The sequence below is a fragment of the Anopheles cruzii genome, chromosome 3, assembly GCF_943734635.1.
Source record: "Anopheles cruzii chromosome 3, idAnoCruzAS_RS32_06, whole genome shotgun sequence".
Classification (NCBI taxonomy): Eukaryota; Metazoa; Arthropoda; class Insecta; order Diptera; family Culicidae; genus Anopheles; species Anopheles cruzii.
The window spans coordinates 5,006,371-5,064,401 of record NC_069145.1 but is presented as its reverse complement, the minus strand read 5'-3'; the positions used below and the strand labels follow the sequence as shown (position 1 = coordinate 5,064,401).

General features: G+C 49.6%; 6 protein-coding genes and 2 non-coding genes across 8 annotated transcripts; 4 read left to right on the top strand and 4 right to left on the bottom strand.

Moving 5' to 3' along the window:
* Window positions 1-6,722: 6,722 nt before the first annotated feature.
* LOC128271482 (60S ribosomal protein L35a) lies at window positions 6,723-7,869 on the bottom strand. Its single transcript, XM_053009039.1, has 3 exons — window positions 7,815-7,869; window positions 6,878-7,410; window positions 6,723-6,808 (listed from the first exon to the last, which is right to left on the bottom strand). The coding sequence occupies exons 2-3, from the start codon at window positions 7,397-7,399 to the stop codon at window positions 6,785-6,787; spliced, it is 546 nt and encodes a 181-aa protein (XP_052864999.1). The 5' UTR covers window positions 7,400-7,410; window positions 7,815-7,869; the 3' UTR covers window positions 6,723-6,784.
* Window positions 7,870-8,384: 515 nt separating this feature from the next.
* On the bottom strand, window positions 8,385-11,251 carry LOC128272165 (dnaJ homolog subfamily C member 3). The gene is made up of 3 exons (XM_053009922.1): window positions 11,052-11,251; window positions 10,742-10,852; window positions 8,385-10,225 (listed from the first exon to the last, which is right to left on the bottom strand). Exons 1-3 carry the CDS (start codon window positions 11,143-11,145, stop codon window positions 8,940-8,942), a joined length of 1,491 nt encoding a protein of 496 aa, XP_052865882.1. The 5' UTR covers window positions 11,146-11,251; the 3' UTR covers window positions 8,385-8,939.
* Window positions 11,252-11,493: 242 nt separating this feature from the next.
* Window positions 11,494-13,227, bottom strand: LOC128273368 (uncharacterized). Its single transcript, XM_053011311.1, has 3 exons — window positions 12,143-13,227; window positions 11,952-12,087; window positions 11,494-11,872 (listed from the first exon to the last, which is right to left on the bottom strand). Exons 1-3 carry the CDS (start codon window positions 13,029-13,031, stop codon window positions 11,605-11,607), a joined length of 1,293 nt encoding a protein of 430 aa, XP_052867271.1. The 5' UTR covers window positions 13,032-13,227; the 3' UTR covers window positions 11,494-11,604.
* A 1,117-nt stretch (window positions 13,228-14,344) lies between these two features.
* Trnas-gcu (transfer RNA serine (anticodon GCU)) lies at window positions 14,345-14,426 on the top strand. Its single transcript has one exon. It is a non-coding gene; the product is annotated as a tRNA-Ser (tRNA).
* A 675-nt stretch (window positions 14,427-15,101) lies between these two features.
* Window positions 15,102-15,183, top strand: Trnas-gcu (transfer RNA serine (anticodon GCU)). Its single transcript has one exon. It is a non-coding gene; the product is annotated as a tRNA-Ser (tRNA).
* Window positions 15,184-21,865: 6,682 nt separating this feature from the next.
* Window positions 21,866-32,502, bottom strand: LOC128274890 (protein kinase C). The gene is made up of 11 exons (XM_053013230.1): window positions 32,352-32,502; window positions 27,351-27,544; window positions 27,122-27,283; window positions 25,308-25,381; window positions 24,692-24,723; window positions 23,824-23,900; window positions 23,457-23,741; window positions 22,678-23,385; window positions 22,352-22,604; window positions 22,122-22,261; window positions 21,866-22,030 (listed from the first exon to the last, which is right to left on the bottom strand). Exons 1-11 carry the CDS (start codon window positions 32,500-32,502, stop codon window positions 21,866-21,868), a joined length of 2,241 nt encoding a protein of 746 aa, XP_052869190.1.
* Window positions 32,503-37,500: 4,998 nt separating this feature from the next.
* Window positions 37,501-42,447, top strand: LOC128275330 (splicing factor U2AF 50 kDa subunit). Its single transcript, XM_053013794.1, has 6 exons — window positions 37,501-37,641; window positions 37,801-38,475; window positions 38,548-38,639; window positions 41,125-41,247; window positions 41,318-41,431; window positions 41,496-42,447. Exons 1-6 carry the CDS (start codon window positions 37,638-37,640, stop codon window positions 41,835-41,837), a joined length of 1,350 nt encoding a protein of 449 aa, XP_052869754.1. The 5' UTR covers window positions 37,501-37,637; the 3' UTR covers window positions 41,838-42,447.
* Window positions 42,448-44,608: 2,161 nt separating this feature from the next.
* Window positions 44,609-45,963, top strand: LOC128275331 (uncharacterized). The gene is made up of 2 exons (XM_053013795.1): window positions 44,609-45,031; window positions 45,101-45,963. The coding sequence occupies exons 1-2, from the start codon at window positions 44,625-44,627 to the stop codon at window positions 45,957-45,959; spliced, it is 1,266 nt and encodes a 421-aa protein (XP_052869755.1). The 5' UTR covers window positions 44,609-44,624; the 3' UTR covers window positions 45,960-45,963.
* The last annotated feature ends 12,068 nt before the right edge of the window (window positions 45,964-58,031 follow it).

The following is a 58,031-nucleotide window of genomic DNA, read 5'->3' as shown; positions in this document are numbered from 1 at the left end:
AACACCACGTTGCGCGGTTGCGTTGCGATGCGTTACGTTGCGGTTGACTTATGCTGTGGAGGAAGCCGCTTGGGCCGCCGCACTTGGCGGATGTGTGCACTTGATGCGCCGAGAGAGAGGGGTGAGTTTTAGAACTCTTCGGACACTTCGGCGTTGGACTGCGAACACCTGCCCACGCCGCCTGCAACACAGTGCGGGAGGGAGGGGCTTTCCACGAGGCGCGCGATTGGAATGGCCCGTTATTAAAGAGCCGACCAGGAAATCACTTGCACACGCACACGGACACGCCGTTTCCCGGGTTCCCCGTTTTCCTTTTGCTTTTTTCCTAGCGCAGAAGATAAGCGACACCCCTCGATGCACTGCACACTGCGCTATCAGCAGCCGACAACCACACACAGGCACACAATTTTCCTCCGATCGGATTTTCCGGACACACCACCGGAAGGGGAAGGTTGTAAATTTTGAGATTAGTTCTTCGACAGTGGCGCGAAGACAATTCAAAACTTGTTCGAAATTACTAGCACCGCGCGTGTGTGTATGTGTGTGCGTTTTTTTGCTTGAGAAGAAGATCGACGATCACTACGAAGAAAGGCCAGAAAACACACAGATTACAGATTAACCTTCAGTTCTGCTAAAGGAAACACAACGTATAGAATGGCCAGGTGAGTGACGGAAAGCAGGAGCCCGAGTCCCGACTGTCGTTCCGGTGTCCGGGTTCGTTGCTTCCGGATCGGAGATACTTTAAATTCCTCGCACGTCACTCGCACCATCAACGCGATCGACCGACAGAATGGTCCGAAACCACACACAAACTTCCGCCCCGTTCGAAACGCGGTTTTCCTTCGTCGGTGACAGCCCAAGATGATGCTCCGTCACCTGCGGTTCTCGGGGGCCTGCCCGTTCCAGCGCCCTACCCACCACTCTTGGCACGCGATCGAGATCACTCCCGCGATCACCACCGAACGACGACGGCGACGATGGCGACCGGTTTGGCGTTGTGTTGGTGTGTGCGCAGCGCCAACTCGAATGACTTTTCGACCTGAAATTAAAAAGTCTACCCTGTCGGAGGCTAACGACGACGACCGATCAGAACCTTGGGCACTGCGTGGACAGTTTACACTGGACTCCGCTGATGGTACACTGCGATTGCTGGCACCGCGGAAACACCAATGGGAAACGGATCGAAAAATCGGGCCACAAGAGATGCAAATGCGCTTTTGTTGCTGCAGTTTGTGTGTGTATTTGTCCGCTGTCCGAGATGTGTTACGACGGAACGGGGACCAACGTTAATGTTTTATGTTTTATGTTTTTCGAACCGCCGTTCAAAACAGACTGAAAGACTGAATGCGTTTTCGTTCGCACAAGTGTGGAAATCCAACTCGCCAACAGAGAGAGAAAGAGTGCCCTCGCTCTCTCTCTCTCTCCGGAATTCTCCGTACCTGTGCGGAATTCCACAGGTTGCTACTCTTCCTGTGCTACTCTGGCCTACTGTCGATTACAATTCTATCTCTCGCTCGCCCATCTTTTCGCTCTCGCTCGCCAATCGCTTCGCTCTCGCTCTCACCTCGCATTTGAAGAGAGCGAGAGAGCTGGAGTGGCTCCCTCTCTCATCGTGAGCTCTCACGGTTTTCGTGCTCCGTGAGTGTTGCCGAGTGAATGGACTTAAAGTGGTGTGCGTGAGGATCGAATGCATATGCATTCGATTCGATTGCAATTGACATTATTGACCACAAAAAATGCACCTGGGGATGATATGCACCACGCAAACCGGGAAGTGGTTGCGGTTAGAATGTGTGTTGCATTCTGCCCAACGATGAGGGTATTTTGAATACCAATCAGCTCAGCCAAACGGAACAAATCAAATACGCTAGCACCTAGAGATCAAGTCCTCCGCTGGCGTGTACTATTGTTTTCCACGTGCCAATAACAATGATGATTTATGGGCCCCGGATTCACTCATCGTGTCCACTCCTTCTGAAATGTTTATGATGTATGTCATGTGAAAGCTCTTCTACGACCTACGACGGGTACAGCATCGCCCAACAATCTACCCGGATCCTCGTGCGCCTAATAAATCTACTCTAATGGCAATCCCGCGCACTCTATTGCGATCGATTATTCTGCCGTTCTGGATCCGACCGGCAACCGGGGGGGAATTGTTTGTTTATTAATCTATTTTTTCCTTTTTTTTCGTTGGGTATTCTTGGCTGTCTTGCTAATTAGACCCATCGGGCACGGCTGCTGCTGTCGTCAGTCCGGGTCGAACGCGAAGATACAGCAAGCCTTTCGTTTCGTACGATAATTGCACCGTCCATTAGTCGATCAAGCAGCACATCTCAGAAAACGACAAACTCGGTGTAGTGCGTCACGGCAAAGCATGGCCGCGCTATGTTATTACTTCAAGGAGCCTCGGGTTTATATCTACATGATTTACCCATCATTTGTCTGTCACGACCCGACACTCCACCCAGGATTGTACTTCCGCCATATCACAACGTTTCCGCCAGTGCGCATCAAAAACATCGTATGCTTCGCTAACGTTTTGGGCAAATATTTTCAGTCTATTGGCAGACCGCCTCAGCACCAACCGAAAACAACAAATACTTATTACCATCTGGCGGTACGGTCACCGCAATCACGGTGCGTCCCTGTTGCCAGGCCGCTCCCGAAACGTGCTCCCGAAACGTGATCACCCACGCTAAGCGGTATCGCAAATACAAAAACAATCGTTTTCGATTAATCTCGGCACACCATCGGAGGGTTTGGCCACGAAACCACACGAGATGGACGAGATTTGATTCTGGTTCTGATTTTAGAATATTACTCTCCCCCAAACGCTACGGGTCCGGTTTGTGTCGGACCGAACCGGTTCACGTCGCCAACGCCGGTCGCGAGTTCCCCGAACTAATGCAGTCCGCATAAATAATATTCCAAATTTGGCTGGTTTGTCTATTTTTAGCCCGCACACCACTCGATCACTCGACCGGTCTTAACGGAGGGAGTTCAAACTTCTTCTGCCTTCTTCAACTTTCTTTGATCCCGGGGGCCCACCCCGGACTCGAGTGCGCCGGATGTCGGCAATAACCGCGTTCAGAATCGCGTGCAGCTATTTTTACCAAACCAAATGGCCACGCGTTCGGTGTGGAATTGGAAAATTGTGCACGATTATGATGCATTTGCATGCGGCCGATTGTTTTTATGAGTAGTGGAGTACCGGACCGGCCACAACACAACACAAAACCGTGACCAACCGGCCGCCACGCTGCCCCGTCGGTAGTGTGCGCGAGAATAATTGTTTCGCCGAGCAATGGGAGCAATTTTCGGAGGGACTTGGGCTTGGTTGTCGCAATCGGAGATGATCGACCAGCGCGCGCCGTTGATAATCGGTGCTCAAGAATGCTGCAATTAAAACCGTGTTTCGTTTGGCGTTTAAATAAATAACCGAACAATTTGGGTCCATTACTCTGCCAAAGGGGAGTCTCAGTAGTCCCCTGTTTTGCTTAGTGCTCTTAATTTTCTCATCTTCTTATCCGGCTAGAACAGGTCTTGGAATGCTCCAGAGACAATGTTAATCTCTGTTGTTTTCTGTAACGGGTGTTTTACGGGCGGAGCCCCGCGTCACATGGCCTGCTGCGACGAGCGTAACCGACGGCTGAGTCAACTGGGGCTCTTACTGTTAGTTTAACAAACCAAAACCTGTCAAAATCGTATCAGAGTTAACCAGAGACATCAATCAGTTTGTTGAAAACATTTTCCAATTTTCACTTCGTTCGCCCTGTAGCATAGGAGGCCGGGAGCAAGGCGAGCCGCGTCGGGTGGTCGCGTGAATGACCAAACCACGAAATGGGAGCCTCAGTCAGACATCGGAACACAAGAAAACAACAAAAAGCTTCTTTTAAACGTTTTTGTCTGCTGCGAAAGGAAACGCCATCCGCAACTGCATCCGCAATGCGCAGGTTAATTTGCACTTTCCACTCGCACCGCTCACGCCGGCGTCCGGGGGCCGGTACCATGCACGCACGCGTTTTGTGAAATGGGAGTGAAAAATAAATTTGTATGGGAACGGTAAGGGGCTGTTCCGTGCCGGAGACGGATCGTGAGGGAAAAGTTTGCCATGCCGACCTGCCGGACTCTACTCGTCCCGTCAGTGGTTGCTGGCGATTTGGCTAATCGATTAATAGTCAGGTCCAACACGCACCGCCGTCGTCCCAGCCATGTTGAACATATGCTCCACGCCACCGGCGAAAGATGGAGCACGGTCTTAACTGATTAGCCATCCCAAAAAAGGCAGCCGCAGCTAGTGGAAGCCACTTAGATGTGCCATCTTCGTCAAAGTTGGCACACAAGCCAAATTTCTCCCGGACCGAGCAGCGCAGTCGTAAAACACTCGCAACCACTGACGCGTAATTGATATTCGTTCGCCATTTGGGAAGTCACGTAAGTGCCATTTCGAGGCGTCTATTATTTCGGCGATGATAATAAACTTGTCACACGCCTCACTAAATCCGGCCGCGGACCGTTCGCGGTGGTTTCCCTTTTATTGGTTTTACCTTTTCATAGCCCTGCTGGAAAAGGAGTTTGGAGTCGTTGCAATGGCGTGACGAAAAATAAAGCCTTGGCACAGCGACAAACCCTGTTGCTAGGGTGGTTCGTGGTATGCTTCGATCAGTTCAAAGTTATCTCCACTTTCCGCTCCGTAAGAACTGTCGATCGTCCACCAAACAACTTCTTGTGCACTGCTCTTCATTGCAATCGATAACGGGCGGCCACGACCGGTATCGGCGTAAAGAAGTTCTCGTTTCTCAGAGAAAGGAAAATAGAATCGATTTTCTGACGCAACTTCGTCCGATACGTTGCTCACCGACGGGTTGAATGCGCTCGGAGATGAAATCAGACACCAGGACACTCGTACCGATCGATGGACAGTGTCAATTTCCAATTAATTAACTTCACCGATCTGGAGGCCGCCGGAGTGACATGGGTGATCGATCAAAAGGCGCTCGGAATGTACACAAACCCGGATCGATCTCGCGCAATTAAACGTGATAATCTTGGCAAGAATGGCATGCAGAACGTTCGCCCAACCAAGGGATCGTTGGAAATTTACGTAAATAAAAACAGACAAATCGCATGCAAAACGGAACATCTTTCTTTCGGGTCATTTATTGGTATTATGGCAGTCCCATAGCTCGATCTCCCAATTACTTAGTCCCATCTTTGTTGTCCGGGTGCGGTCCATTCCGGATCTGCATCAAATCGTTCTGGGTTTCGTTCGGAGGGATCAAAAACACCAACTGCTTGCTCTTCGATTCGTCCGGCACCTCGGGGCATATTCCGAGCTGTGATTCGCCCAGACAACGATGAGACCCGCGCGTAATCCTTCTTTTGTGCAGGTCCATCAAGTCACATTCGCCGTTCACATCCGCCTTAGAGAACCCGTCCTTAAGTGCTTTTTTGTATGCACGTTGTTGTGCTTCCAAATTCCTTTGGTAATTCTTCATTAGTTCTTTTTTTCTCTCCTCGAAGTCGTTGAGGGCGGCTCGTTTTTCCCGAACATAATCTCTTTCTGCACAAGTTATCTCATATTGACGCCAATACTCGATATCCGATAAGCGTTCGTTCAAGTTGTCCCGGAGTAGCTGCTCGTTCTGTGTGTATGCTGGATGTGTGCCATTCTTTAAGTCGTCCAATTGTTTTCTCAAACACGCCATTCTGGCCTGCCACTCCTCTTCGCTGGCCAGCTCTTCGTTCACCGATGGTTTGGAAGCTGCCATTTCGCTGCCTAATATCAATACTCAACTTTAGGGTTCTTGCAAAGTAATTGCAAGCGATACTGTTGGTAAAAAATCGGATTTATCAGCCCAGTCCAGCCTGCAAGCCGCTGCTACTCTGAGTAGCCGTTAGTTGAAAAACAAAAACTAAGACGACATTAATTTTTCTTCCTCTGAAACTAATGTCACACACACACTGTCACAACTTATGCTCCAAGTAGGCTTTGTACTCGTTTCGTCAGCGAGCCAACCGCCGCAGACATTTTATAATATGCGCGCCATTTCCTGGCGATCCTGGTGTGCGGATTACTACAAACACTCTTTCATCCCTAACGCACACAAACTTATGTATTAAGTACAAGATTTGTTAAACTACGTACTTACTTATCCGCCGAGCGTTCTTGGTATGCACCAGACTCCCCCCACCCCTTGCGGTCCCTGTCAACACATTCCCATCAACCCGAGCGGGGCCTACCAGATCCCCTATGTACCTCTGGACGGCCTAAGGAGACTTTACGGGCTGGTTCGTCGTCTGCCATTCTTATGAAGCGACCAGCCCACCGGAGTCTTACGAGACGTACACGCTGCACAACTGAGAGCGTGCAGAGTCCCTCCTCACGAACGGGGCCAAATATCTATCTGATCCTCTTCCTTTCGGACGCGGCTAAGAGGATTTCGTTAGTTCTAGACGTTCTATACAACCCCAGCTTCGACCGTTTTCGATGTATTTAAAAATTTGTTGAAAAATGGAAGCTGAAGTATTCTAGGGTAATTAGGTGGTAGGTGATTTTAGTTTCTCAATGGAAATGCCAAGGTCCGTTGCACCATAGGTCATCTCCGGATCATTAACTGCTTACGAAACTAACCGTTCGGTAAACGTTTCCGAAATTCACACACTGACCCACCCGTTAAATCCCAGAAATGAAAACCGTCTTTTAGTTATCCAGGAGGTACTCTTATCTTCACTCTTTTATTATTGGATTCCGAGTTAAATTTACACGCCTCACTTTTAGTTAAACACGCGACGGATAAAGCATCTGAAAACAAGGGCGAGAAATGGTGTACATTAGCCGGTGGCAAGAGGTTCTAGTCCATTCAGTACTCACGATTCGAATGCGGTGGCCCATGGCGTGTCCGGGCAGGTTTGTGCGGAATCGAGCGCGTACACTGCCGCTGTTACCGTGCGAACGGGTAATCTTGCCCCAGATGGCGCGGATGCTAGACTTCTTCACCGCTCCCGGCACGTTGCGCTTCGCCTTGCCACGGTACACGTACACGCAGCGCTTGCCGATGTAAAACAGGACGCTCTTGCGGTTGCGGCAGCCTTCCACCTTCAGCAGTGCATGGTTCTCGTGCTGGTTGCGTAGCCCTCGCTTGTAGCCAGTGAACACAGCCTTCGCCCACAGCCTACCGTAGCCCTTCTTCGTGCGGGGCAGCGCCGGTTTCGGAGTGCGTTCAGCCTCTGGCTTGTGGGTACGGGCGCGGATAGTAGCGACGGTCTCCAACTTCTTCTTGCCCTTGCCGGGGGCTGGCTTAGCTGCAACTGCGGCAGCCGTCTTCTCTGCTGCTGCTTTCTTCGGAGCGGCGGCCTTCTTGGCCGGGGCTGCCTTCTTAGCGGTATCAGCCATTGTTGATCAGGCTGCAAAGAAGAGTGAGGAAAGCGATAACATGATTTGCTCCACGGTGCGAGTGTCGCGGGCTGGCTGAGGTTATGGAAACTCTATGAAAACAGTCGCCTTCGGAGGGAAAGATACAACATACGTCGTTTGTTGAAACTATTCGAAGTATTTCTGTGTTCAAACTTGCAAACAAAGCAGGTGGTGAAACATCTTTCTATTAACAGGCTCGGGCAACAGAGGTCCCCTCGCCGAAGAAACACTGTCAACAATCAGCAGGTTTCGTTCGAAATGGCCATTGTAAGATAATCGAAACACCCGAACACTACGTGCATAATAAGCGCGTACTAGCGACGATAACATTGAGCTATGTATTTTGTGAAATGCGACAGTTTTCACAGAGTTTTTCGTAATTATTTTGCACTACCTTTCACAGAATGTGTCCAGCTAGCGTACACGATGCCGGAAAAAGAGAGAGAACTCGACATTGGTTGTCAGTCGCTGTCATCTGACGTTTGGATCTGTTTCCGCTTTTGCCGACCGTACGAAACCGCACTGAGTTACAGTGTTGGGTTCGATACTTCAACTGAGTGTGTTCTAAAAATCATACTGTTCTAAATTTTGCGTTATAAATTTAAAATGAGTCAGTTGAAAATCTTCTCAATTGTTCATAAAAATCATTATTCCGGAAATCGTTCGATATTTAGCTTAAATCGTTGTGTGGTAAATAACATAACAATGGTAATTCGTTTGCTGCTTTCTTACTTGAAAGCAAAATTTTAACTATAAATTCAAAGGTAGCTTTGGAATGCAACTTGAATAGCATGTTGCAATATTTAATTGGGTTACATTCATTTACTACTCGCCTTGATTCAGCGACCATTCTTCGTATGTCTCATTTCGCAATGTACGATCATCCGAACGATCGCCCAAGCTTCCCGAAAAAAGTTTTCGACTTCCAGGCTTTCATAATATTACTTTATTAATTTAAGTTTTAAACAAAGCATAAGTATTATTTACATATTCATTGTGTGTTCGCTCTCTTCTTCTATCAAACTGTTCAGTCACTAGCTTGTACAGCGTAGCAGAGTGCAAGGTTATAAAACAACAACTTTCGTCCTTCTTGGTCGCCTTGAACATCGGCCAATTTCTGTAATCTCTCACATATCCCTTTCCCAGCATCACGTGTCGGATCCTGAGCCTATATCTTGAAGTTTTGCGCTCTCTCCCGTTGCGTTATTTAATGCGCTTATCACGTTCACGTTGGTTCTCTGAGAACCTTTTCGTCGATCTCGGAATGGATGCTGAGAAACAGGTCGACATCGACAGTGTAAGGAGGACGTAAATTAAAGCTGGCACTCTTGCGTGGCTCAAAAGTCCACCGATTTCCGCTCACGATCCGCATTGCTTTTCTGAGCGTGCTGATTGCTTAGTTTTGTAGGTTGGTTGTAGGTCATTGTCCTATTGCTTGGCAGTCACAAACAGCAGCTACAAGCCAGGATCGAACTGTGCCCTCGAATAGGCCACGAAGAAGTGTTCCGTGCTCCCCTCCCTACGAGAAGTGGAACTTAAACTGGAACGGGGACCCGTGGTGGAAGTGATGGAAGGGACTGCCGCCTCCGAACCCATTCGCTCGGCCCGCTTCCGGATCGAGCGGATCCTGCCCAGCGTCAAACTGTTTCCTTTTCTCCGGATCCGTCAGCACCTCTTTGGCGGCCGCAATGTCGATAAACTTCTTTTCGGCCATCTTCTTTTCGTCACCCTGGAAGTTGTCCGGGTGCCACTTTTGGGCCGCCCTCCGGTACGCCTTGACGATTTCCTGTTTCGTGGCCGATCGCTTGACGCTCAGAATTTTGTAGTAATCCCGCCGTTCCGCTTGCTTCTGCACCCGTTGCGCGTGCTCGATACCGTCCTTGGCCCGTTGCAGGTTATCGTTCACTTCCAGCGCTTCCCGATACTGGGCGATCGCTTCGTCGTACATTTCAGAACCGATCAGTGCCTCGGCCCGATCGCACATTACCTCCGGATCGGCGTAGATGTCGAGCGCTTCCCGACATCGCGACACAGCCGTAGAAAACTGTTCATCTTTGACGAGACAACTGCACAGCAGCTGTTTGCCATTGTACTTGATCATTGGGACGTCCGGTTCCAGTTTGACCAGCTTCTCAGCGGCTGCAATACAGTCACCGTACCGCTGTTCTTCCTGCGCTTGCTGTGCGTCCGCATACACCTTGTCGACCTTTTTAATCTTCTTGTAGAAAGGGAAACAGTCTTTATGTTCGGGGTCCAACCGTAGGCACTCGCGAATCTCCTTCAACGCCCCACCGGAATCACCGACGTCGTATAGGATGCGTGACAGCTGATAGTACCCGTCGGTGCTGTCGTGCGACAAACGGTTCACCGAGCGGAAGTCACTGACGGCGGCCATTCGGTCACCGACTCGCAGATACATCTGCGCCCGGGCTTCCCGTATCTCCACCGACCACGGGCACACTTCCAGCAGCTGGGTTAGCAACGCGATCGCCGTCGGAAAGTCTCCGCGCTCCATCACGTCCAAACACAGTAGCCACTGGTCGCGGGCCGGCACGATGCGACTGAACTGCACGTTGATATCCGGATTGTGGGGATCGAACCGGAGCACCACCATCAGATCGGTTTCCGCATTGTCAAAGTCTCCCATCTTGAGGTAGACGGATCCTCGCTGTGCACGCGCCGCGGTAAAGTCCGGCTTCAGCTCGAGAACGCGCGAAAAATCGCTGATGGCGAATTTGGCCTTCCCAAGCGCGAGATAAACCGTGCCGCGCTTAAAGTACGTAAGGTAGTTGTGCGGGTCACCTTCTGCAAGTACAAAACGAACCGGAGTTAATCCACAGCTTGTATCGGTCGATAAATTGAAAGGTTGTTATTGAAATAAGTGCCATTCCGCATCGTCTGTGACTGTCCTCCACCTGCTCATGCAACAAAGCATCTCGGCTGTAAACAAGAGCAACATAACATCGACTCTTATCAACCCCAGCGCAGCAGCGCCGTAAGACACGTCACTTGAAACAGATAATGTAAATAGGTACGCCACGGGGTACGTGTCGATCAGGTATAGGTGGAGGCCCGGGGATGCGATAAGCAATCGCACCCGATGACCCTATTGTTTTCATTTGCGCAAATATCAAGTTTGGCAAAATATCGTCTAGCGTTTAAGGACCAAGAGTCTCCAATTCCAATTCTATATCCGAGCAGAGGCAACGAACAGAAACAGCTGACTGCTGGCCATTCGCGTGAACCCACTCGTACGTGACCATAAAGTCAATAAACACTGCATTTTTTCCTGGTCGCGACCTTGCCAGAACACGCACTTACCGACGGCGGCATGATAGTGTGTTAACGCATCCGACAGCTGGCCACGCGCAAGCAAATCTCGACCCATCTCAAGATGCCCCTCGATTTCGGCCTGCGAAGCCGTTTCTGCGCCTGGAAAGGAAGAAATGAAGGACATTCCAGTTTCATTTTGTCTTTATGTTATCACAAGGGTGAGTTTTCTTTCACTTCACGACGGGTGTCTCTCATCTCGGTACACGTCAGAGTCAGACGTACGGAAGATGTTACGGTAAACCAGAGAGGCGTGAGAACGTGTAGCAAGACGCAAGCTCCAAAAGTACTGCCAACTTACCATCGAACAGGAGATCTAATAATAGGAACAGCAGAACGGAACCTAACCGCCGGCCGTCGGTCAGCTGTGCCATATCGTGTAGATTTAATAACATTGTTCACCGTGTGGCTTTTGTGGGGCCAGTTTCACAACTACGTTTCGTTTTCGGCCGCACAACGGTAAAAACAGAGCCAACTATCGGAAATGTGTGGTGCACTTTGTTTTCTCGTTCCTCGTTGACAGCTGCGAATGCTGTGTTGATCCCTGATTGGCGGAGAGTGTTTTCCAAGTACTTGCTGTTTGACAGTGACAGTTGGAGCGAAATTTTCGTTTCGCGGCGACCATATCGTGTAACTGTCAAATTCAAATGTGAGATTATAAAACGATAAACAAAAGGCGTTGGACAAAATATTGTGCCATAAACCACCGGATTAAAACGTTTCTTAGAAAAGCGCTGGTGAGTATTTATTGAAATGAATTATTTGCGCTGAAGGCATTAGTTTACACCATGCAAACCGGGTTAAGGGTTGATAAATAAATGAGCACTCTAAACCGAGTCGTGGCCCGCAGCCGTTTACCAATTGCTCAAACTGTGCGGATCCCGGTTTTCGAGTATCACCTCGTCGATGATTGCTCGCACGTCGCACGAAATGTCCGTGTTGCGCAAATCGAACTGCTGGAGCGTTTTATTTTCGTAAACTCGCTGCAACAGCCGTTCCCCCATCGCCGGGCCGAGCCGGTTGGAGGAGATATCTAGCCGCTTAATGGTGTAGTTGAACCGGATCAACATCAGCAAATGGTCCTCGATCTGCTCGTCAATCGAGCAGCAGCTGAGATTAAGCCTGGAAAGCACGGGCAAAATGTATATAAATATATTTAATAACGGCGGCGTGTGTCCGAGATGACATCATGCAAACTTACTCTCTCAACGGCATGAACAGCACACCGCAGAGAATGATTATGGCTCCCTCGGTGAGAATTGGATTAAGCCGGAGATCCAACCGTTCGATGCGTCGGTGCCGCAGGCGCCATGTCAACTCCTGTACGCTTTCCGGGGCTGCAGAACAGAACAAAGGTTAAGGCCATCCCACTAGATCCGTGCCAGAACTTACACAGGAAGTTATTGGTCAGCACGACCTCGCGCACATTGGGAAAGGAGTACGGTTTGATTGGCTCACAGAACGCCCGCAGCCCGATGTCTCCGCACCGGCAGTGCGGGAAAGCGATCGTCCGCAGATTCGGACAACCCTTCCCGAGGGCGGCACTAATTCGCTTCATCATGGTCGGTTCCAATTTGCTGCTGTGCAGCCGGAACTCGGTCAAATCTCCGCACCGCTCCAGACCCTGGGTCATTAGCTTTACGTCCATCTCGGTGATGGTCGCACAGCCGAGGAAAAAGTTGTGACCCACATCTTTCACATCGTACGTCAAGCTAATGCGCTGCAGTTTCCGCAAGCTACCGAGGATCATGTCGAAGGGCACGTGGTCACTGTTGTCCGAGAGCGATGGCTGTAAACGCTCGATGCGTAGCTCCTTCACAAACGGCGCGCACAGATCGACAATCTTCTTCACGCTCTCTTGATCGTAGTCCGAGGGTTTCAGATGCTCGATGGTCTCGGCGATGTGCTGCTCAAGATAGATCCGTATCCACGGCTTCGTGCCCACCTCGATCGGCACGAAATTGCGCCACCGGTGCTGAAAAGCTCGCTTCCAGAACGCATCACTCCGAACTCGGGCGCAAAGGTTCTCGAGCGGGAAGTTCAGATCCAGTAGATCGAGCAGATATTGCCGATCTTCGCAGAGCGGTAGCTCGCGGAAGTAGGGCACCGTTGTCCAGCTGTCGGCGATCGCCTTCAGGCACAGGATCTTGAGCGGTTCCGGTACGTTGAGGTCCCAGTCCAAGTTTATGGCGTCGAGCAGGCGGCTTTTGTCGCGATTTAAATGTCTCGCACACATGTACGCCCGATAAGTGTTGAGGTCGAGCGTGTTCGGGTACTTCATATCAAGCTCAGGTTTTTGAAACTGGAATTACTATACAGGACAGGCAAGGAAAATCCGACCGGCTCTGCAGGTTGCTAGCGGACAGCAACAGTCCGCGGCGCGTTTGATCGATACGGCGGCCAAACAACTCTTTCGAACCCACTCGTGTCTACCACTTGTTGCACCGGAAGTGTTCAGCAATCCGACGTCCGCTGCCTTCGGCATCAAAACACAGACTACACTAGCGAGCGCCAGTGGGCCGTTGAAATGTTCTGCGAATTTCCTTCCTGCGAAATTCCGTCCCCTGTCGTGGAAATTCAGCCAGCCGCGTGGCGGTCGGTTTGCTTCGTTTTTCCGCTGTATTGTGTGTTTTCCGTAACGCTGCCAACTGGGGGAAGGAAAGCGCGCGCAAGTAAGGAAGCGCCGGGTCTTGAGTTTTCCATCCAAGCACGGCGCGTGACACGGGCGACATAAAAACGCCAGCTGTCTGGCAGGTCTGGCGGTCAAAGCCGGGGCAAGGATCATTTCGTGCTGCAACGCTTTTCTCGCCCACCCATGTCTTGCTGAGGTCTTCAACGATTTAACAGAGGTCGCCATAACCATAAGATACCCGCATCTCTCAATGGTGAAATTAATCTCAAATAGTGAATGTTTGACTTTCCCTTCGTGTTCCCCTGAAACGATCAGCCCGGCAGCCCCTCCGAATATCCGGCTCAAACCTGAACTCGGCCAGCGAGATAAGGTCAGACCGCTGTGTCGCGTGCAATTGGCTAAAATTAAATGCCTTTTCCGCAGCATATTGTACTGTGTGTGCTGTGTGTGTTTAAGTTTTTCCCTCGCCAAACTAACTTGGCAGACGACGCCGTGGAAATCCTCTTGAAATTATGACGTTCACAAGTCAAACGTCCGGTCAACGGGTCGGTTAACTGCGGTCGGCGTGGGATTAAGAATTGCCAAGAAAACATCTGCGCCGAGGTCTGTTTTTTTCTTCGTCTGTTATTATTGAGATCGAAAACCAGACCGTAAGTCAGTCCCGCGGTTGTGACCGACAATCTGCGTTTTTCTTTGGGGCCTTATTTACACAGCGCTTTTCCGCGCGCCAGATAGGCAAATCCGACGGAACGTTAGTCAACAAACCGACAAATTCGTAGTATGTTTATTTATGCACCCTTTTTAAAAAGCAAACCACACGTGAACGAATTTCAAGGTTAGTTCTATAACTAAACTGTTTGATGCGTAACGATTCTCTGCGTACCGCTCGATTTTCAACAACCATGTTTGCCGTTGTGCGTTGGATCGGCTCTTAATGGCACATTGGTTGACCTTCGCCGTCAGACGAGGTGGCCGAGAGGTTAAGGCGTTGGACTGCTAATCCAATGTGCTCTGCACGCGTGGGTTCGAATCCCATCCTCGTCGAGAGAGACCTTTTTTCATGGTGTATTTATGGTAAGGGTTTTATTATTTTCTTGGTACATGCCTCTTTTCACACTACAAAATTCACTTACAGGGCGTATCAAGTTTGTGTGTTAATAAATGATAAATATAATACGAAAATCAATAATAATAATACAATAGGTTATGTATCAAACTAGAACGCGTGTATTACATTATGTTGAAACGTTGAACGTGTATTATAAAATGTTGAATTTAATGAAAACACTTGCAAAGAAAACAAAGACGTTGAAAAAAAGTCCGTGGGTTCTTCCTAAAACATAATATGTCCGCCTGTCCCATACAAATTCCCCATAGTGCATTATTCTCTCCGACGGTTCTCTCTTCTCATGACATGAAAAGGAAAAGGTTCGTAATGTGAAACACATTGATTGGATTTTTCTTTCAAATGGCTCTCCTGGAAAATCCGTTTTTAAAATAAAACCAGCACACGAACATACGTATTATGTGTGCGGGAGGGAAGTTGCGAGCTATCGGGAACGAAGGCAAAACAGAGTTTTGAATTCAGATCTCACAGTGATCAATATAATGATAAGAGTTTTAATTGTAAAATGCGTTCCTCATCCGTATTGGAAAAACACGTTAAATTTTAAGACCACACGGTAGTTATGGTTAGTTTTAAGCAGCTTCGGCCGACATGACGAGGTGGCCGAGAGGTTAAGGCGTTGGACTGCTAATCCAATGTGCTCTGCACGCGTGGGTTCGAATCCCATCCTCGTCGCAAGCAGTTTTTTCTTTTTATCTGTTCCAGAACTCACTGAAAACACTATTTTTGCCAACTATGGTGGATTACAAAATAAAAATTAATCAAAAAATTGACTATACAAACAATAAACGGACTGATGAAATGGGATGTCCGGGATTGATTCGACGTTTTCGCAAGAAGCAGTCCGTGAAAGTGAACCAACAAGTGTTAGACTTCGTGGTATAATCACATATTTTAATATATGTATATATATATATTTATTTCTTGTTATATAATATTTTTGGTATTTATATTCATATATTCATTCTTTCTCGGTTTTTTTTGTTTACTTCCTCGCTTCGAATGAATTATCTCTTTGTATTCGCTGCGGTTTGTTTTTGTAGTTTCCTCCTTTGTAAACGTTTCTCTAGTTTCTTTCTCTTTCCTTCTTTCGCCTTGTGTTTCCCTGCGGCCCGCAGGCGTAATCTTGGGTTTTGCTCGCACGTACGCGCACTTCGCGGCCTTAAGAAGATCTTGCGCGTATCGCGATTTGCCTTTTTCCGTTTTGTATTACTCCATAAAAGTGGGGTTATCTTTATCAGGCGTTTTGTTTGTGTGTGTGTGTGTTTTCTTTTTCGAATACGACCGCCTACAATGGACAAGATACTGCACCCCTTTGGACCCCCCTCGCCGACGGAACTGGTCACCTTGGACGCTCAAAAGGGGGTCTGATCTTACTTTGTTGCGCTGTTTGACTAAATATCAGAATCGGCCCCGCTGCGCCGAGTGTTGTTGGTGGTTTTCAACCACCCTTTTTGCGATGGCTCCAGATAGATATCTTTGCAGACGGTGGTGTGCCGGCGCACCTTGCCTTTTCGTGTGCCGATTATGCTACGAAGCACACCCGCCGCTTGAGGTTGGTTCGTCTTAATCTTAGTTTTGGTTTCCTTTCATCCCTTGTCGGCGTTTTCCGCAGGCAGCCTTTCGCTGCTTTCGTACCAAATGTTTCGGCCCTATTCGGCTAGTGTGCTGCCAATATGTCGTGTGTCTCGGTGATGGGTGTTGCGCCGTGACAAATTTGATTCCTGTTTTAGGGTCCCTTACGTCCCCGGCCCGCATCATTAGCATCATTCATTAGAAGTTAGCGATGATTTCTGGTTTTATTGTTATCACACACCACGTTGTTCACTAGTTTTGATATTTCAGCAGCGCAAACGTAGGAGAAGAAGAAAATGGGACGCCCCTCACACGGCCCCGAAACGAGAGCCCCGGCCTGAACCTACCCGGGCCATGGTGGACATGTTGTCGGCGATCCGCAGGATGATTTACTGTTTTGTACTGTTATTCCGTTGGTTAAACCGAGCAAAAGAAAGGAACCGAAAGTAATGACTGGTGATCGATACTCCGATCCTGCTGCATAGGTCCCGAAGTTCCAAAGGAAGGGCCACACAGCAATGTGAAGCCCTTCTTGTTGCCAAAAAAGGTCCAACACTAATGGTATGCGCCCCTTTAGCGCACCTCGAGGGCGACAATCGCCTGTGCTGAGCATATCGTTAGACTGTTGTGTGTGTGTGTGTGTGGTGATCGACGATCGACTAGAGTTAGATCATATGTGTTCGTTTGGGTAGTGCATCTATTGTTTCGCACCACTTTTTCACACACTTATGCTTAAGCAGACCCCCACATACAGCACACACACACACAGACGCACATACACTTATAGGAGAGGGACACAGTAAAAGGAAACGGAACAACGGGGAACACTTACACGCTTTCTGTCCGTGGAAAGGATTCACGGGGAAAAGTCGTGTAAGTAGATTTAACGACACTCTCGAAGGCGCTTCGGGCCAGTGTGCGCCACCCGTTCGTCTCCTTAATAGTGTGTCACCGTTCCAAAGGACACGGTAAAAGAAAGGGTTGGTGGTGGTTTTTGGTGGTACACGGTGGGACATTTTGGTTTATCATGATTTTACGTTTACGTTTTGTTTTTCTTTTCTCTGCGTTTGCTTTTCGACGATAACACTAACGATATGCCTACCGCAGCATGCGAAAATCGCCGTTCCGGGAGAGCGTAACCCGGAACCGGAATCGGATAGCCATTCTCGAGAGTTTTGCAAAAAATTTGAGGTTAAAAATGGTCTCGTGACACCAAACAATACCCAACGAGAACACAACGTAGTTTTTTGTGAAGGGGCATTTCAGTTTGGCGCGAAACGTGTGCGTTTTCTTCTTCTGCTGCCTGCTGTCTGACTGGTGTTTGATGGCGCATACGACGTATTGTTTAAATTTTGGTTTCCATCCAAACAACGCTCGGTGCCTTCGCTCGGTAGCGATTTATAAATTAAATTTACTCAATCGGGTTTGGGGGTTCGTCCCAGAATACACCGACAGACGCGTGCTATACGATTGCGACCTACAATATGGAGTCTTTGACCGTCCTAAAAACCACTGTCCACCCTTCGGTTCTCTTTCGGTTTGATACAGTGCTGGTAGCTGCGTGACGCTGATACGCACTTTAGTCGTTATAAATTTCTAAATTTGTTTCTCACTTTTACTTTTCTTATATCCATATATATATATATATATTTGTATATATATATGTGTTCATCAGAATACATGTTTCAATATATCTCCCCGTGTTTGCTAATTTCTTTTCGTATGTATTTGCACACACACACACATATTTATATCCGAGCGCGCTTACTGACTCCTGCGTGTTTTGAATTTTGCTTGCGTATGCGCCATCAAAATGCGCGAGACACGTGTCCATTCCAGTCCACTTCCAGTAGCGCAGTTGAGATTTGGTTATTTGGTTTTCTTTAGCCACCCAAAACCTGAACCCCGACAAGCAACAGCCAACGTCGTCGCTTGGCTCTGTTTTCTTTTAATTGTGTAACATGCAGTTTGCTCTAATCATATTCATATCTTTGACCGTGTTTTGTCTGTTTTTTTTTCTTTTACTTTGTATATATTTTGTGTGTCCTCTTCCTCCGTCGGCTTGGTAAGTATTTTGTTTGCTGCTGCCATTCGAGTGCGGGTTGCCACCTTTTGCCAGGTTTTGGCTTCACTGACTGTTCACACCAGACCGGCTTTTGTAGCTTTGCTCTGCGGGGAATAATGTATTGTTACGGTACGGTTAGTATATTATAGTGTTTTTAATCTACCTAACATGCAACTAATGTACACGAATGTCGCTATTCTGTCCACGCCAACTGAATGCGCGCCATATGGTTTGCCCATGATTTGTTGTTGTTTGAGATTGGTTGGTTTTTGCCATCTTGTTTGTTGCGCCCTTCTAAGCGGAGGAATTTTGCATTTGCGAGTTCTCTTCCGTCCACGTGTAGCATTCCTATTGGTGGGGGGCCCTAGCCAGTGGTCAAAGAAGCGGCAAGAACATCGCACTAGAAACGCACGGAACACAACACAAAAAACTTTGCGTGGATGAATCGCGGTCGCAAAGAAAAAGGTTCCTGCCCCACCACAGGTGGGAATTGTGCCACAAATGTGAAGTGAAGCTTGCATTTGATGAGCGGTATTGGTGTGGTTTTTGTTTAAAAACCAGAAGTCCTTATTAAGAGTGGCTCAGGAATTTAATGGCATGCTTTGTTGGCTTTTCCTCTCATCTGAAATATGCTACGGGGCAGCAACACGACGATGTTACCTGATGTTTGACGTTTCTTTCACAACGTTTCTCAACGCGTGCTTTGTTTGTTTGATCTTTTTAGTCTTTACAATCATTATAGCTCTTGGGCTTTTCTCCATCGAATTGTTTGCTTTGCTTTTAATATTATCAGACGGAATTGTGTGATTTTCAAGTTTCTTGTCGTTTCTTCCCCCAGTATCAGTGTGCGTTTCCTTTCGTCGCTGTCGTGCTGTGCCACAAGTAAATGGGGCCAACAGAGAGACAGGAGCATATAAAAAGGCGACTTGTCAAATATCTGTATGCATGTGTGTGTGTGTGTGTTTGTTTTGCTTCGTTTGCAGCCGTTTTCTTAGTAATCACTCATATTAATCGCGCCGTCCGCTGAGTTTGTGCTGAAGAGTTCGCGATGGAAGTCAGGACGAGGCGTCGGGAAAACGTGGATCAATACGATCTACCCACTCCCAGGCTCGGACATCCAGAGTTTTCCCGGTCGCCGACCCTTCACAAACGCAGCGGCCACACGCACCCGTATATGCACAAGCTCAAAGCCTCCACTAGCTAGTTTGCAACCGCAGCGAGAGCTACACTATTGATAACGGTTCTACATTCAAACGCACGGCCGGGCACCTACAAGTGTTCGCGCGGCGGCTTATCGTTTCGAGAGTCGCGTACTTAGAGTTACCGGTCACGCACGGATACGAAAAACACAACCGACAAACGAGACAGAATCAACTGAATACGATTTTACAACACATCCTTGGCCAGCGCACACCTGCAGCAGCTTTCCTTTTCGTCTTCTTCACCTTCTTAGCTTGTGGACCCCGCTCGGTGGAGATTACACACACACATATATTACGCTTGTATTGAACTGTTTCAACAGCAAAGAGATATGCCACGTTCGGAAGGAAATGTATCGTGGGTTAAACTATATGAGACATTCTGTTGCCACCAACCATTCGACACCATTCTTACACTAAGCTATACCGCCCCTCCTTCCGTGTGTACTGTCGTCGTTCCTGCCGTCTTCAAGACACCATCATTTTTCACTTCATTTGTCGCCAACTGCCAACCTCCTTAGCTAGACATTCCTACTAGTCAACATTCAGCATTCGAACTAGTTAACATTCATCATTACTAGGTGTTACGGTACTAATAAATAAGTTGCTCTATTTAAAAGAGAAAAAACTAAAACTCAATACTGCACGTTTTATAGCAAACATTTTGCACCTGATGCACAGTTATAACACACAAACATCCTTTCGTTAGTTTCTAACAATTAGCTATCCTATGGCAAGGAGAGTTTCCCCGTTTCCAGTTCCCGGACCCTTGCCCCTTTTCTGTTTCTTTTTCCTACCACTTCTCACCCTTTCCTCGCCGGCCCCTCTCGACCCCTTTTGTAACTGAGTTGTGGGGAATTAAAAGTAAAAACTTAACTGTTTCGACTCGACCTACTTTTCTGGCTTGGTTTGAAGCTCCGGCCTATTCCGCCCCTTCCTATTCCGAGCTGTCAATCTTTGGTCTATTCCAATGTTTCATTGAGTCTTTCGCGCGCCCAGGGCGAGAGACAACCTTCACGGAGAACTAAGAACTAATCTAACTTCAGATGTAATATAATCGTAAAACGCGCAGCGCATGACGCGGTGCGTAACGTACCCAATGACTAGTGTTAAAACAGCGCTCTGAGCGCCCCGATAGAGTTGGTACTAGAAGTAAACAATTCATTGCGTAAAATCTGCTTCAGATTTCCACCGTCGTCGTCGTCGAGCGGGTGAGATTACAACGCCCAAAATACGGTACAATAAATGGCCAAATTTGCTTCGCAAAACCACACGCAGACTTCCGAAACAATCCGGAGGGCGATAAATGCGAACGGGCACTCACTCCGGAGCTGCTGCGCAGTTGAAGTGAAAGAAAAACGATTAAAGTAAGCGAACAACATTGTGCAATGTTTTTTTTTCTTCGATGAAATGTACATCCCGTCTCAGGGCCCGCGCGCCTGGGAGCCAATTATTGTTTGATACACGAGTGCGGAGAGTGAAATGAATGTTTTCAACAGCAACACACCTCCAACTTAACGCTAGTAGCTTGCAGTAGGAACGTGAACTGAAACGCAACGAAATAACGCAATTTAAAACACCTAACAAACATCGTACAACACTACACTTTCCAGCTTTCTGGCACTGTCCTAAGATTATCGGTTGCGTTAGCCTTGGCGCTGGTACAATAAAATTCAACACATTTGTTTAAAACAATGCGATCTTACGTTAGAATACGTTCGGGTAAGCATCGGTTACTCTGCCTGGTAAAACTAAACTCTAGACGATTGCATCATAATGTTCACAATCTTTGTGATTTTGGCTTCAAATGAGATTGCAATAATTCGGTGGCACCTACGTACGCGCTTTACGTCACAGGACACTGGTATACCAGCGAGGTGCCAGCAACTTTACAACTTTCCTAGCAAAATGACGACGACGATTGGGCATTCGCTTTGGCTGAGAGATTGTCTTCTGCGCGGTATCGTAATCCGGCACAATGCACGCAGTGTGTGTCCTATCTCTGTGACCAGCGTGACTCCCATACATTCAGTCAGCCTTCCTCTAGTCGTCCAAAAAAAACGTACCAACTAAATCGAATAATGTAAAACAACCCTTACAACGTCTCTTCTTTACGTTTAACGTACCCCAACAATTGTGAGCCAAACCTTCCTGTCCTACGATCGTTTGCCCACTTTTCTAACAACCCGTTTCTGGGCGCTTCATTTTCTCCCCTTATTCCCAGTTCCCGTTTCTTGCCTTCTGTGCCATTCAGAGTGCTAAAACAAAAAAAACACACATTAAATCATACACCAACTGCCGTGTGTTCCGGATGTGTTCCGGAACAGGACGATGCAAAAACCAAGTGGTGTGCGAGCGGCGGCCGCTAGGCGTCGATTTGTGGTGTTGCTTGTGCTGCTGGCAGCTGGCTCCGATAGTGTGTGCGTCGTCCTCGTCGTTTCGCCCGCCCCTTGCCCGTGGGCAAATCAGAAAGAAGAAGAAGGTGGCGTTAGGTGGCGCCGGTGGCGCGTTGACGAGCTTAGCAAACTATCTTCCGCTCCGGACCGAACTCGGGATTGGTGAAGGAAAAGCCGGCGAACTCGTCCTGATTGATGCAGCGTATGATATCGTTCGGGACCGGCGTCAGTACGGGGTCTTCCTTCGTGAACTCCGTGTCAAAGTTGAGAGCATCGCGAGCGCTTCGCTGTTAGATGGGCGGAAAGCAAAAAGGAGAGAGAAAGGACGGCGGTTAGCAGTGACTTCACGGGTGCATCCCCCCGCGGGCATCACAGTACCACTCGTGGCCGGAATGGTGGTCGAACTTTGCGCTGCTCCAGCGCCTCCCAGTCCATGTCTTTGAAGAATGGATGACTTCGGATTTGATTTTCGCCATCGGTGCAGCCTAACCGCTTCGCCGCGTTTTTGGTCATGAATCCTGACCACGGTGAGGGGAGAGGATGAAAGCAGTGTGTTTAGCAGGGTGGGCTGATTCGAGAAGAGCCACTCTTTAGTCGCTGGGGCGTACCTTTCAGAATGGATACCGCTTCGCGGGACAACCACACCGGGTAGAGGACGTCGTCGCGAAGGATCGCCTCGAAGAGATCGTCCTCGTTGTCCGCCTCGAACGGGGGCTGGCCGGCCATCATCTCGTACATAAGCACCCCGAGTGCCCACCAGTCCACCGACGGTCCGTAGTCCAGTTCCTGCAGGATCTCGGGTGCAATGTAGTCCGGTGTGCCGCAGAAGGTCGACGTGAGGTTGTCGCCGGTAATGCCCTCCTGCAAGCGAATGTGTGTCTCTCGTTAATACAGTGTGGCTACAAAAAGCCAACGCCAACGCGGGGGCACGTACCTTGCACATGCCGAAATCGGCCAGCTTACAGTGGCCCTCTGCGTCGAGCAGTATGTTGTCCAGCTTGAGATCGCGATAGATGACACCGTTCCGGTGCAGGAACTGCAGCGCGAGCGTGACTTCGGCGGCGTAGAAGGCGGCCCGCGGTTCGTCGAACTTGCGGGCCCGCTGTATCTGGAACATCAGATCGCCTCCGTTCACGTACTCCATCACGAAGAACAGCCGGTCGGGCGTCTGGAAGCACGAGTGTAGCGCCGTCAGGAACGGATGCTTGGCGGCCAGCGCCAGGATGCGTTTCTCCGTCATCGTACAGTCCACGTCGTCGTCCTGCAGGATCACGTCCTTCTTCAGCACCTTGATCGCGTACACCTCGTCCGTGCCCTTCTTCTCCGCCAGCATCACCTTGCCGAACGAGCCCTTGCCCAGCACCTTGATGAAGTTGAAGTCCGTCAGGAACACCTTGCCCGCCATCGGGCGCGCATTGCCGTCGTCGTCGGCGCCCAGGTTGACCAGCAGGCCCATCGCCGGCCCGCCAGCCTTTGAGGTGTGACCACCGGCACCGCCGCGCCCGCCGTAGTGCTGCAGGGAGGCGGCCCCTCCGCCGAGCTCACTGTCCACGCTGCTCTTGGTCGAGAGCGTATCGAGCGAGCACGTATCGTCCGAGCGTTCCGACATCGAGAGGCTATCACCAGGCCCTTGGTTGGAGTACTGTAAAGGCGGAGATGAATGAGATGCTGAGATGCTGGGATGCTGGGGGTCCGGGAGCCACTCGCGCATACCTTAGATCTACGGGGTGGTGTTTTGTCCATGGTGATGCCCATCTCGTTCAGCAGCTCGGCCAGCTGCTTGGTGTTGATGCCACAGTTGTTGGCCACGTTGCCCTCGCAGCGCCGGTGGATGTTCATGCTGCACACCTCGCACTTCAGCCCCTGTCTAATGATGCCGTACAGCAGCGACCCGCAGTGATCACAGAACGTCAGCCGCTTGAACGAGTGCACTGAAAACCTATGTGGCATATTTACATTGAACCGTTGGGCTGCCTCCGTTGGTGTCGGTTTGGTTTGCTGGAATTAGAGGAATTAGGGAACCGCGCTGCTGTTAGTGGCGGCCAGTCCAGTCATCACTGCATCTGCTGCACTGCTGCACACGTACCTCATCCTTTTTCTTGGGACACTTTGTCACGACCGAACTATGGCACCGCTTGTGGACGACGCATGTGCACACTGTGGGCGAGAGAAAGTACGGAAGTTGGAATTGCGTGATTGCCGGCGACGACCCGTGTTTCGCATCATCATGCTGCCAGTCCACGGGATGGCCAGCACCACCACGGGAAGAAGCACCTCCGAGCTACCGATCGATCCTCGGCGCAAACTCATTCCGACCAGGACTGATCGATCGACCGACCGAAACTACTCGTCGTGCGCGAGCGTTAGAGAAATGAACAGCAACGAGGAACAACACAATACAACAAAGAGAAAAGAGCGACCACAAACCAAACCAATAAGAAAACGGAAAAGAAAACGTTCCTCAGCCGCAGGGAAACCAGGATTGAAACAGCGAGAACTAAGCTAACCAAACAATTGTTAAACAGAACAGAGCGAGAGTGCGATGTTAAGTGTGAGCAAAAAAGAATTGTGTCCATTCAAACAGAGGCAGAGAACAGAGGCCAACGAAAAAGAAAAACGTTAGTTAAGAAAAGGTTAACCAACAAAAGGAAAAAAAAATAGTAGTAGAACAATGACACATATTGAAGAGCAAAACGAACACAGGCACAGTGTAGACCGGGCACCATTGCAACCTTTGCCGGAATTAGCGCGTTTGTTAGTGAAGTATGCAAATCAAGTAAAGGAAGGAAACAAACAAATAGAAAGGCACGACGCAGATGGAACGACAATCATCCGGGGTGTCGGGATTTTGGTCGTGCAAAATGTCAGTCAGTCAGCGAATGCACGGATAATGCAACAACATGGAGCACGGTGCGTGTGCATCGGGGGGAACGGATGCATCTGCTTACCTTGACACTGATAGCCCTGTTTGCCTAATCCCCTGCAACGGTCGTAGAAAAAGTAGAAAGAGAAGAAGAAAATGTGCGGCACGAACGTTACAAAAGATTGATAAGGACACACATCGGGACACCGTCATCAGTTTGTATTGCAAATCGTACCGTACGCCGATAAGGTGAGATTAGGGGTGTGAGGGGGTGAGGCAAGATAAGAACCCCAATTCGTTAGTGACCGTTCCCGCGATGGGGTGCCCGCTGTTAATAGGGGGAATCTTCTAATCGAAATCGAAGGGGGAAAATTGATAACTCTGTGATGGAAAACCAAACCCAAACCGGGGCCAAGTGATATGAGTGATGAGTTGACCAAAGATGTTTGAGTGTTAGTGACCCTATTCTCGATTTTTTTAAAACCCTCAAAGAAAGTCTGTTAAAAAATTCGGAAACTGAATGATGGCTGTTAGGCATACGTTTCGCTTCGATCAGAAGAAAGACACCGGAAAAATGGAACCAAAAATCAATGAAGAAATCCTACAACCTACAGAGACAGAGAATCGAGGCCCGCAACCAAACTAAAGAAGAAAAAAAACTACAATATTTGAAATCGGGTGAAATTCGGCCAATACTTTACCATATGAACTCGCGACAGTGGGAGCAGAACGTCGGTTGACGCAGGAATGTGGCCATAAACTTGTGACCATTGACCTAGCAGCGGCGAGCGGACAGCACCAGAAAAAGAAGGAAAGAAAACAGTGAAAACATCAGATTAAGTGTTATGAGTTGAAACGATGGAAAGATCGGCGCAGATCGGGAGCGAGTAGTGGGCCACCTTGTCCTATAATAACTTGTTCATAAATCGGCACCCTGTTGTCCTCTGGTCGTGGTCGTTCCCCCAGGCCACCTATCACCGAGGTTCCGAATGGTACTGGGCGAAAATAAATATGGCCAACACTTTCGCGCGTACATCACGAACCGTGATTCAAATGGTCACATATGTTGCTTGTCCCCCCCTCCGGCTTGTCCATTCCTATTGTTAAGCACCCGGTGACTGATGCTCCGGTCCAGGAGTGACACTACGGAGGGAAGCAAATCATACGGCACGCGGTTTTCTACCGAGCTGCCAGAAGCTCCTGTTGCCTTCCTGTTCCTGGCTCAAAAATAGTATCAATGCCATGTGGGACTGTGGTGAGTAGAGGTGTTGTTATCATCGATGCATGAATGCATCACCACCATCATCATCTTTCTCGTCCTCCTCGCCGTCGTCGTTGCCGCCGTTGTAACGTTGGTCCGATTCGTACGCGCGGCCTATGGGGGCCCTTCTTTGAGCTATTTAAAGACGGGACGGATACTCTCGCACCCGCACACCGCATCATCATCATCATCATCATCGCAAACACTCCATCATCATTACTTATGGGGCCGGTGGGTACCGGATTGCGTTGGATTTTCAATTTGCATCCGATGCGGTTGTTTGCGGTAGATCATGGCAGTGGAGTGGAGTGGATCCGTCCAACCTAACGCGGGTTATAAATAAAGCATCGCCCATCGGCAAGCCAGCAAAGTAAGTTTGGCTTCCAATCACCCAGTGCCAGTGGCCAGTGGAAGTGGTCAATCCAGTGTCACCCAAAACCGGGGGGGGTTCTGAAACAATTTCGTTGCAATTGCGAATCGTTCACTTTCATTCACTGATCGTAGCACGTACCACACGACGACGGGCAGTTCCGACGCAGGTTTGATTGACGCGATGATGGTTTAAAATGGTTCCACTTTGCTAACTAGCTGGCCATCGCTGATCCCTTCGAACGAACCGGTTTTCGAGAATGGAGTCGCCCGGTCGGAAATGGAGACGCCTGGTGACGCGTACAGCGTTGGGCCACAGTGTTCGAACCAGAACAACTCGGCCCGGCTCTAATCAGTGCCCCAGTATTCGACCTGTTTTTATGCCAAACTGGTGACGGGCGCACGGAAAATCAATCAATCGATGCCTCCTGTTCACCGATTCACTACGGCACCCTACTACCACTAGTTCACCAACCACTGGGGGGGTCCAGGGGGTCACAATCCACCTGGTGGAAACCCGAAACGAAACGGCCCGAGGCAAACAGCGTACAGCGAGCACACGGGTTGCAGCGCCAGCGGACACTATGCAGAATGCAACTATCCCGGGGGCTGCCAACCGAACGGTCGGGTTCGGTCGGGGCACATTTAATCAGAGAGTCTTCCTTCGCGAAGGGTCGGCCATTTTCAATTGTCATTTTCAATTTAAAGCAAAACACGTCAACGTCAATGACTTGTCTCGCAATGTGCAGCGGCCCCCGTTGTTGTTGCGGCAATCCGTTCGCGCTCCGCTCGAATCCGGTGGGGGTCGTCACTCACAAGAGGGATGTAATCGGGCACGATAAAGGTTACACGGGAATCGAGGGGGGTTGACGGGACGACACTGACCTGATGAACACGTCTTCTCATTGCACCGCGGCGGCGATTTAAAAATGGCTGATCCTTGACGACCGCCCGGCGGCACGAGTTCTGCGAGGCTACATTGTTGGCGTCCTGCGTCCACCGAAGATCGATTTTTACGTGCAGTCGGCCCTGCGGTTCAAGATCCACCTGAAGATCGGAGAAGAGCATTAGAATGGTGACGAATGACGATGCACTCGGTGCTCGGTGCCCCTACCCAAAAGTCCTGCTGCTCCGACTCGTTCCGTGTGACCAGATCCTCGAACGGTATTGTCGTGTTGGCCACGAACACGTCCGTGATGGGACCCTCGTGGAAGATCGTCATCCCGAGGACGTTCGCGTTCTCCACCTCGTGTATGAAGCTCTCGTTCCACGCCGGGTCGAAGGTGCGCGGTTTTGTGGTGGAGCGCTCTGAAAAGACGGAAAGTGCAGGTTAGTTAACTGGCGGGGTTTCTGGAACCGCGGTTGTTCCCGGATGTTTTGTTGGTAAATATTTTGCGACACAAGATTATTGCATCTTCGGGCGGGCATCACTGAGGATCAACGACGCCACGCCACAATGCACGACGGTCCTTTCGCCGGGCCGGCGGGGTATGATTTAGAAATAGATTTATGACCGACATTAATCACGTGAATTTCATCTCTCGCCGCCAGCGTTTGATGATTCACTCGGAGATGATCTAATTTGTGGACGCCTTTGGACCAAAGTGGTGGCCGACCGATCGGTGGTGCCGTCTTTCACGCAGGGCGTGATCGTCACCTTCCGAGAAATGCGCGACCGCGAACATCAAAGTGTGCAGCGCAAAGTGCAGCTCTCCATGCGCAACCAGACAGGAGCGACGATCCGGATCCCCGGGATCGGGATGGTTTACATCTCATTACGGTCTCTCGGTCTCATTAGAGTGGCATTCGAAATTAGCGTCGCCTTGAAGGTCTCGCCTTCAAGGGCCGCTTGCGATCGCTGGCGCTGTCAACTCGTGACATTATTTGTGAGCTTAAATTATTACGCTGGCCACTTGCTTGTGCCCGGATAGTGCAGGTTTCGTAACTGGTGCATTGCATCCAGCTCCAATTGTCGCAAGGCGCTCTCTCGGCGCGTTCTATATTTTAGACACAAAAACTAAAGTGGGTCAATGGGGCATGGCCCGGTGTTGCGCGGTGCGGTCGCAGCACGCTCCAAACTATACACACTAATTCAACGAAAGTAAGTGTCGTCCTAGGCCCGGGTTGGATGACCCCAACGGGGCGGAGTGTGTCGCAGCGTGTCGCGAGCGTAAACAGAAAATAACTATGATTCATTAGGGGAGGGCCGCGGTTCACCGTCTGCAGCGACCGCCGCGCCATCGATCTGCGCCTTGTCCATTGCGACACGACACCGTTTGTTGTTCTGTTTTCCCTCCGCCATTTCATTGACCCACTTTATAATAAATCGTTTTTAATTGGAGTCCCGCGGTCCGCCGCACAGGACAACAAGAGACGGCCACCAGCCATTGCCAATCCAGCCTTGTGGTCGAGGGTGGTGTTGCGAAATCTTCCCACTGAGCACCGGTACTCGGTGCGACATTCAAATTGGTTCGAGCTCAGTGGCAGGGCACGTGATCACGCCCTAGAGGTGGTGCACGGCGGTGCTAGAAACTCTCGAAAATTATCCACGACGGGGCCCGGGGCTCCACTTGACTCCGCGGGTGACTGACGGAAGCGGTGTACGATTTAGAGACGACGCCACACATGGGCGATTTGGTGCGGTTTATGGTGTTGGCCAACGCGATTGGCTGGACAAACAGCATCCGCAACCGTAGCGGTGGAGCGAACAAAAGCAACACAGATTCGTTGATAAGATAATGCGGCGGAGATGAGCGACGACTGACCATGGTGATAAGCATCGCACGATATATCCGGAACGGCGTTACACGCAAAGCTCACCGACTCACCAGGCGCATGCGATGCGATGCTAGGCGAGGTGTTGCGATCGTGCTGAAATTGGCGCACGATTCTCCAGACACGTTGTTTGTTGAAGAACGTGAGACATAATAGCCGCATGTTGCAGAGGAAAAATTCATCTCAACAGAAATTCCGTTGGTCAGAAAGCTTTAGCTAATATTTACAAATATTAGGTTGGCTAAAACGAAATCGACGTTTTTCACGATAGATGCCTTTCGTGATCGAAAAGTCAAGCTAGGCCGCTGAAATGTTGCATGGTGTTTATGGGGTCCCGATACTCTAACAGCTAGTTGCGTGTAATTTTGGTTTCGTTGACCAGTTTCGATTATTTTTGATGTTAAAGATGCACCTCGACCAGGCAGACCCGTTATCGAAAATGTCGATAAAATCACAGAAATAATCAAAGTTGATCGACATGGCAGTAGTCAGAGTATCGGTCAGAAGTTGAAGATTAACTAGCAAATAGTTTTAAGCCATTTGCTCAAAGTTGAATTCACAAAGAAGCTCGATGTTTGGGTGCCACACCAATTGACACCTAAAAACATGATGGCTCGAATTTCCATCTGCGAAGTTTTGTACAAACGGAATGAAATCGACCTACAGGGTATATGGTGGGACTTGAAAGGAATCGTTTATTATGAGTTGCTTTCGTGTGGCTAAACACTAAATTCAGATCTCTACTGTCAACAACTGCACCGTTTCAAGCTTGCAATTGGCCAGAATCGGCCAACGGAAGAGGTGTTGTGTTCGATCAGGACAACGAAATGGCACACACGTCTTTAGTGACTTGTCAGAAAGTCCGGGAGCTTGGTTGGGAAGTTTTAATGTATGCACCGTATAGTCCGGTCCTGGCCGATTGACTTCTTTTTCTCATATTACATTTAAAAAAAGGCAACAAATTTTCCAACAAAACGGTGCATATTTGACGCAAATCGGACTATTGGAAGCATCTTAAATAAATTTTTGAAATTCAGGCAAAAAACGTCGATTTCTTTTTCCCCAACCTAATACATCTCAACAGAAGTTCCGTTGGTCAGAAGGCCTTAGCTAATGTTCCCATTACAAATATCATTAGCATTATGATCCGTGGCAAATGGATTCCAGGGTTGGGCAAAAGTTAGCAAAGTTCCTTACCCGGAACACCCAGCACCCGGCAGTGGCTGGCAACAAACACACACAGAGTAAACTATCGCAATAGTTAACGGACCCCAACAACAGTGAACGGAGGCTGCATCGTTTTGTTTATCATCTCATGTACCTTTGGAGTAGTCGGCAGCCCCTTGAAGGCGCCGATGGCCGCGCAATGATTCACACCAATGTGATTATGCAGCTCACGCGAAACCTTGGCTCAAATTAGTGCTCGAAGTCGATGGCAGCTTCACAGCCGTTTCTCGAATCTCGGAACGAATAGCGCCACTAATTTCGAGACATTTTCCACGCGAGTCAGTGACCAGCACATGGGGTACGGGAAAAAATGAAAAAAAAACATGTTTATTCACAAATCCCATCATCCGGCCGCAATGGCCAAGCATCGGCCAGGCCCGGAATCAGGGTGGCGCGCCCGCGAAAGGAACGCACCCGCGGAACAGAATTTCCCAAAGAAAAACATCTTTAAAAAAAGGGCTGAAGATCGGCCCAAAGTGAGAGCTTTTCCGCCGAGCTGAGTATTGAGTGAGCAACGGATTCTCACTAAGAGGGGTATTCATTTGGTCACTCGGCCCGGCTCTCTCTCTCTCTCTTTCGAGAATAAGATTTCATTTGGCCACCTCCGGGGGAGGTGCACAAACATCCGTGGAACCACCGTCCGTCTAGTATGCGGATGGCAAATACTTGTGCCCTGGGCTTGTCCGGCCAAAACCCTTCCGTTGAAGGGCGAAAACCTGAGCATTTCGTTGCTAATCAAAGCAAACGTGGATCTCTTCTAACTCGCTGACCGCGATTGATGCACGTCGGGGAACAAGATATGAATCTTGAGGTCACCACGGTGGTCTGGACACGGTTTCATCGGTTAGCCCTCCGTTGTCGGCCTGTAAACGACCTCCCCCTGACCTTTCCCTACTTTGTACCTTTGGCCCCTTCATTCGTGTGCTTGCTGGGGGATGTTTCCTGCCCGTCGTCCGAGGCATTTTCTCATCGCCGCCTGTGTCGCTCCTATCGTTTTCCATTTAGCAGTCCGCCTCTCACACAACCGCAAGCGAAGGAAAATTCGCTCGGAGCAGAACAACCCTGACCTGTGTGTGCTGTGTTCGAAGACTTACGACTCTCCCCACTCTCTGCGAGAGAGTGAGTCTTCAGCTCTATGCTCTTTCTCTCTCGCTCACTATCGACTGTTTCGCCGTGAAACTTGTCTGTTTCACACATGCTGTGTGTGTGTCTGTGGCCAGAATCCCCGTTCACGAGTTTTCCACACGTTTCCGCTCCCGAACCCCGAACCCGACGAGATGTGGCGAGGGGGTTTTCCCCCGCGTCGGCACCGCGCGAACCCTTGGCACAGGCACTGACAGGCAGCCATTTTCATTTTCAATCCTGCGCGGTGGCAGGAAAATTTCGCTCGAAATGTCAAACCTCCCCGCGCATCGCGTGCAACGTATCCACCTCTCGTACCCGCTCCGCTTCCCCTTGGCCCCAGCCGATCGCTGAAGGCCTCCCTTTCCGCCCGTATATACCATATTTCAGTCTGCCCGCGAGTCGATGGGGCGAATTGAAATCGAAACGATCGAAGCGGAAATATTAACACAATCTCCCTTCGCCCGCGGCGAGGTGGCGAGGGATGGCAAAGGGCGGCTACGGTAAGGGGACGCGGGGCATAAATAGACACAGCGCTTAAAGACATTCCAGGGACACCGCAGCTTCCGGAGCTATTTTTCCCCCTCTCGTAAAAGAGCACCGACACTGCGGGAGATCTCGTCCTTGGAATTGCGTCTCGAGCCGCCTGAGGGCCGTTCGGGAGCGCGTAGATCATCGTGCACCGTTTGGCGGTGGCGCACGAGCATATTCAAGTTCCTCGTCAAACGCAGGCCAAATAAAACCGTTGAAAAGATGTGCCACCAGACGAGCGGGTTTATTGAGCGCGATCAAAGCCTGCTTTGACCGCACCTCCCAAGTAATTGAAAACGGATGTCAAGGAGACGGAAGGGTTCCGTAGTTCTTGCAGACGAAGCAGTTCTTGCGTGTTTAATCTAGTAGACATCTTCTGAAGCTTGTACCTTGCCTTGAATGTGATAAAGATGGTATTTGATGAGGCGTAAATCATGCCAACATTGTGGCAAATACCTACCTATAAACTTCTCGTCGACGTCTATGGACACGTACGGATCGATGAGCTGATCGCCGAGCCGGCCGAATGTCATCGTGTGGCGCGTCTGAAAGTCCGTCGGCCGCAACCCGGTTGCTTCGCAGATTTTCAGACGCAAAGTACCCGTAAACATGTTGCTCGCTGTCCACCGCTACGCTCGCAATTTTGAATCCGACCACCTCCCACCAAGCGCTACACTGCTGCTGCTGCTGCTGCTGCTGCTGTTCTGCTGGCCGGACGGTGTTGTTGTTGTGGCCCGTCCTGTCCGCGCCGCTGGTTGCGTCCGGTCTTGGTCTTGGCACCACAAAATGAACTCGAAAGCGACCGATCCTGTTGCGACCGTACACGGCAACGACTGTGGGGAACTTCAAGCCGCCGCCTGCTTCTTACGCCAGCAACCAACAACCCACCGCCGGACCACTGTACATTGACGGACCGACAAGGAAACGCACAACCGCCGGGGTCTCCTGCTCCTGATTAGCTGCTTCTTGACTGGCTCGGCTGGCTGGTTCCTGCTGGTGCGTTCAGCTAACAGGTGTGTAGGTGTGGTGTGGTAGCTATCGAATGCACTCAATCGCTGGTGTTTCTAGATGCAGGACACACCATCACCATAATCATCGAGAGTTTTGCGGCTTCCGGGTAAGGGTGGGCCCAAAACACTCACGCACTCGTACCACACTCGCATTCATTCACTCGCTGTATGGAGTCCGGAGGGAGGATGATATTGTGATATAACACCGGCTAAAAATGGTAACATAAAATACCGTAAACAAGACTGAAGGAAACTGAAGGTCCTTCGAGATTTGAAAGGCCGCCGAAGCAGCTCACTGAGAAGATCACTGGGATTTCCACGTCGGAGGACACTTTGATCGCGACCGCCTGTCACTAATTAACGTGCTGTCATAAAAGGCAACTACTACCGTTCACACACACACACACACACACACGACCCACAAATCATTGGCCTCCGTTGAACAAAGAGCGCTTCGCACCACCTTGACTTGGGCGAATGGAAAACTCGCCGCGGCACGGTTCGGTTGGTCGTCCGAGGTGCACCAACAGGTACTTATGCGTTTACCACCAACACACACACACACACACACACACTCACAGCAAGTGCACCGCAAATCCTTGCAACAACCCTTCGGGGCCCGTCCGACGTGGGCAAGTGCATTCGGAGGTTACTCGAAATAGGAATCCCCACGCAAAAGGAGGCGCTCCCGCACAGCAACAGCACAGCCCCACAAACACCTGCTGATTGCGGGCGCCCCCCCCCTGGGTGGGGTTTTGTAGCTCTCTAGTGGGCGCAGCTACAGGCCGAGACGCTGGCGCGAGTTCCCACACACGCCAATTAGATGTGAGGCCAGCCCTGGCGAAGGGGGGGCACAAGTGGCGGGACGTGTTGTGCAATAATAAAGACAGGCTGCCGGACAGGAATAATGCTTGAAAAGGACGACTCGGCGGGCGCGAAGGAACCATATTTAAAAAGAAGGGCGTAATAGAAAGAAGTAGCTTCATTGGATGGTCAAATACTGTGGTTTTATTGCAGCGGGCGATGCGCGCAAGGATGCAAATGCACAAGGATAAAGGTTGCCAGCTGACAACAGGCTCCTCGAACAGAGAGAGAGAGGCAGGGGACGAAGGATTATCCACCGGGAGCCTCTCCCCCCGGACTGGTTGTTGTCCTGCGGGGTCACACGAGCGAGCACGCACACACACCAACACAGATGCGAGCGCGCGCGCACACACTAGACACCTTCCCAATTCTGTATCCCGCACACACGAATACACGATCGTTGCTGTGTGTGTGTGGTGAGAGAGAGAGAGAGAGTAAACCAAAAAGCACCATCTATCTAGTAGGCATCCTTTCGCTCCTTCTCCACTGTTGCTCCCGTCGGTGCAGCTGCTCACCAACGCATTCCAGAGTGGTGGTCGCAGGAGGCGAACGAAGGAACGAAGAAAATCCTCCGTTTTTCCACCACCGACGACGACGGTGGTTGCTTTTCGCTGCCTTCGTCCTCTTGTGCCGTCTACACCTTTGAAACATGCACACTCTCAGACACAGAAACCAGCAAGCCAATTCTGGCTCCGTCTTCTTTCTTCGACGGTCTGGCCAAGGACCTCTGTTTCCGGAGCACACACACACACATGCACGGGCGCATGCACGCACGCACGCGCGCGCAGAACATGAAAAACTCTCTCGGCCGCTCGGTCGAGGATTTCGCATCACGCACGCAAGCACGCACGCACGCACGGACACACTCACACGCGGCGCACGGTACGGCGGCTATACACCTGTCCCCGGGCACACAATCGGGAGCGCCTGTGTGTGTGAGTGTGCGCACACACACGGAACGATTTTGCGTGCCACCGTGCGTTTTTCGTGCCATTATTTTCACTCGCGGAAGATGGGAGACCGTGCGCGTTTTATCGCACTTTTTCTTCACTCCCCGTAGCCCCGTCTCGCTTGCACACCCAGCACCCGCACCCGCAGTACGTTGTCAAAAAGTGCGCCTGGTTTCCGAGCTGACCCCGACGGTCGGAACAGCGCACCAGCACACCACGGTTCACCCACTTGACCAATTGACCCTTCCTGCTTCACGGGGGCCTGCGGGGCAAGCAAAAAATACGAATAGTACACACTTTTCAGGTTACCGCGAACAAAAGGCGAAGAAAGGCGAGCCGTCTCGAGCGTCGTGTGCACGCGTTCAACACATTTCGGCCCGACGAAAGCGACGGCGACGCCACACTCGGCGATCGAACGGTGAAAAACCCTGTGAAGAAAGTTTTTCGCACGCCACACAGAACGCCCGTGTCACGGAGGAGAACGCACGAAATTGGCCTCCCTTCTTCTTCGGTGTTTCGTTTTCAACTCTTTCTCTGTATTTGTGTTTTCGGACCGCCTGACTAGATTGAGCAGATTTTGGAACCTCCTGACTTTTGGACCTTACCTTTCTTAACCGAAACTGACCATAGCGAGATTTTCTCTCTCTCGTTTCTCGCTGCTCTCCTGCTCTGGTTTCGCTCTCAACAAATTCTCTCTCATTTCGGTCTCTCCGAGAAAGAACGAGCGAACGAGTAAAATCACCTTCACACACACTCGCACAGAAAAGGCAAAGCCAAAAGTGGTTCCGTATTCCAACTCATAAACAATCACATTCGAATTTTAGTAACTCCTGGTCGTTCAAATCAAACTGTTTTTTAATAAATCAACCAGAATCGATAAATAACCAAGATAATAAGTATGCTTCTGGATTAAATCAGCATGAGAGGACAAAAGGAAAAGGGCGTGATTTTTAAGTAGGCGATGTCGCGATCCTCGAAATGTCGGACCAAACCGTTTTTTAAATCTTAGAAGAACGGACCAGGCCGTATTTATAACGGAACTGTTGTTTCGTAGAAAATGTTGTCAAGCTCATTGTATACTTATTATTAGTGCAAATCGCATTACTGCAAACCGAAAAGAACGATTAAATTAAAAAAAAATTAAATTTATTCAAATTTAATTCACAGATACAGCGAAAAGATAGTAATAAAAGTAATTGATAATAATGATTAAAATAATAGATATATGATTTATCATTATTCGAAATCATTATTGTGTCCTCAATGTCCCTCAATGTTCGCCCATCTTTCCCAATTGAAGGTCCACATCCGTACTCACACCGGCGAAAGGCCATACCATTGTAAAGTCTGTGACAAAGCCTTTTATTGCTCAAGCTCTCTGGCAGCACACTCGAAAATTCACAATGAGGACCAACAGTATCGGTGTCCTCATTGTTCATCAAGTTTCGCACTCTTATCTAGCCTAACGGTTCATATCCGAACACATACCGGCGAAAGGCCTTATGTGTGTAAAGTCTGTGAAAAAGCGTTCAGGTCGGCATTCGTTCTAGCAAATCATTCGAATTTGCACAATAAGGACCAACAGCATCGGTGTCCTCAATGTCCGGCAATGTTCGCCCAGCGTCAACTATTGAAAGTCCACATCCGCACTCACACCGGTGAAAAGCCATACCAGTGTAAAGTCTGTGACAAAGCCTTCCATGCATCAACCAATCTAGCAATACATTCGAAAATTCACAATAAGGACAGAGAGCATCAGTGTCCTCATTGTTCGTCAAAGTTCACACACTCATCTAACCTAAAGGTTCATATCCGCACTCATACTGGCGAAAGGCCATACCAGTGTAAAGTATGTAACAAAGCTTTCGAGTCATCAAGCAAACTAACACGACACTCCAAAATTCACAAGACGGGTGAATCTCTTTAATCTTCATTGTCTATTCAAGTCTGTATGTTTGTATGTTTGCTGAATCAACGCAATAAAATTTATATTTTGGAAAAAAACTAAACTGTGAATAAAATAAGAAATCTTTAAAAATACGGAATTTTCGGACGCAAATTTGAAATAACTTGGTTTTTCGATATGACTTGGTTGTTTCCAGCGTTAATAGAGTCGGTAGCGCTTATCGCTGTCGCGTAGCTGGCCTGAGTTCGTATCCCGGGACCAGTTGTCCGGTTGGCCGGTTGGCGACGTAAAGATTTGTCTGCGCAGCCAAATCGTAGCGTCTGGACCGAAATTTCACCGATTTTGTTCGTTGTCGCAGATCTAGAAAATCTGAGCAAAAGAGCATTAATATCTGTCCAATTTCCATACATGTGTGCGTGTGCTGATGGCGGTTTGACGTATTCCCCCATTATGAAACTCAAACGGGAACTCAAGTGTTTACTCGAAGCTTAATTTTGCTATAACAAGAGAGAAGGCAGAAATAGAAAGCTATAGCAAAATGAACGTTTGAGTTTGAGTTTGAGTTTCATAAGTGTTTCTTCCGTGGCTGTTTCCACAACACTGAGCCTAACGTATCGGATCTGCGATTGTAAATCGTTATGAAATCATTGCGTCTGGACGCTACCACAAATCGCACAGACAAACCGCACAGACAAATCGTAGCGTCTGGACCGGCTACAAAGAGAGAGAACAAACGAACAAACTGTTCTACTGTTATATCATTCGCAGAATACAACCCTGCGCGTAGGTTCGTATGACAGCGAACGTCATCCGATGATCCGTCTCACTTTTCACATCGGCTTCTCACCCGAGCATCAGACTACGCTAATTCTAATTGTGGGTAAGCCGCGTTGTGCCGCCGATTGGGTGCCATTTTCACTATAAAAACAACGGCCGATTCTACGAAAAGTTTCCAATCCTGTGGAGTTTAGCTAGCTACAGCGGCTGCGAACGTTTTTCTCCCAAAGTCGATCGAAATGTGTAAGTATTTGGGACGATTGAGCCCGTGAGTGAGAGATGCATCGGTGAGAGTGTAAATCAATATGTCGCGAATGGCGCTACCGCGTTTGGGGTGCGCCGAAGAATGCGTGGCTCATATGTTATGTTGACGGTCGTTTCGTTTCCTTCCGGTCGTTTTAGCCGATCGAGATTACCGTGGTGGCGGAGGTAGGGGTGGCGGCGGCGGAGGAGGAGGTGGCGGAGGAGGTGGTGGTGGCGGTGGCGGCGGTGGTGGAGGCGGAGGCGGACGGCACAGGTCTCGGTCCCGGGAGCGACGCCGTAGCCGTTCCCGGAGCCGCGAACGCCGGAGATCCCGGTCCCGCTCGCCGTACCGGAAGAACCGGTCCCGCAGGCGCAAGCCCTCCCTGTACTGGGATGTTCCGCCGCCGGGTTTCGAGCACATTACTCCCTTACAGTATAAAGCGATGCAGGCCGCCGGGCAGATACCGGCCAACATAGTGGCAGATACACCGCAGGCTGCCGTTCCCGTTGTAGGTAGCACCATTACGCGCCAGGCTCGGCGACTGTACGTCGGCAACATACCGTTTGGCGTGACGGAGGAGGAGATGATGGAGTTCTTCAACCAGCAGATGCATCTTTCGGGTCTAGCGCAGGCTGCCGGCAATCCGGTGCTGGCCTGTCAGATCAATCTGGACAAAAACTTTGCCTTCCTCGAGTTCCGTTCGATCGATGAAACCACGCAGGCAATGGCGTTCGATAGCATAAACTTTAAGGGGCAGAGTCTGAAGATACGCCGACCGCACGATTACCAACCCATGCCGGGTATGACGGATTCAGCGGCAGTCAACGTTCCGGGTAAGATATTTGGGATTGTTGAGCCACACCGGGTAACTCGGCTAACACGGCACCAATCGGTTTTGGTTTTAGAAAAATTCTCCGGAGTCATCAGCACGGTGGTGCCAGATTCGGCACACAAAATCTTTATCGGTGGGTTGCCGAACTATCTGAACGAAGATCAGGTAAGTGTCCTGTGGGAAGGTTTTGTTCTCCTCCGTTTTGTTACCTCCGCAGTTCCACTCTAAAGGAACTAGCCGAAGTCGAAAAGGATCAATGTTTAGGAAGCGTGTTTTATATGCTACGGGATCGGGATTAGTAGAGAGTGCACGGATGGAAGCGTTCGTAAGCGGTGGCTTCGGTACTTGTTTGTGAATCACCAAAAACAATACATTCGTTTACTTTTCTCATTATCCTCTTAGCCTAGCGCAGCGTGCACAGTGTGCAGCAAAAAGTGCATCGAACCTACGGAGATGGCATTCCCGTTTTTACTTGTCCTTTGAGTTGTAGACACCCCCCCCATTGCGCGCGTTCTGTTGCGAATCCGTTCCAATTTTCGTAGGTTTTTAAGCACCATAAAGCGAATCAAAGCGTGCTCACCGCGCACGAGCCACACTTTTGTTCCTTTCGTTTCAATTCTCAGCAATTTTAGCACAAATGAAAGCAAAGCCAACGGTGATCTCGCTCGCTCTCTTACTGCTGCTGACGGTAAATAGATTTTCTTGCAGGTATCTGAAAAGAAACATAACACAACTTAAACCCCAAAAAACCACAGCCATCCTTGACCGGTGCTAAACACAGGGATGTAGCATGAAACTAGGTGGTCACACGATACAGAGACTTTGCTTCACAGGTTATTTTACAGCTGCACCGGCTGCAAGTGACCTCAAGCCGAACGAACACTTTCCTTCCTCTCTCTCTTTCTCTCTTTTGGTGTTAGGGCTCGTCGATGGCATTTTACAGAATCGGCTTTTAACCGCGTCGCGTTGGCACCCGTTGGCCTACTGTGTTGATTTTCCTCGCCTCGATTGAGTGTTACCGTTTGGTACGCTGTGTGGTACGATTTGGGAATTTGCAGGATTTGTGTTTCGTATTGGAATTTCAGGTCTATAATATTATTACAGCACACGGCCACTATCCGGGCTTTAGTAGTTTGCGGTGCGCGCGCGCGCGCTCGCCTTCATTACGCGACCGTTTACAGAACTGCTTTCAGCTGTCATCGCATGCAACCGATCGTTTGTAACCGACAATAATTCCATTAATTTTCTCTTCCTTTCAAGGGAAACAGTTTAGAAAAGTATTTTCCTTTCCGTTACAGAGTTTTCGTTTCATTTGCTTATCCATTTCCCTCCCCTCAGCGATAACATTTTGATTGATTTGCTATGTTCCTTTGAAACGTTTGAAACGTTTTTGCAGCAATAACGATAAGAGATTACTAAGGCTTAAACTGATCAATTTTCTTCTTTTTCTTCTCTCTTCTCTTTCTCTCTTTCCATCGTTGGTCCGACAAACGACTGAGAACGGTTTTTATCGGCCACCCTTCCCTATGGTGGTGGTGGTCTCTGTTGCCCATGGTGCCCGTTTGCGGTCGCCAACAGAATCGATGCACACGGTTGGCTGAACTGGCACTGGTTCCGGGACCGGAGCTGCCACGTGCTGTGTTCTGTCCTTGTTTTTTAGTGTTCCATTTTTTCTAGGCTCATTCACACTTTCTAGGCATGACCGTGCGAGATACACCGGTTGATAACAGTTTTTGCAGCGACACTTTAACCCGTTGTTTCAGTTGTCCGCGAACATAGAATCGCCGCAAGTGGTACTTTTCGTTTTAGCTCCGAGAAAATGGCGTGAAAGCTTTCCCGTCCGTACTGTTTTAGGGAAGGAACCGTTTGAAAGTAAATCTTGAGCCATTATGCTCGGCTGCTGCGGGCCCTAAGATCAGAGAAGCAAGTTAGCAAAATTGCCGGGGGTATTGCCGTTGGCCATCAGGCAAGTGCAACCTTTCAGCGACAGCGGCACCAACATTTGCAGCGAACTTAGTCCGTCACGCGCGATCTTCAATTACTAGGTGCAGGTTGATCGGTAGTAGCGCCTTAGGGGGAATAGTTGGTCCTAACCGACGTTGGGTTGGCCCATGTATTCGGCAAACTCCAGAAGGAGCGAAGGAAAATAGGAAACATTTAGAGCATCAATAGATTCGCGGAGTCAGGCGCTTGCTGTCGAATCGTCAGTAGCAGAAGTTCTGTGTAGTTGCACCGTTTAGCCGTAGCAAATTTACTGTGAAGCATCTCTAGCATCAGTTAAAAGTTTACGATACGATAGCCTATCAGAGTCACAATAGTCTTGTGGTTCGTTGGAAGAGGATCGATGTGATACGCAGGCTTTCCTGGTAGTCCCCCCTAGCTTAACGCAATCGTTCGTTATTCCGTCCTTCCGGTTCGAATCTACGCTACGAATCTCTTGCATCGCTCAAATCGACCTCACCTATGCCGGCCATACTAACATGATGTTTGTTTTCTGTTTCGTTTCTCTTTTTCCTCTTCCGGTCACACCAACACACTTGTTCCGGTTCCCTTCGAACGTGTCCTTTTTTTATTATAATACTTCCCCGTCACACGACGATCGATCGATCGGTTCGTCTTTGCGACACTATCTCACACACAAAAAAAACAGGTTAAAGAATTGCTACTCTCGTTCGGTCAACTGAAAGCGTTCAATCTGGTCAAGGACGCTGCAACCGGTCTCGGCAAGGGTTACGCGTTTGCCGAGTACGTGGAGAACTCGATTACTGATCAGGTAAGATCGTAAGCGTAGGGAAAGGGATGTTGTGTGAGTACTGTAACACTTCTTCCCATCGGCACAATAGGCAATTGCTGGACTGAATGGTATGCAGCTCGGAGACAAAAAGCTAATAGTGCAGCGGGCCAGTGTGGGTGCAAAGAACGCGAACGCGACGGTGGTGGCTCCGGTTCAGATTCAGGTACGTTCGCGTCCTTCGCACGCGGCACAAGAAACGACTCAAAATAATATGCTACCTCTTTTAGGTTCCGGGTTTGTCGTTGGTTGGTTCGTCGGGTCCCCCGACCGAGGTACTGTGCCTGCTGAACATGGTCACACCCGACGAGCTGAAGGACGAAGAGGAGTACGAGGACATCCTGGAGGACATTCGAGAGGAGTGTAACAAGTACGGTGTGGTGCGGAGCGTGGAGATTCCACGCCCGATCGAAGGCGTCGACGTGCCCGGCTGTGGCAAGGTGTTTGTCGAGTTTAATTCAATCGTCGACTGTCAGAAGGCACAGCAAGCACTGACTGGACGAAAGTTTAGCGACCGTGTCGTCGTCACGTCCTACTTCGATCCAGATAAGTACCACCGGCGAGAATTCTAGGTATTTCACGGCCATCACGCAGCAAAACGGGATGCGTTCCACGGATATGACGGAACTTGTGTGACGATCGCTCTCACGGGGCGAAACCATAGTTTTACAGATCCGCTCGATTTGCTCGACGTAAATTTAATTTGCTTTCTCTCCGATTGGCAATTGCAGACGAAAGTTTTTAGAAAATTTCCCACAACACCTGCCGAACATCTTTTTGCTGCTTTTCCAGCAGTACAACAGTATCGTCCGATGGTGTTGAATATTGACGTGCAAACAAAAAATCAGCGAGCATTTCCGATTGTGGCCAGCCGTGGCCGGTTGCAAATGGTTGGATTTTGGGTTTCAATATGAAGCAACACTTTTAAAACAGAAAACCAATTGATATATAATCCGATCGATGGTTCCCGGCCACCGTGGAGGTGGGAAGTCTGTCATGTAACGTAGGATGGCCCATCGGGCCACCATCCTTCGGTGTGTAGTATATTTGCAGCGATTTTCAGGGCACGGCGCATATAGGGTAATCATTTCTAGCCACGTAAGAGACACACGCCAAGTGGTTCGCTAATGTGAATCGATTACTGCGGAAAAATTTTCCTCCTTCCGACTCTCGGACACCAAATTGCGGAATCAATAAATGACAATGCAGTGAAGATCTTATGTACCGTCTAGCTTCCATATCGATACGTAAACATTCCGAAAGTCGCCGGCTTCTCGCGAGCGTTTTTTTTTTCGAGGGCTTCTGAAAGAAGCCGTCTCTGGTGGCATGTCGGTTTACGCAATGGCAGGGAGCGGCCCACCATCCGAGCGTCGGTTTGTGTGGAATGTAAACTGAAAGTTTCTCGTGGCACACGCGCATCGGCTGCGCCCGTTCACCAAACTCTGCTGATCCGATCTCACCGGGCTAAAGAGGGGACTTAAACTAGCGCCAAATACGGTAAGTAAGTTGTGTTGCGATGTAGTGAACTGTGGGGACAAAAAAAATGCCAGTGAAAACACATTAATTCATTGCACTTGTAAATGCACATGGCAAATTGGCAAATTTTCCGCCCTTTCTGTACGCACGGTTGTATCATGCGGCCAGGGCGTTGATGAAGGGGGGCAGTTGCTGTAAGACGCTCAAAATGGGGGATTGGATTGTGGTTTGTTTACCGCGCGCCTCTACTGTTTTGATGAAGCAGCACTCCACGAGGTGCTCTGCTGCTCAGCGATGAGTCTACGATCCGGTTTTCGGGTGGTGAAGTAATACTCGGCCCGCTATCATTAAGTATGACCGAAATGCGAACGCAAATAATAAACAAAACTCCCATGCATTACCGTTGCCGCCGTTTGTAGACAATCAACGCGAAAGGTCTGGTACGGTTGGGCGTAGGTTGGCTGGGGGGCACTGGGTAGCCATCGGTATCGCAACTCCCAAGCACGAGCAGAATGAACCAACAGAAAAAAAACCCGCGCGAAAAACTCCACCAAAGAATGGCGCTGGAAGAGCCCAACTTCACACCGACGCGGGGGGTCTACCATCCCTTCGAGATAATTTTATTAATGAAGCTCCGACGGACAGATATTGCGTGCGGAGTTGGATTTGCGTGCGTTGCATAAAGTTACTAAGTTTTTGGTGGGGGGGCGTCTGGGTTTAGGCCTGAAGCGATCAGCCTTAAAAGATCTTCGTAAGCGCGGAGGTAGACGCACTCAAAAGTTATTTAAATTGTGAATGAATCTTGAAAGTAGAGCCTCATCATTTGGTTGGTGGAGTCCCATTTCGGATACAATACTCGCCGGCAGGTTGTACATTATTTATGACTCTCCTCGAAAAAAAAACCGGTTGGAAGACACCGCACGCTGCAGAATGCTGATTGCAATCGGCTTGCTCATCTCGCACCAACCTTTGCCACCCGGCCACCTGTCTCGGGACATAATCGGGAAAGCGATTTCGGATCCAAAGTCATTGAACTTGGGTTGCGGTGGTGTGCAGGCTGGGAATGGGTGTGAATGGGCAAATGGAACCAATCCATCATCTACGCCACCGAACACGTAGCAAATGGTGCCGCTGCACCGAGCACGAATCGCATAACTGATTGATGCGATTAGAGCGCAAACCGCAACGCAACCGCGGCAGCATAATAACGATCATCGTCGTCACCCCTGTCGCCACCAGGGGCCATTGTCGTCGAAACCGCCGTTGGCCGACAAAACGAAGGCAAAAACGTGGCTAGCAGCATAACGATCGGATCGGGCGATCCAACGCTGATTGAGCCGCTCCTAGGTGAAAGGATGCGTTATGCTGCTTCCTCTTAATGGCGCCAGCTAATACCACAATTTCTAATGCCTTCCGGCACTGCTGCCGTGTGGCGGTGTTAACGACAAAGGCGACAAAGTTAATGGGAGAAACTCCAGTGCGGTAGGCCGATGCTTATGGATGAGCGGGTCGGAAGTGAGTTGGGACACTTTGTTTTTGCCGGAGGTCCCTTTGCGGTGATGGGCGTAGAAAGTGTAGACAGTACAGATTTCATTATTCCAGCTGTGAGCCGCAACATTTGGGGCTTCTTGTAATGTTTTAACGATTCGTCATGTTACAATAAAAGGCGGGAAAGCAAAACAGAATTTTTGACATGAGTGCCCAGCCGGCCGGCTGTGACAGACCGGGAGGCACTCAGAAGGGTTCTCATGATAAACGTCAAAATAATCGCATGTTTTGTTTGCGTTTCGATTGAATTTGTTTGGAACGCGTGAAGAACGCATTTTCGTAGAACGGATAGTTTTGTTCTGAATCGTTGGTCGGTTGGTCTCGGCAGTTACAGAATGTTGAGTGAAATCCATTTCATGAAGAAACCAAGAAAAAGGATGCCATCCTCCGACAAAACCAGCACGGTGCTATCGCCAATAGACGGCCTGACCGTAGATATCCGCAAGAAGCGTCACCATGTCAGAGTAGACGAAACGGTTTTTGTTGAGGAAATCAAAAAGCGATCCATTCTCTACGAAGGCGCAATGGTGAGAAGTGGAAACACCGCACTGCGGAATGAAGCATGGGGCGAGGTGGCGCAAATCATGAATCTATCGGTGCAGGAGTGTAAGAAAAGGTGGCGCAGCATGCGCGACGGATTCCTTAAGCAAGTTCGCCAAAAGTCCGAGGAGGATCGCAAATCTTGGATTCACTATAGGTTACTGGAGTTTTTGCTCCCCTTCATTGGTGGCTTCATCCCCAAGTTGGTAGCATGTCTTGTGTTCCGGCTGTGGTCTTGTTTGGTATATTGATATTCACCCTTTCTTTACAGACAACATGCGAATGTTTATGGTCAAGGCGAAGACGAAAGCGATAGCATAGACTATCTGGAAGCGGACAGTGATGTGGAATTGGATGAGGACGCACCGATGACGGTTTCGTACGTGACGGAAGATGGCAAAGAACTGTTCCAAGTTTTGCATACTTCCAGCATGCCTCCGCTTCCCGATACGGCCCTCATCAGTGTGGACAAGTTCAGTAACGCAGGCCAGGAGGCAGGCCAAATAGTTGAGAAGATGTTGGGCAACACATTTTTAACGCATTACAACGAGAGTCATGAAGATGATTTCGCTGCAACTAGAGAGGAGGAACAGGAAGAAGTGGATTCACTGAACACACATGTCTACGAGGAGCACATCGAATCAACGGAGATCTTGGAGCAAGAAAACCAGGATCAGATGCACATTTCCGAAACTGATAATGAAAGTTTCACCGACGAACACTATTTGTCGACACCGCAGCACGTGTCTGATTTGGATGATGAAGGTTACGTGTGTGTATCGGAAAGACGAAAATCGTGTGCCCAATTAGAACCTCAAGAGGAAAGGCTGGATCACAATGTACTACCAGGTTATCGAATAGAGGAACAGTTCCCTGCCGCTTCGCTTCCCGGGGCACCAGAATCTTCGCCCCGTTCCATAGCAGCATGTTCTTCGATTCAGCGCGAAATAACGAAAAAAACGGATGCACGCCTTGGCATTACCGATCCTGACGAACGGTTTCTGATGTCCTGTGCTCCGATTTTGCAACGATTGCCGAACAAAAAAAACCTTCTCGCACGCCTCAAAATACAGCAAATGCTGTATGAGCTGGAGTACGAAGAAAAATACAACTACGACGGCAGCAGCTGAGCGGAGTGGTATACTTGTTTTGCTTGAAGCGATATGGACGTGTATAACCGAATCATTTTCTTTTGAACTTTGTACAAATGATACGCATTAAAAAATGAATTTTTTGTTTGCAATTTAATTTGTGTTAAGCTTATTGGAGCATTTGAACATAGTGTGACACAAATCAGCTTTAAAGATGTATCAACGAATGGCGAGTGATTGAATTGCTCATCTACGACTGACTGGTCAGCCTGAAATTACCATTAGAAATTCCATTTGTTGTGAAAATCGGACGAAAAATCCTTGTTAGCAAATTTTCTATTAATGATGAAAATAATTATGAACTTACTTTCTTGAAATGATCACCCAAATGTTCCCAGCGACAGTCTTGTACGAGCGAACCTGGGAAAAAGTCCTTGGCCGGACTCGGGGCGATGTATTTCTTGACATCAATTTGCGAGTCGCAGCGCACCTGTACCGTAATTGGGCGAGGCAAGCACACGCGAACTAGCATTTCCGAGCGGCATCACCACCCCGAGCCCGGGACGGCTGCTGCTGGGAAGAATTTGCCATCGGTGACAAATGTATTTTAGTGATCGTTCCTTCACATGAATCACGAGCGAATGCGCTTGAGCGAAAATCTGCTCGAGTAATGTTTGTGATTGGTCATTTCAAGCAGCTCGTGCCGATCGAACGCCGAAGGGACGGGGACGGACTAGCGAGCGCTGATCCGGAGCTCTGCCTTCAAACACTTCTGAATGCATAAACTTTGACCCAGCGGTGCTGTAGCTTAAATCGCCAATAGTCGTGTTGGAATCCTTCTTCAGCCGCCAATTGCGTCGTAAGCGTAGCAATTCGATGTGAAAGTCAGTCGAATTGCTTAGATTCACACACTGACCACAATGCGCTGCCTTAAGCCAGAATAATAAGATTATGTAATCAAAAATTGGCTTGAATCAGTGATTGAATAAACTAATTAAACAGAATCGAAAACCCTTTCCTAAACCTGAGCTTTTTATGTTCTTCGGTTAAATGGCCCACTGCACTTACCATTCCATGGACCATGGTTATGGACGTTTCCCTAAATTTGTCAATTATGTGCGCATTGCAAGCGCGATTTTTTACACTTTTGTGTAATTGACGAACTCAAAGGGCTCTAATACCCATTTAAGGCCCACAGGGAATCGACTGGTTTGGGGATGACGATTGCTGGTGGCCCCTGGCACGCTCTTGGGGCTCACGCGCTCGAGTGCTTGTGTGTGTGTGTGTGTGTGCTCGCTGGTCCACTAATTACCCGGTTGGGGAGCTTAGCGATTTCATAATCACTTCTCGGGCACGATACCTTCTCGTCGCGTTTTCCCCGTTGTTTTATTTTTATTCCAACACTAACTAACGAGAGTCCGGTTTTGAATCCAGCGGGTGATTAGATCATCATTAGCCGACCGGAAGTGGTGACCAGGAGCGCGGCCAGGACACACACACACACACCCGTTTGGCCCGGGGCGGAGCTGGGATACAAATGACATTATCCCATTAGTTTGCAACGCATTGTTTATCTTCATTATGGGACTCGTAATTTAATTTCATTAACGCCCCTCCCGGGAGGGGCTCGTGTGGCACCACGGCACCCACCCCTGTGTAACAGTTTAGAGTGCCACCAGGACCTCGCTTTCGATCAGGGCAGAAGCAACATACTTTTTGACGACTGTGGCGCGGACACCGATAGGACAATCGAAGGCTTTCGGAGTGCGCGAAGGGCAAAAGGGCACCGGGGACGCACTGGTCCCCCGAAGGACGGTCGCGGGCGTGTGTGTGTGCGAGGGCAAAACTCGTTTCCCACTCGCCCCAGTGGGGGCAAAGTGGCAACCGAAGCAGGATAAAAGCAGAGCGTGCCACGGGGCGGGAAAAGGTCGATTTGTCGATCAACGTCGATTGCTGATGATGGTGCCGCTGTCCGGCTTGATGTTGCAATCCTTCCTTTCGCGGCCTACAAACACACGCGGTAGGGGGTCGCACGGGTCGCCGTCAGTGCCGCCGCATGGCGTGCGTTGGCCATTAACTCGCTCCGAGGAGTATGTGTGGGTTCGATTTTCGCGCATCAACCAGAACGAGCGTCACAGTGCGCTTTAAATAGCGCAGAAAGGCGAACAAAAAAAGAGGAAGCCAGGAAGGCGAACCCAACAGGTTGCACAGGTTCAGGCTCTGTTCAGGCCGCCACCTTCAAGGTCGGTGCGCCGTAAGGCGAACAAGTACGGGACGACAGTAGTGATGCATAAAAATGCATGCATCACTTGTTGCACCGAGCTTCGCGAGTCCGGGCCCGGCGATGGTTTGCCCGGGGTTCGTCGCTTCACCGACGCGCAAGTCTCTCTTCAGCGACTTGCGGTCGATCCCCGTCGCCGATGATCGTAGCGCAGGGAGCGACGTTCTGACGGTGCTTTCTCTCGTTCTCACCCAGACCACCACCAGGAATGCTATCTCCCTTCTACGCTGGCATGCCGAGCGAATGGCGAACGGCGAAGGGGGTTCTCTCTTTTAAATGTCAGCCTCGGCCAGCCAGCCAGCCAGCCAGCCAGGCTGTTTCGTGTGCCTTCTGGTGTGTGTGTTGATGATGGGATCGTCGCGGTTAAACAGCGCGTTATATAAGTTTCGCTGTGTATTGGCAGAAATCATAAAGAGACCATGGGAAGACCCCAGGTCGGCCGTGGTGTGAAACCGTTGTTAACGGCCTGGCAACCTTTCGGCGACATAACGTCGGCGCGGACCCATCCGTCCCGGAGTGTTAAATCAAACGAGTTACTTCACGCATGCAAGAGATGTGAGATAGTTTTGATAAAAAACAGAGCGGCCGTGGTTATGGTCCACCCCATGCGGGTCCTGCCCTGCATTTGGCAGTCCGAGATTCGATTGTTTGTTTATTTTATTGGGTAAAAGTTACATAAAACATAAGAGCAGCCCCAAATATGCAGTTCGAAAGGCCGCCAGACGGCGAAGCATCTGGAAGGGAACATCGCACCAAACGCACAAACATACACCGCGTCGAAAGAGAGAGAGAGCGAGAGAGAGAGAGAGAGAGAGAGAGAGAGAGAGAGAGCGAGAGAGAGAGAGGGAGAGATGTGCGTTACACAACGCAGCTTGCAGCGGCGCCTGGCCGTCGGGTTGGCGCACGCGCGCGCGCGCATAGTTTGGGAAATAACCATAAAATAACCAATAACAATAATGGTGGCACATAAAATAATGACAATCGCGGGTCGGGCCATTCATGTAGGGGAGCATACGGGCCACCGGGCAAACGTAAGACTGGGAAGCCAACGATCGGCGGTTTAGAAAGATCGTCCGATCAACCCGCGAATGTCGGCGCGGTGGTCCGAATTCGGAGGCTCGTGTTTGGGATTGGATTTGCATAAATTCGCACACTTCGCTGTGTTGCGCGGGGGGTTGCATCCATCGCAACCCGCGGCAACTCCGTGCTCCGTAAAAACCGGCTCTAAACGTTTCGGCTGAATCATAACTGCTGCTGCTGCTTCCCGGCCAGACCGATTTGTCGATCATAACATGGCGTGGCGTGTGATCAGGCTGCTGATGGGCTGCTGGCTGAGATCGTTAGGAGCCTCTGGGACGGACATCAGCGGACTTTCGCTTTCACCGCACGATCATGATCATCAAACCGATCGCGGTGCGGTCCAGCCACGCAGCATCCATCGTCAACTGGAGCGTCTTTATTTGGTCATTATTACACAACCCCTCAGAGCACCCTTCTAGGAAACCAGAGGGGAGCTCCCCAACTTTGCCGGGGGCTGGCTGGGAGTTTTGCAAATGGCATCGCCACCGAATGTCACATGAGTGGCGTTTCGTTTACACCGACGAGCTAGCCCTAGAAGGCCAAGAAGGAGACGGGGACTGGGTTCTTGGGGGATCGCGTCGTGTCCCGTGTGTGTTACACCGCGACCGCGTGACCAGCTGGGGCTCTAAATAATGTAAACTTGAACCACTCTGCATGCCGCCGAGAGCTCGGCGCCGTTGAGAGCCTTCTTTCGTATGCTGCGGGCGTCGCGATCGGTTCCCATCCAACGCCAGACACGGCAGAAAGGGCACCGTAAGATGGAGATCGACCACTGAGAGGGAGAAGGAGAGAGTGAGTGAGATAGACGGAATGGCGGTCGCGCTGTGGGCTCCGTTAGTGGATCGTAAACTTGTGGTGCATTTGCGCGTCGATCGTCAGTTCATTTTGGCCGCTCCACAGACCAACACACATCCCGTTTCTCGTGCGCGTCTTCGTCTTCGCACGGGGAGATTTCGTGACGGGCTCCAAGGATTTGCTACGCCAAAGGTTAAGCCCTCCGCTCGCTCATAGTCGTCGTCGTGTGCCGTCGTCGTGTGTCAAGCGGATTGGAAGCTCGTGTGTGTGTGTGTTGCTACAATCCCAACATCCTTTGTATTGGGTGGCTTAACGCAGCTGGCCGAGTTGGGCGAGAAGTGTGAAAAATTTGTGCAAAACAACTTTTCGTTGATAAAACACACAGGCGGCCGGTTTTTGTGTTTTCGGTGCCAGTAATCGGATTGGATGTGAACGGGAAAACATATTTTTGTGTGTGCCGTATCTGCCGTGTGATCCTTTACCATCTGCGTGGCATTGTTTGTCGGAGGGTGTTTGTAGAAAACAGATTTAAGGCCCTTGTTTGCTTCCTTCGGATGGATTACTGAAAGACAAGACGCCGAATGGCGACGGCTGTGGTTGGGCCCAGTTTGTTAGCCATTTTGGCAAACCAGGTGACCAGGGCACTCGTTCATTGTTCCGAAATTACAACACGGTGGTGTTTACAGTGTTTAAGAAAGTTGGTGAAACGTTTATGCTTCTAGACGATGACTTTTGCAAATAATTTATACGCTTATTTAACTTGTTTTTTTTGGTAATCTTTGAAAACTTTTAGTTTTACACTGAAAATCAAAACTGGATCTAAAAAGACCTCTAGTAAAAATAGGTTTTATATGTTTTACAGGTGTCGCCTGTTTTCTATTTAGTTTTAGTTACTAATCAATTCAGTAAAAAAAAAAGGTTTAAAGAAAACCATTTTCCAAACCTTACACCTTACATAATTCTTCAGCGAATTTTTTAAAATGCTTTTATCATTGCATTATGAGAATGTCTTATGTGGTGTATCGTTCCATTTTATGCTGCTTAGGCGGAGGATTGGACGTAACATAAGAGCTTAGGTAAACCATATCATTTCTTATAGTTGCCTTTCAACCTTTCACCGACAAAATAAATGTGCCAATAAAGAACATACATTGCCGCGCAGATCGATCTGCGGTTGCACTGCCCTGACACTGGTCTGGCCAGTGAGCTAGCGGCCGAAACCGGAAGGACAGCATCGCCCGAAAGGTCGCTCGCGATCCTGGCGGGTCGATAAGCCAAACGCGAACGGCCAGCCGCAAAAGGAAAGTCGACTTGAAGACTCTAGTCTATAAGTTTGAACTAGTCTATAGCGTGAACTAGTACCGAGAGAGTTCCATTAAAAGCGAGTGGAATAACGACCCGGCCCGTGATTTGAGATGGTTTAAAATTGTGTAGGCTTATATTGATTCAAATTAATTGCTTGGCAACGCGTTTAACCGGCCCCGAGTGCTTGGATCTCTGGACCCTTTCACAGGCAGGCGCAGGCGGGTGAAACAGGTGAAAAGTGCAAGTGCGGTTGACGTCGTGCCCAGTGTCTCGATCGAAGCAGACCGCGAGTCGAGTTGCGTCGAGTGAATCGTTGCGAAAGAAAGTGCAGCCGGTCCATTCTTCTAAACCCGGGCGCACTTCTCGTGCCCTGACCTGACTTTGAGTGGTTTGGGTCTGGAAAAACAGGAAAATCGTGTGAAGCGTGGCAGAAGCGTGATCTCCACCGGGGGGGCAACCGATAGAGGATACCGGTGCACCGCTTCAGCGAAAGGAAGGCCAGCTTTCTACTTTTCTACACCCGTTCCGCGGAATTAGCAAACAAAAGCGAACGTCTCTCCAACGGCCTCAGCCGGCAAAGAAGCAAAAAGATGGCCGTTTCGTGGAAAAGAAATGCTCTGTTGCTGATGTCGACCCTGCTGATGATCGGTGAGTGTTCTTCATTGTGTGTTTGTTTCGGGGCCGTTATTCTGGGCTAAAGTTTATGCGAAACACACGGATTGGGAAGGAACTAAAATATTTTCCCTAGTTCCCTAGCCACCCGCCACACAAGTGCCCGAAAATCCATCCAAAAGTACCAACGAGGAGGAACCGAAGCACGTTTACTCTTTAACGTTAATTTAACTTTTAGCCCCAGGACCGCCGAAGCCCGGCCGCTTCGTTTTTTATTGGCCGTCTATAATAATAAGGACCCCAGAAGGGCCCTTTTTCGTTGGTTGGATTGCCTGTGCCTATAAACATAAACTTGTCGGTGGGCGAAACGATAGGCCTCCGACCGACCGACCACGTATGAATCGATTGTGTGGCACAGGGCACTTTGAGGCACCGGGGGCAAATAAAACACTTTATGTGCTCACCACTAAAGCTCACAGCTGAAAAGCTCCGAATTCATGGTACTGTGCCGCACAGTCCCCAAAATGGCCATTTAATATCGCAAGCTGCCGTGGCAACCGTGAGCTTCTTAATTGCCACTCGGCGTGTAGTTTCACGAAACAATATGTTTATTGTAAAATAAAATCATTTTGAGGTGCAAGGTCAAGTCCCGAGAATGATACAAAAGAGCGGACAGCATTATTTTATGATTGTTCTGCTTCGTTTTTTTTTGGGGACCACCTTTCAGCGCTGCCACAGAGGTCAAGATTATTTTGTATCCCATTTGTTCCATAGGTTATGGTTCTGCTTTGTTTTTTTGTGGCGCTTGTTTCGGGGTCGGGTTTTACTGTCGGTTGTATAAACTAACTTCAATTTTTCTCCATTTCCCGCCGGTGTTTTTTGATTCCGAATTCCGTTTGCCCGGTAGTGTTTATGGCCCCGGCTATCATGGGACCGTGGTCAGCACGGAATGGGTTCCGTCTACGAGAGCCAGCCATCGCCATGCTCCTTCCGGCAGAGTCGGAGCGGCAGCGGAGGGTAAAGTATGTTTATTGCTCGTTTAACCGCTGGCCCGAACGTCACGTATATGAGCTTAAGCGCAAGGCTTCCCATCGCTGACGCTCCTGAAGCGCGTGAGAATTGTACCATTATGCTAGCTGCACTAAGTACACTCCGAAAACTGTTTAATCCGCACGGCTCACGTCGGCTTTATCCGTACCGAACCGTGCCATGCCATTTTCCCCGTTTTCATCATTGGCCAGTATAACACACAAAAAAAAAGGTGCGCATATCTATCGGGAAAACCAGAGCCCACCAACGCTCTGATTAGCGATTGGCCGGTGCGTTCGGGCGGAATGCTGACGATAAAAATATGCCACGCTCGGTTCGGTCGGTTTGGAGTACGCCGCAATCACCGGAAGTCAGCATGGTTTCGATTTCGCGAAACACTTTTTACAGCATGTCACGTGTGTCGAGGTGGTTCTATTGTTAAGAATAATTGAAAGAATTCATATGTTACGGTCGAACAGTATCTCGTTAGTATGTCCTAAAGTGTGAGGGGAGTTCTCTCGTTCTCTTGTCTCACTTATTCTGTCAATCAAAAACGGGAGTCGCTAGTTTCGGTAGCGCGCACTGTCAATTATTAACGATAAATTGCGATGCGAATCATCCGGCGGAGAGCTGAACCACCATCTCAACTGTCAAATGATGTGCCCTGCAAGCTCCGGAACTGTCAAGACTCGGATTTCGGCCCCCCCGTGGTTGGTCAGCAGCAGGATGGGACGGGGCGGATAAAGAAATCGGGGAAAGAGACTGCCACTCAACGCCACTGGCGGCGTCATTTTCGCACACAGACCGAGATAAGCGAGTGATAAGTTTGACAATCGTGCGCTCCCGAGCCGACACATTTTGGTTTATTCTTCAAATCCCCCAGATTTCTCGCCCTAATCATGCCACTCTTAATCCTCCTTCGCCGGCAAGCGCCGGATTTGTGGTTTTATTTTCCCGTACGGCGAGTGACGGGAAAAAGTTGATTGCTGCCCCGCCCCAAAAAGGCTGCCATCGTCCGCTGGAAAATGGATTGTTCCGGGGGTACTGAAGGAGCGTGTGCTTCGTTACGCAGGATACTGCGTACGGGATCTCGACCCCGCGCCGGAGTAATCCAGTAAATTATGCCGTGCTGTAAATTGTACCAAGAAATCAAGAAGCTGTTCCCATTCAAGATCAAGTGGCAAAGTAACGCCCAGCGACGGAATGGCGCAATATTCGGCCCCCCCCCCCCCCCCCCCTCTTTTCTTTCGGTGCCCGTACTTTCCGTACTTTCTCGCATGCCGCAAAAGCAGATTAGATACGCACACAAATCGCATCAGCCCACAAGCCGCATCCGGAGGGAGATTGCGTCTGGAATTCATGGTGCATGAGCATCGTGAGCTTCTTCTGATTGCGTCGTGATATTTTTATTTTCTTGAACACTGGAAGCGACGGCACCGTACCGTCCGGAGTAGCACCCGGTGGGGGGGGGACTCACAGGGCCCAGCCTTGGAGTATTAGGACCGTCGAAAGCTTTGTGTGTACGAAAGCTAAAAGGGTACTCCGCGTACGGGCGGCGGTGGTTAAAAATTAACACCGAAACGCTTCGACTTCCTGTTGCCGGGGCCTTCATCTTCCTCGAGGCGGAGCCTCTTCCAGTTGCGCGCCGCGCTAATGGAAGAGGCCCCCGAGACGCGAACCGAGCGCATGGTTTTGCGAGTGCGAATTTTGGGATACACCACGGGTTACGGAATGGTAAAATGAAAATTTATTGCAATCATATTCCGTGTCGAAGGACATTGTATTCAGGTTCGCTTTCGCACCGCTTTTACAACGACATCCATTACGTTGGTTTGCATTTTAAGTATTCGGCTTGCAGAAATGCTGTTGCTGCATTTGTTGCTTAAACATTCCTCGTACCCTCGTGGCGGGCCACGGCGTGCCGCGGTGAGAATATTAAACGAATTTATGTTTCCCCGTTGCGCAACGCTCGCATCTGCTAATGCGGTGGGCGACATTGCAATGGGACGCAAGAGGGTGCAAATTTTGTGTTGCAACACGCCACTATCCCGGCCCCGAGAAATGGGATGCAAAAATATTATTTCCACTTTCGATTTCGACGCCTTGGCCGGCGCGGCATCATAAACGGGCCAACGGGCGCAACCTTTTCGCCGTTATGCGTTTCACTCTCTGCGTGGCTTTTATTGACCCAAAAGTTACGTAACAGCCCGGCTTAAGTTCGGCTCGGCCTAGAGGAAGTCCCATAACGATAGCCGCGCGAGAGGCGCGATGGGCGATGAACTGCTGCAGGTTGTCTGGAGTGTTTATGTGTTGTCCGGTTTGTTTGATGCTCTATTTGGAGATCGCTTTTTTCCTGATTTCTATTTAGACAGTGTGTTGAAAAAAGTGCCCTCGGGGATCATGTGTCGATCGTGTTTGTTCGGTGTACTCGATGAAGGTGTGAAGCTTTTCCATTTCGTTTTCGTGATGTTTCGTTTAAACTGCGCGCTTCAAAGTAAGCAAGAGAGCTTGGTCCCACCGAATCATCGAATGGCTGTGATTAGTTTAAAGCAATTGACAATGGGCACATTCCCTTGACATTTGTTGCCACGACATGCACGGCCATCGATCGGTGAACAAATAATTGCCCCAAACGTTGGCTTTGGCGTGCAAATATGGCACGCGTTCGGCGTGCGCTCAATTATTTGCTGCCCGAAAAAGGAGCCACCGACGGGAGACCATTACAAATGGTGTGTCTATAGGGTGTTCCATCACTATTACATACCCATCACATACCCATACTATTTAAATGTTAAATAACTCCGCTATTTGTCTGTTGATTTTGAGAAATGAACAAGATTTATTTAGAGTATAGAATGCCGTTTATTAGCAATTCACACAGAACATAATATTATTAAAATGACCGCCTCCATTAGACACACAAAAAACCGCCCTTTTTTGGGGATTTTTCATTGTATTTGACAACATTTCGGTAACAGACAGTTCTTCGATGGTCTTCGGTTGGCTGGCATAAACCTTACTCTTCAAATAGCCCCGAAGAAAGAATTCAGAAGAAATTCGCCAGCAATAAGCACGCACAGTTTTCTCAGTTGAAAACTGAAAACTCACTGAAAAATGGCGGAGTTTTTTTAAGATTTCAATAGTATGGGTCGTGATGGAACACCCTGTAGATCACAACCAGAAACGCATCAACCAGACACCGAACAGTAGCATAAATCTCCCACACACTCCCAGGCCAAATCTCGCTCATCAACAAAGCTCGCTGCCCTATTTCTTCGCCATGGGAAAAGATCGCAGCACAGCAGTGCCATTGGTTGCCGTGAAGCAATCGAAACCCGGCATCGGCAGCATGCGACAATCTCTTGAAGCTCTCGCGTTCGTGCGTGCGCCATATTGCAGCAACATTGTCGCGAAAGGCCGCCCGCCGACGGCCCGTTTGTCGCATCAACCTGAGCCCCCGAGCTGAGTGGCCTTTCGATCGCGCGCGCCCGCGTGAAGCATAAACTATAATTATTGTTGTGGACCGTGTTGTGGATGCTGGGGCTACAAAAATGCAACACAGACACACTTAGCTTTGACCCGGTGGCCAATTAAACGCATGCAACACGCGCGCGTGTTGTAACGGTCATCCATCGGTTGTTGTTGCTGCTGCTGTTGATGGGTTGTACACCCCGAGCACTCCACGGACTTGGCTCTGACATTTGATTTTCGGTAGCTCGTCCGCCACTTGTTCACCCCAGGGGGACCCCAGGGGCATTTCTTCATTGCTGCGCACGCTTCACTTGATTGTTGTTGTGTTGAGTCATCGACATGACTTTTCGGACGCCCCCCCCCCCCCCCCCCCCCCCCCACGCGGGTCAAAAGGGATGAATCGGACCCGCACGGTGTGTGCGTGTATGTAATTGAAGATAATTGGACGGCATCGGGCGCGCGGATCGATCTTGAGAAAGAAGCACGAATTCGTGTCGATTTGTGACCTTGAAAATTATCTCTCGTAGCCCAAAAAATGGGGGTTCGGCTGGTGGGGGGTCCCGATTTGTTTTTTGATGTTGCCAACACCCGATCACCCGGAATGTTGGCGCAGCGAAAGTGGAGCAATTTGTTACGCCGCCCGTAAGCAATCGTGTTGATCGTTGGCTAATCGATTTCGTGGTTGTGGATCGTGCCTGACGCTTTTTTTTTCTCGGTGCAGCCTCCGGATAGAGATTCCTTTTTTTATGGCCAGCCCACTAGTCATCCCATAATCATTTATTTAAACGGATGTGGACCATTTAAAGCTCCCATAAATATGCTGCGCTGGCGTGCCCTGGCCCGGAAGCAGACGTCCTGGCGCGGCTTGGACTGAAAATGAATCATGCTAAAACCGGACAGATGGCCATTCCGGCACACACACACACACACACACAGACAGTGTTCCCGCAAAGTTCCGCTTCCGTCTGCCGGTGACCGGAGTGACAAAATCCGTTCACGAGTGACTGCGTCCTTTTAGGGCTCCGGCCCGCAGTGAGCTGTCCATGATGCATAATTGACCCAGCCAGCCGCCAGCCAGCCGCCAGGCCGGCCGCTAATAATGCTAGTGATAAATTAATTTTGAATTAATCAATTATTAATTGCACCCGCTGGTGACTTAATTAATTTGTGTGAATTTTATAGTATCAAATCGTTCGAATCGTTCGCCGTGTTGCAATGTAGCCGGGCCTAGCCGTTTGACATGCCGCCCATTTTTGTGTCATTTCGTGTATCGTTTGCTGTTTGCGTGTACCCACTTCGCAACTGAACTGATTTTCGAATCGAAACGATGCGGCGCTAGCAATGTAATGGAGCGCTTCCGTGGAAAGCCGGTTCGGCGGGAGGCCAAATGTAGGTGTGAGGACCAAATTATGATTCGATTTATTTCACTCGAGTGGCGGCGCGACACTGACGGCCGCGCGGCCGGGAGCCACTCGAAAATATCCACAATTAATTCCGTCCATTCCGCTGATCAAAGTGTTAATTTTCCATCACTTCAT

Bases quoted from the DNA above. Each gene is read 5' to 3' on its own strand.
- LOC128275330 (XM_053013794.1), top strand. The intron at 38,476-38,547 runs GTAAGATATTTG...TTTTGGTTTTAG, and splicing joins AGCGGCAGTCAACGTTCCGG to AAAAATTCTCCGGAGTCATC. The intron at 41,432-41,495 runs GTACGTTCGCGT...TACCTCTTTTAG, and splicing joins TGGCTCCGGTTCAGATTCAG to GTTCCGGGTTTGTCGTTGGT.
- LOC128273368 (XM_053011311.1), bottom strand. From the start codon at position 13,031: ATGAAGTACCCGAACACGCTCGACCTCAACACTTATCGGGCGTACATG. The intron at 12,088-12,142 runs GTAAGTTCTGGC...TCTGTTCTGCAG, and splicing joins GCTGACCAATAACTTCCTGT to CCCCGGAAAGCGTACAGGAG. The intron at 11,873-11,951 runs GTAAGTTTGCAT...CGTGCTTTCCAG, and splicing joins CTGTTCATGCCGTTGAGAGA to GCTTAATCTCAGCTGCTGCT.
- LOC128271482 (XM_053009039.1), bottom strand. From the start codon at position 7,399: ATGGCTGATACCGCTAAGAAGGCAGCCCCGGCCAAGAAGGCCGCCGCT. The intron at 6,809-6,877 runs GTGAGTACTGAA...CCTTGTTTTCAG, and splicing joins TGGGCCACCGCATTCGAATC to ATGCTTTATCCGTCGCGTGT.
- LOC128275331 (XM_053013795.1), top strand. From the start codon at position 44,625: ATGTTGAGTGAAATCCATTTCATGAAGAAACCAAGAAAAAGGATGCCA. The intron at 45,032-45,100 runs GTTGGTAGCATG...CTTTCTTTACAG, and splicing joins ATTGGTGGCTTCATCCCCAA to ACAACATGCGAATGTTTATG.
- LOC128274890 (XM_053013230.1), bottom strand. From the start codon at position 32,502: ATGTTTACGGGTACTTTGCGTCTGAAAATCTGCGAAGCAACCGGGTTG. The intron at 25,382-27,121 runs GTCAGTGTCGTC...CGCCGCTGCTAG, and splicing joins TGAGAAGACGTGTTCATCAG to GTCAATGGTCACAAGTTTAT. The intron at 22,031-22,121 runs GTACTGTGATGC...CCCATCTAACAG, and splicing joins CACCATTCCGGCCACGAGTG to CGAAGCGCTCGCGATGCTCT.
- LOC128272165 (XM_053009922.1), bottom strand. From the start codon at position 11,145: ATGTTATTAAATCTACACGATATGGCACAGCTGACCGACGGCCGGCGG. The intron at 10,853-11,051 runs GTAAGTTGGCAG...CTTCCTTTCCAG, and splicing joins ATTAGATCTCCTGTTCGATG to GCGCAGAAACGGCTTCGCAG. The intron at 10,226-10,741 runs GTAAGTGCGTGT...TTGTACTTGCAG, and splicing joins ACACTATCATGCCGCCGTCG to AAGGTGACCCGCACAACTAC.